The 67,974-nt window shown below is 50.5% G+C and overlaps 6 protein-coding genes across 9 annotated transcripts in view; 1 reads left to right on the top strand and 5 right to left on the bottom strand.

Moving 5' to 3' along the window:
• The window catches only part of DLG4 (discs large MAGUK scaffold protein 4), a 19,812-nt gene extending 15,524 nt beyond the window's left edge, over window positions 1-4,288 (top strand). For all 4 annotated transcript variants that reach the window (XM_064738202.1, XM_064738199.1, XM_064738200.1 and 1 more), the window contains 5 exons: window positions 1-69; window positions 1,239-1,411; window positions 2,298-2,407; window positions 3,404-3,495; window positions 4,062-4,288. The exon at window positions 1-69 is cut by the window's left edge and continues 33 nt beyond it. In XM_064738202.1, the coding sequence (XP_064594272.1) occupies window positions 1-69; window positions 1,239-1,411; window positions 2,298-2,407; window positions 3,404-3,495; window positions 4,062-4,168 (551 nt within the window). In that variant the 3' untranslated portion in view covers window positions 4,169-4,288. The remainder of the gene's footprint in view (window positions 70-1,238; window positions 1,412-2,297; window positions 2,408-3,403; window positions 3,496-4,061) is intronic.
• Window positions 4,289-5,266: 978 nt separating this feature from the next.
• On the bottom strand, window positions 5,267-9,464 carry MPDU1 (mannose-P-dolichol utilization defect 1). Its single transcript, XM_064738197.1, has 7 exons — window positions 9,348-9,464; window positions 8,954-9,019; window positions 8,660-8,792; window positions 7,914-7,999; window positions 7,691-7,809; window positions 6,977-7,087; window positions 5,267-5,860 (listed from the first exon to the last, which is right to left on the bottom strand). The coding sequence occupies exons 1-7, from the start codon at window positions 9,433-9,435 to the stop codon at window positions 5,741-5,743; spliced, it is 723 nt and encodes a 240-aa protein (XP_064594267.1). The 5' UTR covers window positions 9,436-9,464; the 3' UTR covers window positions 5,267-5,740.
• Window positions 9,465-16,876: 7,412 nt separating this feature from the next.
• Window positions 16,877-32,378, bottom strand: EIF4A1 (eukaryotic translation initiation factor 4A1). Its single transcript, XM_064738205.1, has 11 exons — window positions 32,297-32,378; window positions 31,697-31,745; window positions 30,977-31,109; window positions 29,142-29,281; window positions 27,053-27,221; window positions 24,986-25,095; window positions 23,417-23,560; window positions 21,269-21,406; window positions 18,892-18,981; window positions 18,164-18,243; window positions 16,877-17,154 (listed from the first exon to the last, which is right to left on the bottom strand). The coding sequence occupies exons 1-11, from the start codon at window positions 32,317-32,319 to the stop codon at window positions 17,010-17,012; spliced, it is 1,221 nt and encodes a 406-aa protein (XP_064594275.1). The 5' UTR covers window positions 32,320-32,378; the 3' UTR covers window positions 16,877-17,009.
• A 585-nt stretch (window positions 32,379-32,963) lies between these two features.
• SENP3 (SUMO specific peptidase 3) lies at window positions 32,964-44,082 on the bottom strand. The gene is made up of 11 exons (XM_064738203.1): window positions 43,873-44,082; window positions 42,235-42,706; window positions 41,432-41,704; window positions 40,829-40,940; window positions 38,774-38,921; window positions 38,192-38,239; window positions 38,037-38,114; window positions 37,283-37,420; window positions 36,107-36,190; window positions 34,957-35,007; window positions 32,964-33,679 (listed from the first exon to the last, which is right to left on the bottom strand). The coding sequence occupies exons 1-11, from the start codon at window positions 44,065-44,067 to the stop codon at window positions 33,569-33,571; spliced, it is 1,710 nt and encodes a 569-aa protein (XP_064594273.1). The 5' UTR covers window positions 44,068-44,082; the 3' UTR covers window positions 32,964-33,568.
• Window positions 44,083-46,533: 2,451 nt separating this feature from the next.
• CHRNB1 (cholinergic receptor nicotinic beta 1 subunit) lies at window positions 46,534-61,575 on the bottom strand. The gene is made up of 10 exons (XM_064738195.1): window positions 61,449-61,575; window positions 59,797-59,918; window positions 58,820-58,864; window positions 57,749-57,858; window positions 55,325-55,433; window positions 54,304-54,445; window positions 52,779-52,964; window positions 50,529-50,752; window positions 49,231-49,542; window positions 46,534-47,797 (listed from the first exon to the last, which is right to left on the bottom strand). Exons 1-10 carry the CDS (start codon window positions 61,573-61,575, stop codon window positions 47,657-47,659), a joined length of 1,518 nt encoding a protein of 505 aa, XP_064594265.1. The 3' UTR covers window positions 46,534-47,656.
• Window positions 61,576-62,266: 691 nt separating this feature from the next.
• On the bottom strand, window positions 62,267-67,829 carry LOC135461205 (fibroblast growth factor 11-like). Its single transcript, XM_064738198.1, has 4 exons — window positions 67,702-67,829; window positions 66,660-66,763; window positions 65,585-65,783; window positions 62,267-63,306 (listed from the first exon to the last, which is right to left on the bottom strand). Exons 1-4 carry the CDS (start codon window positions 67,751-67,753, stop codon window positions 63,188-63,190), a joined length of 474 nt encoding a protein of 157 aa, XP_064594268.1. The 5' UTR covers window positions 67,754-67,829; the 3' UTR covers window positions 62,267-63,187.
• Window positions 67,830-67,974: the final 145 nt, after the last annotated feature.

The following is a 67,974-nucleotide window of genomic DNA, read 5'->3' as shown; positions in this document are numbered from 1 at the left end:
CCACCAAGGATCGCGTCAACGACGACCTCCTGTCCGAGTTCCCCGAGAAATTCGGCTCCTGCGTGCCCCGTGAGTCACCTGGGGCACCTGGGCACACCTGGGCACACCTGGGCACACCTGGGGGCACCTGGGGGCATCAGAAACCCACCTGAGATACACCTGGGCACACCTGGGGGCACACACAGGGACCTCCTGTCCGAGTTCCCCGAGAAATTCGGCTCCTGCGTGCCCCGTGAGTCACCTGGGGCACCTGGGCACACCTGGGCACACCTGGGGCACCTGAGATACACCTGAGATACACCTGGGGGCACCCAAAACACACCTGGGGGCATCAGGAACACACCTGGGCACACCTGGGGGCACCTGGGGACACCTGGGCACACCTGGAGGCACCTGGGGGCACCTGGGGACATCAGAAACCCACCTGAGATACACCTGGGGGCACCTGGGCACACCTGGGCACACCTGGGGGCACCTGGGGGCACCTGGGGACATCAGGAACACACCTGGGCACACCTGAGATACACCTTGGGGCATCTGAGATACACCTGGGGGCACCTGGAGGCACCTGGGCACACCTGGGGGCATCAGGAACACACCTGGGCACACCTGGGATACACCTGGAGGCACCCAAACCACACCTGGGGGCACCCAAAACACACCTGGGGGCACCCAAAACACACCTGGGCACACCTGGGCACACCTGTGCCCAGCTGGGGGCACCTGGGCTCCGTTGATTCCCCATTCCAGGGCTGTCACCTGTCTCAGGTGCTTTACCTGTCTCAGGTGCTTTACCTGTGTCACACCCGCAGACACGACGCGGCCCAAGCGCGAGTTCGAGGTCGACGGCCGCGATCGACACACCTGGGCCCCATTTACCCCACATTTATCCCCCATTTAACCCCCGTTACCTGTCCCGGGTGTGTCCCGGGTGTGTCCCAGGTGTGTCACACCCGTCTCACCTGTGTCTCACCTGTGTCACACCTGTGTCACACCTGTCTCACCTGTCACACCCGCAGACACGACGCGGCCCAAGCGCGAGTTCGAGGTCGACGGCCGCGATCGTCACACCTGGGACACACCTGGGCCCCATTTACCCCACATTTATCCCCCATTTAACCCCCGTTACCTGTCCCAGGTGTGTCCCGGGTGTGTCCCAGGTGTGTCCCAGGTGTGTCCCGGGTGTGTCCCAGGTGTGTCACACCTGTGTCACACCTGTCTCACTGTCGCACCCGCAGACACGACGCGGCCCAAGCGCGAGTACGAGGTCGACGGCCGCGATTATCACTTTGTGGCCTCGCGGGAGCGCATGGAGAAAGACATCCAGGGACACAAGTTCATCGAGGCGGGGCAGTACAACAGCCACCTGTACGGGACGAGCGTGCAATCCGTGAGAGAGGTGGCTGAACAGGTAAATACACACCTGGGCACACCTGGGATACACCTGAGATACACCTGGGCACACCTGGGTACACTGGGATACACCAGGGGCAGGGCAGTACAACAGCCACCTGTACGGGACCAGTGTGCAATCGGTGCGGGAGGTGGCTGAACAGGTAAATACACCTGGGCACACCTGGGTACACTGGGATACACCTGGGTACACTGGGATACACCTGGGTACAGCTGGGGGAGTGTGGGAACACACCTGGGCGGGGCAGTACAACAGCCACCTGTACGGGACGAGCGTGCAATCTGTGAGAGAGGTGGCTGAACAGGTGAGATACACCTGGGTACAGCTGGGTACACTGGGATACACCTGGGTACAGCTGGGTACAGCTGGGAACACACCTGGGGCAGTACAACAGCCACCTGTACGGGACCAGTGTGCAATCAGTGAGAGAGGTGGCTGAACAGGTGAGATACACCTGGGATACACCTGGGATACACCTGGGATACACCTGGGGGAGTGTGGGAACACACCTGGGTACAGCTGGGAACACACCTGGGGCAGTACAACAGCCACCTGTACGGGACGAGCGTGCAATCCGTGAGAGAGGTGGCTGAACAGGTGAGATACACCTGGGATACACCTGGGATACACCTGGGTACAGCTGGGTACACTGGGATACACCTGAGATACACCTGGGATACACCTGAGATACACCTGGGCACACCTGGGTACACTGGGATACACCAGGGGCAGGGCAGTGCAACAGCCGCCTGTACGGGATGAGCGTGCAATCCGTGAGAGAGGTGGCTGAACAGGTAAATACACCTGAGATACACCTGGGCACACCTGGGGGAGTGTAGGAACACACCTGGTCACACCTGTGCCACACCTGTGTCACCTGCAGGGCAAGCACTGCATCCTGGACGTGTCGGCCAACGCCGTGCGGCGGCTCCAGGCGGCGCAGCTGCACCCGATCGCCATCTTCATCCGGCCCAAATCGCTGCAGAACGTGCTGTGAGTCACCTGGGCACACCTGGCACACCTGGGCAGTGATTCTGGGTTCATTTTGGGGGGATTTGGGGCTCCCATCGCCTTCTTCATCCGGCCCAAATCGCTGCAGAACGTGCTGTGAGTCACCTGGGCACACCTGGCACACCTGGGCAGTGATTCTGGGTTCATTTTGGGAGGTTTGGGGCTCCCATCGCCATCTTCATCCAGCCCAAACGCTGCAGAACGTGCTGTGTGTCACCTGGGCACACCTGGCACACCTGTGATACACGTGGGCACACCTGGGCAGTGATTCTGGGTTCATTTTGGGGGATTTGGGGCTCCCATCGCCTTCTTCATCCGGCCCAAATCGCTGCAGAACGTGCTGTGAGTCACCTGGGGGCACCTGGCACACCTGGCACACCTGGGCACACCTGGGCACACCTGGGAGCACCTGGGCAGTGATTCTGGGTTCATTTTGGGAGGTTTTGGGGCTCCCATTGCCATCTTCATCCGGCCCAAATCGCTGCAGAACGTGCTGTGAGTCACCTGGGCACACCTGGCACACCTGGCACACCTGGGCAGTGATTCTGGGTTCATTTTGGGAGGTTTTGGGGCACACCCATTACCCATCGCCATCTTCATCCGGCCCAAATCGCTGCAGAACGTGCTGTGAGTCACCTGGGCACACCTGGGCACACCTGGGCACACCTGGGCACACCTGGGCAGCCATTCTGGGTGGAATTTGAGGGGTTTTAGAGGCGTGGTTTGTGCACAGAAAGGGGGAAACTGAGGCAGGAGGAGGCGTGGCCATCCATGATGAAAGTGAGGTCGATTTGCATAATGGGTGGGGCTTCCTAATTTTACAGGTGAGAGGTGGGTGTGGTTTTATGAATGGGCGTGGCCTCTTGTGAATGAAGCTGCGCTGTGGGAGCGTCCGTGGGAGTTTGTGGGCGTGTCTCATGGCGCTGTGGGCGTGGCCAGGTGATGTGGGCGTGTCCCAACGTGGCCCCGCCCCCTCAGGGAGATCTCCAAGCGCGTGAGCGAGGAGCAGGCGCGGAAAGCGTTCGACAGAGCCACCAAACTGGAGCAGGAGTTCACCGAGTGCTTCTCAGGTGAGGAACGCACCTGGGCACACCTGGGCACACCCGAAATCCCCCTCAAAGACCCCCCAAATTCACCCAAACCCCTCCAAAATCCCCCAAAACCCCCCAAAATCCCCTTTATTTTACTGGCACGGGTCCCTCTTCACTCCAAACCTCCCCAAAATTCCCCTCAAATCCATTTTTTCCACCTCTGAAAATCTCCACGCACCCCAAACCAACCCAAAATCCCCTTTTTGTTAATCTGCAAGGATTTCTAACGGCCCAAACCCCTCCAAACGCTCCCCAAATACCCCAAATTCGCCTAAAATCTCACTTGTTTTACCCTTCAAAGGTCTCTACCCACCCAAAACCCCCCAAAAATTCCCCAAAAATCCCCCAAAAATCCGCCAAAAATCCCCTTTTTTCCATTCCAAAGATCCCTCCCCACCCAAAACGCCCCCAAACCTCCCAAAAATTCCCCAAAAATCCCCTTTTTTTCCATTCCAAAGATCCCTCCCCACCCAAAACGCCCCCAAACCTCCCCAAAACCCCCTAAAATCCCCCCAAAATCCCATTTTTGTTTTCTCTCTCCCCAGCCATGGTGGAAGGCGACAGCTTCGAGGAGATTTACCACAAAGTCAAACGAGTCATCGAGGACCTCTCAGGACCTTTCATTTGGGTCCCCGCCCGCGAGCGGCTTTAGGGCCGGGGGGGGGGACCCCCAAAAAATCCCCCCCCGCCCCCAAAATCCACAGGAACCCCCCCCCCCAAAAAAAAAAAAAACCAACAAAAACCCCGCCAGGACCTGCTGGGAATTCCCAAAGCCTTGGGGGAGGGGTTGGTTGTTTTTATTTTCTTTTTTTTTTTTTTTTTTGGTTTTTTTTTTTTTTTTGGGGAGGGGAATCCTTTCCGGTGGATTTTGGGGAGGGGGGGAAAAACGCCCCCCCCCTCCCCCCGCAGCCGCCCCAAATTTGGACTCTTCTCATTTTTTTGTACATATTTAAGCTCTATATTTGTAACGCCCCGGGGGGCCCCCGAATCGGCCCCTCCCGGCCTCGAACATTTTTGGGGGGGGGGGGGGGGGAGGGGTTTGGGGAGGGGTTTTGGGGATCCCATGGGCCCCCCCCCCCCCCCCCCCCCTCCCTCGGCGTGGGAAAAAAAAAAAAAAAAATGGAGGGGTTGGGGGGGGGAGGGGAGATGAGAGTATTTTGCATAGAAATTATGGAATTGTGGGAATAAAGCGATGGAGACGCCGGAGGTTCGGGATTGGGGGCGGGGGGGGACCCCAGATTTTGGGGAGTGAAAATTTTGGGGGGATTTTTAAGGGAGTTTTTGGGATTGGAAGAGGTGTTTGTGGGCTCAGGAGGATTTGGGGGGGTCCTGGGTGGGATTTGGGGGGTGCTGGAGGGGCCACGGAGACCGGGGAACTCCCTGAGTTGGAATTTGGGGAGATTTTGGGGGGTTTTGGGGTCAAAAGGATGCGTGGGAACCGGTCAGGGGACTGGCAGCCAATCAGAATCGAGAGCGCTCTATGGGGGTGTGGCCAGCGCGGTTTGTGAGTGGCGGGTGGAATTTATGAATGGGGGGCGGGGTTTATGAATAGGAAACAGCATTTATGAATGGGGGGCGGAGTTTATGAATGGGAGTCAGGGCTACCGAATGGAGGGCGGGGTTTATGAATAGGAAACAGCATTTATGAATGGGGGGGCGGAGTTTTCCCACCCCATCACCACACCAGCACCACCCCCAGCCTAATTACCGTTAATTACCCGCTGCAATTAATTCATTAACGACCAAAAAAAAGGGGGGGGAGACCCCCCTGGAATGGGGGGACCCCAAATTTATTTGGGAGGGGGGAGGAAGGGAGGGGCGCTTTGGCCACGCCCATTTCCCATGCCCCTCCCCCTCCTTGGTCCGAGGGGTTTTTGGGGGGTCCCGAGAGGGAATTTTGGGGTCCCTGAGGTTTTGGGGGACCCTGAGAAGATTTTTGGGGGTCCCATAAAAATTTGGGATCATCCCAGGTGAGATTTCAGGGTCCCAGAGCAAAGGAACCACCCCAAAATCCTCTTTTCATCCCAAAAATTTAATTTTGGGGGAATTTTGGGTTTTTTGGGGGTGATATTTTGGGATCCCAGGTGAATTTTTGGGGGGGGGGGGTCTCAGGAAGATTCCAGGTGAGATTTAAGATTCCCAGACCCAAAAATCCCCTTTTGAAACCCCAAAAAAATCTCAATTTTTGAGGCGATTTTTGGGGGGATTTTGGGGTTTTTTGGGGTCACTCCTTTTTGGGGTGGGGGTCCCGGGAGCCCCCCAAAAGCAGCACCTGGGCCAGCAGGACCCCATTGCAGGTGGCCGAGGCCGCGAAGGTCGAGGCCAAGAGGAGATCCCCGGTTTCCTGCAGGGAAATTTGGGGGAAATTTGGGAGATTTTGGGAAAATTTGGGGGGTTTAGAGGAAAATTTGGGGGGTTTAGGGGAAAATTTGGGGAATTTTGGGGCTTTGGAAGAAATTTTGGGGGGGTCCTGGAGAAGGATTTGGGGGATTTTAGGAGCAGTTTGGGAGTTCTAAAAGGATTTTAGAAGGAATTTTAGGATTTTGGGGTTGAATTTGGGGATTTTAGGGGGCAATTTTGGGGTCCCAGGGGAATTTTTCGGGTTTAAATTGGAGTTTAGGAGGAATTTGAGGGATATTTTGGGGGATTGAAAAGATTTTGATTTTTGGGGGGTTCTGGGAGAGATTTTGGGGGGAATTTTGGGGGATTTGGGGGGTCCTGGAAGGGTTGAGGATCCAGGATTTTTTTGGGGTATTTTTTCTGGGATTTGGGGTTTTTTGGGGAGGGGTCTCATCATGAGGGAGGCAAATTTGGGGGGTCCTGAGTGAATTTTTTGGGGAGGATTTTTGGGATTTTGGAGGTTTTTGGGGAGGGGTCTCACCGTGAATGGGGTGAATTTGAGTAAAAATTTGGGGTTTTTCTGGTAAAAATTTGGGGTTTTTTTGGGTTCTTGGTGGGTTTAGGATCCAGGATTTTTTGGGGTGTTTTTGGGGAGGGGTCTCACCATAAGGGAGGAGAATTTGGGGTGAATTTGAGTAAAAATTTGGGGTTTTTCTGGTAGGAATTTGGGGTTTTTTGGGGTTCTGGGTGGGTTTAGGATCCAGGATTTTTTTGGGGTGTTTTTAAGGGATTTTGGGGTGTTTTTGGGGAGGGGTCTCACCATAAGGGGGGTGAATTTGAGTAAAAATTTGGGGTTTTTCTGGTAGGAATTTGGGGTTTTTTGGGGTTCTGGGTGGGTTTTAAGAGTTGGGATTTTTTGGGGGTATTTTTTGGGATTTTGAGGATTTTTTGGGGAGGGGTCTCACCGTGAGGGGGGAGAATTTGGGGTGAATTTGAGTAAAAATTTGGGGTTTTTTTGGTAGGAATTTGGGGTTTTTTTGGGGTTCTGGGTGGGTTTAGAATCCAGGATTTTTTGGGGTATTTTTTGGGATTTTGAGGATTTTTTGGGGAGGGGTCTCACCGTGAGGGAGGTGAAGATCCGGGCCAGGGCCCCCCCAAAGAGGAGCCCCGTGGAGACCCCCGAGAGCTGCCCCGTGTGGCCCTGCCGGGCGTTGGTGACGATCTGGATCAGCTTTGGGGGGGAAAAAGGAAATTTTGGGGTTTTTTTTTTTTGGGGGGAGGTTCCCAAAAATTTGGGAGCCCCCAAAAGTCGAAAGATTCCCAAAAAAAAAAAAAAAAAGAAAAAAAAAGGAAAAAGCAAAACAAATTGATCCAAAATAATCCTGAAATCTCAGGGGGAATTCAGGGGTTTGGGCAAAAAAAAAAATCCCAAATATTCCCCAAATTTCTCCCAAAATTCTTCAGGATCCCCCCAAAAATCCCCTCAGGACCCTCAAAATCCTCCCCAAACCCCTCCAGGACCCCCAAAATCTCTCAAATCCTCCCCAAATTCCCCCCAGGACCCCCCAAAACCCCCAAACCTCCCCAAATTCCCCCCAAAATCTGCCAAATGCTCCTCAAAATCTCCCAAATTCCCCCAAACCCACCCAGGACCCCCCCAAATTTCTCCCAAATCCCCCAAGAATTCCCAAAACTCCCCCAGGACCCCCAAATCCTCCCCAAAATCCCTGCAGGTCCCCCAAAATCCTCCCTAAATCCCCCCAAATTTCACTCAAAACACTCCAGACGCCCTAAAATCCCCAAAATCCCCCCCAGGACCCCCCAAACCCCTCACCCTGCTGAGGATGATGATGGGCAGGTTCAGGGCCTGCAGGGCGGTGACGAAGCTCAGCGGGGTCAGAGGTGACACCAAAATCCCCAAAAACGCCCCAAAAACGGCCACGAGCGCCAGCCCTGGGGGGGGGGAGGGGACACAAAAAGGGGGGGTCAGGGATCCCCAAAAAAATCCCAAAAACCCCAAAAAAATTCCAAAATTTCACCCAAAACTCGGCACCAACCTCGGCCCGTGCGGCCCCCGAAGTGCAGGATGAGGAAAAGGAGGGTGAGGGTCTGCAGGAGGAGGAAGAGCGACTCCCCCCAGGCGCTGTTGGGATTTTGGGGGCGTCAGGGCCCCCCAAAAATTGGGCTGGGGGGTCCCAAAACCCCCCCGGGAGGGGAAAAATGGGGAAAATCCCATGGGAAATAAAGGGTAAATGGCCCAAAATGGACCCAAAACACCCCAAAACCCCCCAAATTTCACCAATCTACTCCAAAATCCCCACAATCCCTCCAGGACCCCCCAAAACTCCCCCAAATCCCCTTCCAGACCCCCCAAATACACCTGAAATCCCCCCAAAAATCCTCCTGAATCCCCCCAAAATCCCTCCCAGACCCCCCCAAAACTTCCCAAAATCTCTCCCAGAACCCCAAATCCCCCCAAACCACCCCAAAATCCTCCCTAAACCCCCTGAAATGCCCGAAATCCACGCCAAACCCCACTTTAAATGCCCCCGAACTACCCCAAACCCCCACAATCCCTCCCAGATACCCAAGAACTTCCTCAAATCCCCCCAAATCTTCCCCAAATCCCCTCCAGATTCTCCTCAATCACCCCAAATCCCAAAAATCCACCCCAAACCCCCATTTAACCTCCCTCGAATGTCCCAGAAGTCCCCCAAAATCCCTCCAAACGCCCTCAAATCCCTCCCCAAACTCCCCAAAAATCCCAAAAAATCCCCAAAATTCCCAAATTTCTGCCCCTGACCTGAAGGGGAAGCCCCTGGCGCAGCCGTAGCCCACCGAGCCCCCCAGGGCCAGCAGCTCCAGCAGCACCGAGGGGAGGCTGAGCCCCCCCCCGCTGCGGGACCCCCAAACCTTCAGCAGCTGCGGCACCTTCACTGAGGGGGGAAAATGGGGTTAAATTTTAAAAAAATCCCCAAAATCCAGCCCAAAATGTGAAAAATCCACTTTAAAATAGCCCAAAATGCCCCCCCACCCCCCCCCTTGCGGGACACCCTAGACCTTCCAAAATCCCCTCAGATCCCCGCCGAAATCTCACCCAGGACGGATCCCGCCACGATCCCGTAGCCCAGAACTTTGCTCAGGAGGATTTTCAAGCACGGAACTGCGGAGAAGGAAAAAAGGTGAGGTGAAGTGACCCCAAAATTCCTCAAAATCTCCTAAAAATTCATCAAAATTCATCAAAATCCCTCAAAATTTGGATCCCTTCACCCAAAACCAAGATGGCGGCGGCGTCGCCTCACAGCCAAATCAAAGATGGCGGCGCTTTCCCCCGCGCCCAAAACCAAGATGGCGGCGCCCCTCACAACACCGGCCCGTAACCAAAATGGCGGCCGCCCCCACAGCCCTTAAAGGAGCCCCAAAACCCCGCTCGAAACCGCCCGAAAAGCCCCGAAAAGCCCCAAAGCCTCCCCCCGAGACCCCTCCGGCACCGTCGAGCAGCTGGAAGTGGAGGAAGAATCGGTCGAAGCAGTGCTCGGGCAGCAGGAACGGGACGAGCCAAGGCCGTAGCGGCTCCATGGCGGCTCCCGCGCTGAGGGGAAATCGGTAGGAAACGCCCCTCGGATGTTGTGATTGGCTGAAGCGCAATAAAATCCCGCCCCTCTAAACCCGCCCTGTAATCGGATTGGTTAAGTACCAAAAGATCCCTGCCAATCAATAGCTGTGCTAAGCTGCGATTTGTCAGCTGTTTATTGCGCAAGCGATTGGCTGAGTGGGCGTAAAGCTCCGCCCACCAGAGGCGCGGCGAGCTGTGATTGGCCAGTTCTTTATTAATGCGATTAAAGATTTAAATATCCCGAATCTCACAGAAATCCCCCAAATTCACCTAAATTTGGGTCCGGAGCGCTCTGAGACCCCCAAAGTCCCCCATAAGTTCTTCTTTAAAGCGTCGGATTTAGGTCCTGATCCACCATTTGTGGGGTCTTGAATGTTTCAGATTTAGTGGATTTCAGAGGGTTCCAGTCCCCGAATTTGGAAGAAATAGAGAGATTTTGAGGGTTCAAGGACCCGATTTTAGCGCCATGAGACGCTCTTTGGGCGAGTTCAGCCGGAATTTTTGGGGTGTCGGCTGGATTCTGGGGGGGTAAGCCCTTCCCGAACGGGATTTTTCGGGTTAAACCTCCAAAATTTGGCAGTCCGGAACCACCAAAACCCACTTTTTCCTCCTGTTTTCCCTGTGCGCATGCGCAGTAGCCGTGTCGACCCCGCCCTACGCTGAAACGCTTCCGTACGTTTCTGTGGTACTGCGCAAGCGCAGATTACTACATGTACGCCGCCATGCTGAACGTCTGCTCCTTCTTGCTGCGCATGCGCAATGTAGGTAACATTCCTTCACGCGTGCGCACTCCGCGCTTCTTCTTCCCCTCACAACCACCCAAGATGGCGCCGCCCATGGCGGCCGCCGCCGCTTCCCTCTCCCTCCTGCTCCTGCTCCTCCTCCGCCGCCGCCGCCGCCGCCGCCGCCGCCTCCTCGTCCTGCACCGCCTCCGCCTCCTCCGCCGCCGCCGCCTCTCCGCGCTGCGCCTCGCCCTCCTCCCTCCCCGCCCTTTCTCCCCTCAGGCCCCGCCATGGCGGCGCCGCCGCGGCCGCCTCTGGAGCCGCGCCCGCAGCTCCGCCTTCTGGGCCACGGTCCGCGACAAATCGCTGTGCGGCCGCGAGTGGAGCGAGCGCTTCCGCGTGCCGCCCGACACCTTCGACGCGCTGATATCGCGGCTGGGCGGCGCCATCGGCCGTCGCGACACGGCCATGCGGCGCGCCGTGCCCGCCGAGGTGCGGCTGGCGCTGACGCTGTGGCGCCTCGGCGCCGCCACCGAGTACCGCGCGCTGGAGGCCGCGTTCGGCGTCTCCCGGAGCTCGGTGTGCAAAATCCTGCGCGACGTCTGCGGCGCCCTGGTGGCCGCGCTGGGCCCGCCCGAGCAGGAGGAAGGGGAGGAGGAGGAGGGTGAGGATGAGGAGGGCGAGGGCGCGCTGGGGATGAAGCTGCACCTGCCCAGGGACCCCCGCGGGAGCCCGGGCGGGGATTGGGGGCGGTGGGCGAGCGGGGAAGGGCTTGGGGGGAAACCACAAAATCCCGAGGGGTCTGACCCAAAATCGAAGGGTTTGGGGTCAAAAATCCAAAATCCAGAAGGTTCCAGCCCAAAATTCCAAATATCGACAAATTATGACCCAAAATCGAAGCTTTTGGGGTCGAAATGTCAAAATCCAGGAGACTCCAGGACTAATTCACAAATCTCGATGGATTCTGACCAAAAATTGGAACTTTTGGGGTCGAAATTTCAATATCCTGAAGATTCCAGGGCTAATTCCGAAACCTCAGCAGATTCCAGCCCGAGATTCCAAGGATCGACGGATTCTGACCCAAAATCCAAGGCCGTGACGTCACCGTTTCAAACTCCAGAGGATTCCAGGACTGATTCACGAATATCGACGGATTCTGACCCAAAATCGGAACCTTTGAGGTCAAAATGTCAAAATCTGGAAGATTCCAGCCTGAACTTCCACATCCCAGCAGGTTCCAGCCCAAAATCCCAAATCTCAACGGATTCTGACCCAAAATCTGAATTTTTGGGGTCGAAATTTCAAATTCCAGCAGATTCCAGGACAAAATCCCCAAATCCAGCAGATTCCAGCCCGGAATTCCAAATATCGAAAAATTCTCACCCAAAATCAGAACTTTTGGAGCCAAAACCCCAAAATCTGACGGATTCTGACCCAAAATCCCAAAATCCATCGGGAATTCCCGGGAGGGGCAGCAGGAGGAGAAAAATCCCAGCGGGAAACGCCCGAAAATCCCAGAAAATGGGAAAATTCCAGCCTGGAAATGATGAAAATCCTGAAAATCCCCCAAATTCACCAGAAACTCCTCAAATTCCTGTGGAAAATTCGGGAATTCCGGCCAAAAAATGCAGGAATTCGGATTTATGGGAAAATTCCCAGATTTCAGCAGGAACCTCTGGGAATTCCCGAAATACGTTGGGAAATGCGGAAATTTTGGGGGAAATTCTGGAGATTCCCACGTTTTATTGGGAAACTCCCAAAATTCCCAAATTTCATCAGAAAATCCCCAAAATCCCCCGATCCCCTCGGATTTCTCCAAATCCCCAGATTTCCAAAATGCCTCGAAAGATCTCCCGGAAAATCTCCAAAAAATTTTTCCAGAGTTCCAAAACGTCAAAAAAGAATTCCAGGAAAATTTCCCTGAAATCCCGAATTTCTCTGAATCCCCAAATCCTGCAATTATCCCAAATCCCCCGGAATTTCCCCCAAACTCCCCCAATTTCCCCCTGCCCGGCCTGGCCGGGGTCCTGGCTCGGCTGCGGGTCCCGATCCGCGCCCCCGCCGGCTCCTGGCGCTGCTGTCGCGATAGAGGCAGCGATACCGCCGGCTCCTGTCGCGATAGGGGCAGCGATGGCCGCGATAGGGGCAGCGATGGCCGCGATACCGCCGGCTCCTGTCGCGATAGCCGCGATAGGGGCAGCGATAGCCGCGATAGGGGCGGCTCCCGCGGCTCCTGTCCCGATCCCGGCCGCTGCCGCCGCTGCTGTCGCGGCTCCTGTCGCGATAGGCGGCGCGGGGGGGCGGGGCTGACCCTGCAGGCCACGGTGGACGCGCGCGGCTGCCTCTGGAACGTGGAGTTCCCGCGGGCCGGGGCCGGCGTGCGGAGCTCGGCGCTGTTCCGGAGCATGGAGCGGGCACGGGGGGCGGGAAATGGGGACGGAAACCGCGGAAACGGGAAAAACGGGAAAAAACCCGGGAATTTTGGGGAAAAAAATGGGGATTTGGGGGGGGAAAATGGGGGAGAAAATGGGAAAAACGGGAAAAAACCCGGCGGTTCTGGGGGGGAAAATGGGAAAAACGGGAATTTGGAAAGGGAAAACACGGGGGAAAATGAAAATCCCCTGGGGGGAAATGGGAGATTTGGGGTGAAAAACGAGAATGGTGGGGGGAAAAATGGGGATTTAGGAGGGAAAAATGGGAATTCCGGGGAGAGTTCTGGGGAAAAGGAGGAGATTTTTGGGAGGGAAAATGAGAATTATGGGGGTTCTGAGAGGAGGAATTGGAATTGGAGAGGGGAAATTGCGGGTTCTGGGGAGAAAATTGGAAATTTCGGGGGTTCTGGAGGGAAAAATGGGAGCTCCAGGGGTAAAAAGAGGAATGCCAGGTGGAAAATCGGGAATTTCGGGGGGAAATCCGGGAGTTTCCATGGGAATTCTGAAAATCCTGGGAGTTTCACTGGGAATCCCGAGAATATCGATGGAAATTCGGAAAACATTGATGGGAACCTGGAGAATTTCACTGGGAATTTGGGGGATTCTGCCGGGAGTTCGGAAAACACCGATGGAAAATTGGGAAATCTCGATGGAAATCCCACCGAAAAATCAGGAAATTGTGGGAATATTGATGGAAATCGGGGAAATTTGGGGAACATCGAGGGAAATCCGGGAATCGCCCCCGGCCCCCCCTCCATCCCCCCGTATTTTTTGGGCTCCCCCGGGGATCCGCTGCTGCCCTGGCTGCTCCGCCCCTTCCGCCAGGGGGAGGAGCTGGGGGCGGGGCTCTCTCCGGGGGCGGGGCTCTTTAACCGCGGCGCCGCCCAGGCCGTGGGCGAGGGGCGGTCCCAGGGGGCGGGGCTAACCCGGGGGGCGGAGCTGTTTAACCGCGGCGCCGCCCACGCCGAGGAAGAGGGGCGGTCCCAGGGGGCGGGGCTCTCTAACCAGGGGGCGGGGCTAACCCCGGGGGCGGAGCTCTCTAACCAGGGGGCGGGGCTAACCCCGGGGGCGGAGCTCTTTAACCGCGGCACCGCCCACGCCATGGGAGAGGGGCGTTCCCAGGGGGCGGGGCTAACCCGGGGGGCGGAGCTCTTTAACCAGGGGGCGGGGCTAACCCCGGGGGCAGAGCTGTTTAACCGCGGCGCCGCCCACGCCATGGGAGAGGGGCGTTCCCAGGGGGCGGGGCTAACCCCGGGGGCAGAGCTCTCTAACCAGGGGGCGGGGCTGACCCGGGGGGCGGAGCTGTTTAACCGCGGCGCCGCCCACGCGCTTCGCTCCGCCCAGGCCGCCCTGCGGAGGCTGCGGGGCCGCTGGCGCTGCCTCGGGCACCGCAACGACGCCGAGCCGCGGTTCGTGCGCACGCTGGTGCTGAGCTGCGTCCTCCTGCACAACCTGTGCCAGCTGCGCGGGGACCCCCTGCCCCCCGGCAGCCCCCCGGGCCCCGAGAGCCCCGGGAACGGCGAGTTCTGCCCCGATAACGGCGAGTTCTGCCCCGATTTCCCCGAGTTCTGCCCCGATTTCCCCGAGTTCTGCCCCCACTCCGGCCCCCCGAGCCCCTCCGGGGACACCGAGGAGGGCAGGAGGCTCCGCGCGGCCGTGGCGGCGGCGCTCGAGGGGTGAGGAGACAAAATTTGGGGGGCTCAGACCCAAATTTGTTGGTGCTAAAGTGGATTTTGGGGGTTGAGATCTGAATTTGGGGATCCCAGGGATTTAAGGAGCCAATTGGGGGGGGCTTAGATGGATTTTGGGGGCTTTTTGGGGATCTCAGGTGGATTTTTGGGGTTTAAAGAGGGCCTATGAGCCGAATTTGGGGGTCTCAGATGAATTTTGGGAGGTTCAGACCCAAATTTGGGGGTATCAGATGGATTTTGGGAGGTTTAGACCTGAATTTGGGGATCCCAGGGATTTAAGGAGCCAACTGGGGGGGGCTTAGATGGATTTTGGGGGCTTTTTGGGGATCTCAGGTGGATTTTTGGGATGTCAGGTGGATTTCGGGGTCCTAATGTGGATTTTTGGGGTTTAAAGAGGGCCCAGGAGCCGAATTTGGGGGTCTCAGGTGAATTTTGGGAGGTTCAGACCCGAATTTGGGGATCCCAGGGACTCAAGGAGCCAATTGGGGGGGGCTTAGATGGATTTTGGGGCAATTTGGGGATCTCAGGTGGATTTCGGGGTCCTAATGTGGATTTTTGGGGTTTAAAGAGGGCCCAGGAGCCGAATTTGGGGGTCTCAGATGGATTTTGGGAGGTTCAGACCCGAATTTGGGGGGCTCAGGGATTTAAGGAGCCAATTGGGGGGGCTTAGATGGATTTTGGGGGCAATTTGGGGATCTCAGGTGGATTTTTGGGGTTTAAAGAGGGCCCAGGAGCCGAATTTGGGGGGTTCAGGTGAATTTTGGGAGGTTCAGACCCGAATTTGGGGATCCCAAAGACTCAAGGAGCCGATTGGGGGGGCTTAGATGGATTTTGGGGGCTTTTTGGGGATCTCAGGTGGATTTCAGGGTCCTAATGTGGATTTTTGGGGTTTAAAGAGGGCCCAGGAGCCGAATTTGGGGGTCTCAGATGGATTTTGGGGGTCTCAAGTGGATTTTTTGGGGTCTCTGATGGTCCAGGAGCAAACTTTGGGGTCCCAGGAGCTGAATTTGGGGGGAACTTGGGGTCTCAGATGGGATTTGGGGGTCTCAGAGAATCCATTTAATGAATCCAAGTGTCTGGAGTTGATTTTTGGGGGTCTCAGGTGGATTTTGGGGGCACTCAGATGGTCCAGGAGCAAAATTTCGGGTCCCAGGGGATCAAGGAGCCGAATTTGGGGAGGGTCCGCCCGAATTTCGGGGGTCTCAGATGGATTTGGGGGGAATTTCTTACCCAAATTTGGGGTCCAAAAGCAAAATTTTTCCCTTTCCCCTTTACTCATCGCTTCTTCCGCTGGAATTTAAAAAAAAAATTAAATAAACTTTTGTCCCAAAATCGCTTTTATTTGAATAAATAAACGTTACAAAAGGGGGGTGGGGGAGGGGTGAAGGGCAGGGTGGGAAACCCCCAAAAAGTGACGTTTATCCAAAAAAAAGGCCCGAAAAATTAAAAATAAACATAAAAACTATAAAAAATTTAAAAATCCTAAAGAAATAAAAAAAAAATTTCCCAAAAAACCCAAAAATGGGAAAATAAAGAGAAAAAAAAAAAGGGTGGGGGAGGGGATTTTCCCCCAAATCCCAAAAAAGTGACTTTTTGACCTAAAAAAATCAGGGGGAAAATGAGCTGGGGAAGGGGTGGGTTTGGACCCCTTAGAAAGTGACGATTTTTGGGAAAAAACCCTAAGATTGACCTAAAAATGGGAAAAAAAAGAGATTTAAAATCCCCAAAATTTGGGGAAATTCATGAAAAAAATATGGGATTAAAAGGTGGGAAAATGGGAAAAAAGGAAGGGAAGGGAAATGGGAAAATCAGCCCTAAAAGTCCCAAAAAATTGGGGTGAAAATGGGAAATTTTGGGGGAAAATGTGGGGGAAAGGGTAGGGTTAAAAGCAGCCCCAAAATTGGTAAAAATGACCCTAAAAAAGTGGAAAAATTCTTTTTAAAAATCCAGGAAAATGAGGGAATAAAGGTGAGTGGGGGAAGGGATCAGGGGAAAGCACCATTTTTTAAAAATCCATAAAAATGACCTTTAAAAAGTGGGGGAAAAGGGAAAAAAAACCATCAGAGGAATCAGAAAAATACTGAAAAAATCAGAAAAAAATATTAAAAAAAAGGGGAAAAGAGAGGGAAAAAACATCAGCAAAAAATGGAAAAAAACCGCAGAAAATAACGGAAATAATTCTGGAAAAAAATTAAAAAATAATTCAGAAAAAAATAAAAATAAAAAACAGAAAAAAATAAATACAGATCAGAAAGAAAATAGAAAAAAAATGGGGGGAAAAAAAAATCTAAAAATAACGGAAAACACTTTTTAAAAAGGGAAAAAAATTAGAAAGAAGGGAAAAAAAATCTAGATAATAATAGGGGAAAAAAGGAAAAAGCGAGAATAAAAAGGTAAAAAAAAAGGGTAAAAATCTGGGGGAAAAAAAGGAAAAAAAACTGGCAAAAAAAGGAAGAAAAATTGGGTAAAAAACCCAGGAAAAATCAGAAAAAATTGAATAAAAACATAGAAAAAAGTGGGAAAAAAAGGAAAAAAACTGGGGTAAAAAGGAAGAAAAAATCGGGATAAAAAACCAGGAAAAAGTCAGAAAAAATTGAATAAAAACATAGAAAAAAGTGGGAAAAAAAGGAAAAAAAATTGGGAAAAAAGGGGGAAGGGGGCGGAGCTCGGCGAGTGGGCGGGGCCAGCATATTCAAATGAGGTCGGCCACGTTGAGCGGCATCTCCTCGATGGCCGTGTTGTAGAAGGTCTCGATGTCCCTCAGTGTCCGTTTGTCCTCCTCCGTCACCATGTTGATGGCCACGCCCTTGCGGCCGAAGCGGCCCCCGCGCCCGATCCTGAACGGGGCAAAAAAATCAAATTTTGGGCAAAAATATTGGTGAAAAAATGGGGGGTTTGTAAAAGAAAAATCCCCAAAAATTCTCTCAAAAATTGGGATTTTTTGGGGGAAATGATGGTGAAAAATTGGGATTTTTAGTGGGAAATGTAATGGAAAGTTCAGAAAAAAAATTGTATTTTTTGGGGAAATTTTATTTTAAAATTTTGAATATTTAGGGGAGAAATTGGTAAAAATTTCAGATTCAAAAGGCAAAAAATGGGTTAGAATTTGGAGATTTATGGGAAGAAATTTTGAGTTTTTAGGGGAGAAATTGGTAAACATTTCAGATTCAAAAGGCAAAAAATGGGTTAGAATTTGGAGATTTATGAGGGAAAATCTCAAAAAAATTCTCAGAAAAATTAAAGATAACTGGGGGAAAGAACTGCCAACAAATGCAGATTCCGAGAGAGAAATTTGGTAAAAAATTGTCATTTAAAATAATGAAAAATGAGTGAAAATTTTGGTGGAAAATCCGGAATTTTTGGTTGTTTAGTATTTTTTTTTCTCCCGCCTCTCCCCAATCCCTTCAATCGCTTTTTTTCCTCCCATTTTTTCCCTGAAAATCCCCAAAACTTCGGGGTTTTTGTGCCCCTCCCCCACTCCAGAGCCCCTCCCCTATTTCTTCAGCCCCTCCCCCACTCTTCAAGCCCCTCCCCTCCCCATAAAACCCAATTTATTTCTCATTTTCCCACCCAAAACCTCCAAAACTTCGGGGTTTTTGTGCCCCTCCCCCACTCCAGAGCCCCTCCCCTATTTCTTCAGCCCCTCCCCTATTTCTTCAGCCCCTCCCCCTCTTTTCAAGCCCCTCCCCTCCCCATAAAACCCAATTTATTTCTCATTTTCCCACCCAAAACCCCCAAAACTTCGGGGTTTTTTTGTCCCTCCCCTACTCCCCAGCCCCTCCCCCACCCTCTAGCCCCTCCCCCTTATTTTAGGCCCCGCCCCCCGTGTTTAAGCCCCGCCCCTGCCTGTGGATGTAGTTCTCGCGGTTGGTGGGCAGGTCGTAGTTGATCACCAGCGACACCTGCTGGACGTCGATGCCGCGGGCCTGCGACGGCGGGGGAGGGGTTAAACACGGGTGGGGGAGGGGCAGAAAAATGGGGGCGGGGCTTAGGAATGGGGGAGGGGCAAAAAAACCCCCGAATTTTTGGGGGTTTGGGAGAGAAAAATGGGAAAAAAAAGGGATATATGGGGGTGGGGGAGGGGCACATGGGGAGGGGGAGGGGCAGAAAATTGGGGGAGGGGAGAGGGAGGAAAAAAATCCCGAAATTTTTGAGGTTTTGGTGAAAGAAAATGGGAGGGAAATTTGGGGTTTTAATGGGGTGGGGGAGGGGAAAAATGGAGGAGGGGGAGGGGCAGAAAAATGAGGGAGGGGATGAGAAATGGGGGAGGGGGAAAAAACCCAAAAATTTTGGGGGGTTTTGGGGAGAAAATGGATTTTAATTGGGGGGGGGGGCAGGACGGCAAATTTAATTTAAAAACCCCAAATTTTTAATTTTTAAGGGGAATTTGTGGTGATTTTGTGGCTGGACATTCTCAGGGGTGGGGGAAGGGCAGGACCCCAAGTTTTTAATAAAAACCCCAAATTTTGAAATTTTTGGGGGATTTTTTTGGGGATTTTGAGGCTGGAATTCCGGGGGGTGGGGAGGGGTCAGTTGGTCAGTCGGTCACTCGGGGGGGGAGGGGCAGCACTGACCAGCAGGTCCGTCGTTATCAGCACCCGGCTGGAGCCCGACCGGAACTCCCTCATGATGACGTCACGCTCCTTCTGGTCCATGTCCCCGTGCTGCCAAAGGGGCGGGGTCACTGCAGGCCACGCCCACACCCTAAGCCACGCCCCCAACCCACAAACTCCTCCCTCTTCTTTAAAATTCTGATTTTCCCCAAAATTTCCCATTTTAAATCCCAAAATTTGGGATTTCCCCCTCCCCTACCCAGAAGCCACGCCCCCACCCTCAGGCTCCTCCCCCCAAGCTTCAGGCCACGCCCCCCCTTTCATGCACCTCCTTCCTCTTTTGAATTTCTGATTTTTCCCTGAAAAATTAAAAATTTGGAGCTCCACTGACCAGCACTGACCATGAGTGACCAGCGCTGACCCACAGTGACCGTCAATGACCAGCACTGACCACCACTGACACTCATTGACCGGGAGTGACCATGAGTGACCCCATGACTGACCATAACTGACCATTACTGACCATGAGTGACCATTGAGTGACCACACTGACCATTGCGGACACAGTGAAGTCCCTGGCGTGCATTTTCTCGGTCAGCCAGTGACCACTGACCCCATAACTGACCATGAGTGACCCCAGCTGACCATTACTGACCCCGGATGACCCCAGCTGACCCAGGTGACCCCAGATGACCATCACTGACCCCAGCTGACCATCACTGACACAGTGAAGTCCCTGGCGTGCATTTTCTCAGTCAGCCAGTGACCACTGACCATGAGTGACCATGAGTGACCCCAGCTGACCATGAGTGACCATCACTGACCATGAGTGACCCCAGCTGACCACACTGACCATTGAGTGACCACACTGACCATTGCGGACACGGTGAAGTCCCTCGCGTGCCTTTTTTCGGTCAGCCAGTGACCATAACTGACCATGAGTGACCATGAGTGACCATGAGTGACCATTACTGACCCCATGTACCATGAGCGACCACTGACCATTGCGGACACAGTGAAGTCCCTGGCGTGCATTTTCTCGGTCAGCCAGTGACCATTAACCCCATAACTGACCATGAGTGACCATTGAGTGACCATCACTGACCATAGCAGACACAGTGAAATCCCTGGCGTGCATTTTCTCGGTCAGCCAGTGACCATAACTGACCATAACTGACCATGAGTGACCATCACTGACCATAGCAGACACAGTGAAGTCCCTCGCGTGCATTTTCTCGGTCAGCCAGTGACTGCTAACCCCATGACTGACCATAACTGACCATGAGTGACCTGTAGTGACTCTCAATGACCATGAGTGACCCCAGGTGACCATGAGTGACCACTGACCATTGCGGACACGGTGAAATCCCTGGCGTGCATTTTCTCGGTCAGCCAGTGACCCCTGACCCCATGACTGACCATGAGTGACCATGGATAACCACACTGACCATAGCAGACACGGTGAAATCCCTCGCATGCATTTTCTCGGTCAGCCAGTGACCACTGACCCCATAACTGACCATGAGTGACCCCAGGTGACCATGGATGACCATCACTGACCATTGCAGACACAGTGAAGTCCCTGGCGTGCATTTTCTCGGTCAGCCAGTGACCATGACTGACCATGACTGACCATGACTGACCATAACTGACCATTACTGACCCCAGCTGACCATCACTGACCATTGCTGACACAGTGAAATCCCTCGCGTGCATTTTCTCGGTCAGCCAGTGACTGCTAACCCCATGACTGACCATAACTGACCATAACTGACCATGAGTGACCCCAGGTGACCATGGATGACCATCACTGACCATTGCGGACACAGTGAAATCCCTCGCATGCATTTTCTCGGTCAGCCAGTGACCACTGACCCCATAACTGACCCCAGATGACCATTGAGTGACCATCACTGACCATAGCAGACACAGTGAAGTCCCTCGCGTGCATTTTCTCGGTCAGCCAGTGACCATTAACCCCATAACTGACCATGAGTGACCATGAGTGACCATCACTGACCATAGCAGACACGGTGAAGTCCCTCGCATGCATTTTCTCGGTCAGCCAGTGACCGCTGACCCCATAACTGACCATAACTGACCATGACTGACCATGAGTGACCCCAGATGACCCCAGATGACCATTGAGTGACCATCACTGACCATTGCAGACACAGTGAAGTCCCTCGCGTGCATTTTCTCGGTCAGCCAGTGACCATAACTGACCATGAGTGACCACTGAGTGACCACACTGACCATGAGAGACCACACTGACCATTGCAGACACAGTGAAGTCCCTGGCGTGCATTTTCTCGGTCAGCCAGTGACCGCTGACCCCATCACTGACCATGAGTGACCCCAGATGACCCCAGATGACCATTGAGTGACCATCACTGACCATTGCAGACACAGTGAAGTCCCTGGCGTGCATTTTCTCGGTCAGCCAGTCCACCTTGCGCCGGGTGTTGATGAAGATGACGGCCTGGGTGATGGTCAGCGTCTCGTACAGGTCACACAGCGTGTCCAGCTTCCACTCCTGGGCAGGGAGTGACCAGTGAGTGACCGCTGAGTGACCCCTGAGTGACCCTGAGTGACCACTGGTCAATAACTGACCCTCAGGTCACACAGCGTGTCCAGCTTCCACTCCTGGCCGGAGAGTGACCACTGAGTGACCGCTGAGTGACCCTGAGTGACCCTGGGGTCACACAGCGTGTCCAGCTTCCACTCCTGGGCAAAGAGTGACCACTGAGTGACCACTGAGTGACCCTGAGTGACCCCTGAGTGACCACTGAGTGACGCTGAGTGACCAATGGTCAATAACTGACCCTCAGGTCACACAGCGTGTCCAGCTTCCACTCCTGGGCACAGAGATGACCACTGAGTGACCAATGGTCAGTAACTGACCCTGGGGTCACACAGCGTGTCCAGCTTCCACTCCTGGGCAGGGAGTGACCACTGAGTGACCACTGAGTGACCCTGAGTGACACAAAAATGACCCAAAACTCCCCAAAATGGGCCTAAAATAACCCGAAACTGAACCAAACCTCCTGAAATTCCCCCAAAATGCCCCAAACCTCCCTGAATTTCCCCAAATTTCCCCAATTCCCCCGTATTTTCGGTCTCTGTCCCCCCCGCTCAGGGGCCGCTCCCACGGGGGGAGGGGCAGCCCATGGTCCGGGGGGGGAGGGGCTGCTCTGGCACGGGGGCACTGCGGGGGGGCCACGGGGGGGGGCCAACCCCAAATCCACAGCCCGTGCACGGAAAACACCCAAAATCACCCAAAAACACCCAAAAATGGACCCAAAATCACCCCAAAATCACCCCAAATGGGAACAACCCCAAATCCACAACCCGTGCATGGAAATCACCCAAAATCACCCAAAATCACCCCAAAATCACCCCAAATGGGAACAACCCCAAATCCACAACCCGTGCAAGGAAATCACCAAAAAACACCAAAAATCACCCCAAAATCACCCCAAATGGGAACAACCCCAAATCCACAACCCGTGCACGGAAATCACCCAAAAACACCCAAAATCACCCCAAAATCACTTTAACTGGGAACAACCCCAAATCCACAACCCGTGCAAGGAAACCACCCAAAATCACCCAAAATCACCCAAAAATGGACCCAAATACACCCCAAATGGGAACAACCCCAAATCCACAACCCGTGCACAGAAATCACCCAAAAACACCCAAAATCACCCAAAAATGGACCCAAACACACCCCAAAAATGGGCCCAAAATGGGAACAACCCCAAATCCACAACCCGTGCATGGAAATCGCCCAAAATTAACCAAAAATGGACCCAAAATAATCCAAAATCACCCAAAATCACCCAAAAATGGACCCAAAAAACACCCAAAATGGGAACAACCCCAAATCCACAACCCGTGCAAGGAAATCACCAAAAAACACCAAAAATCACCCAAAAACGGACCCAAAATGGGAACAACCACAAATCGACAACCCGTGCGCGGAAATCACCAAAAATCACAAAAAATCACCCAAAATCACTTCAAAATCACCCAAAAATGGACCCAAAATGGGCCCAAAATCACCCCAAATGGGCCCAAAATGGGCCCAACCACAAATCACAAAACTGTGCCTGGAAATGACCAAAAATCACCCAAAGTCACCCAAAATGGGCCCAAAATCACCCCAAATGGGCCCAACCACAAATCCCAAAACCATGTATGGAAATGACCCAAAATCACCCAAAAATGGACCCAAAATCACCCCAAATGGGCCCAATCACAAATCACTGAAAATCCTGAAAAATTCCCCAAAAAACCCCGAAAAAAATCCCCCAAAATTACCCAAAAGTCCCCTAAAAAAACATCAAAAATTCTCAAAAAAATCCCAAAAAATCCCTGAAAATTCCCAAAAAAATCCCAAAAAACCCCTGAAAATTCCCAAAAAAATCCCAAAAAATCCCTGAAAATTCCCCAAAAAATCCCTGAAAATTCCCAAAAAATCCCTGAAAACCCCTAAAAAATCCCCCAACCCCAAAAGCTCGGGAATTTGCCCCAATCCCACCTCCCTCTCGACGTTGATGTAGAACTGCCGGATCCCCTCCAGCGTCAGCTCCTCCTTCTTCACCAGGATCCGGATCGGGTCCCGCATGAACTTCTTGGTGACCTCCAGCACGTCCAGGGGCATCGTGGCCGACAGCAGAACCACCTGGGGGGGCCAAAAACGGGGTTAGAAACGGGGAAAATGGGAAAATACAAAAAAAATGGGGAAAATAGCCCAAAAATGGGGAAAATAGCCCAAAAAATGGGGAAAATAACCCAAAATTTCATTATTTCTTGGTGACCTCCAGGGGCATGGTGGCCGACAGCAGAACCACCTGGGGGGCCCGAAAACGGGGTTAGAAACGGGGAAAATGGGAAAATACAAAAAAAATGGGGAAAATACAAAAAAAATGGGGAAAATAGCCCAAAAAATGGGGAAAATAGCCCAAAAAATGGGGAAAATAGCCCCAAAAAATGGGGAAAATAGCCCCAAATTTCATTATTTCTTGGTGACCTCCAGGGGCATCGTGGCCGACAGCAGAACCACCTGGGGGGGCCAAAAATGGGGTTAGAAACGGGGAAAATGGGAAAATACAAAAAAAAATGGGGAAAATACAAAAAAAATGGGGAAAATAGCCCCAAAAACGGGGGCAGAACCTCAAAAAATAAAATTAGGACCCTAAAATACTGGGAAAATACCCCAAAAACTGGGGTCAGAAGCCAAAAAAAATCCCGAAACCTGCCGTGAAAATTGACCTGGGACCCCAAAAATGGAAAAAAGAGCCCAAAAGACGGGGTCAGGACCTTAAAAATGGAAAAAGGACCCCAAAAAATGGGGTCAGAACCTCAAAAAATGGGAAAAGGAAAAGAAATAGGTTTGGGACTAAAAGAAACAGAATTGGGACTCCCACAAATGGGCTCAGAAACCTAAAAAATGAGAAAGGGACCCCAAAACCACCCCCAGAAAATCCTGGAAATGGAATCACGACCCAAAAAATGGAATTAGGACCCCAAAAATAGAGAAAGGACCCCAAAACCAGACCCAGGACCTCAAAATCCCTCCTAAAACTCCTCTGCAAATCCCAAAATTCCCCCAAAAGTCCCCAAGAACCCAAAAGCAGAACCCAAAACCAGACCCACAACCCCAAAATCCCCAAAAATTCCCCTAAAAACCCCCGAAATTTTCCCTCAAAACGTTTTAGGGTTTTCTCAACCACCCCAAAACCCAAAACCCTGAACGTTTTCAACCCCAAAACTCACAAAATAAACATCCCAAAGAATCCCAAAATTCCCCCATAAAAACTCCCCAAAAACCTTCAATTTTCCCCTAAATTTTTAGGGTTTTCCAGCCTTCCCCAAAACCCCCAAATTTCCCCCAAAAATAAAAATTCAAAATAAAACCCGCAAGCCCGCCCTTACCCATGGCGGCCGCCAGGGGGCGCCGCGCCGGCCCCGCTTTGGGGTTTTTGGGGTGAATTTCTCCCATTTTGGGGGTTTGGGGCCGATTTTGGCCGGGTTTTTTTGGCCCCAGCGGTCCCAAAAGCCGGGGCCGGGTTTTGGGGTGACTTTGGGCGATTTGGGGTCCCCCCACCTGCGTGTTCCCGCTCAGCTTCTGGAAGATGTCGTAGATCTGGTCCTTGAAGCCGCGGCTCAGCATCTCGTCAGCCTCGTCCAGAACGAACATCTTGATGAACTTCGGGGCTAAAAAACGACATTTCGGGAAAATTTGGGGGAAAAAAGGAAAGTTTAGAAGGTTTTGGAGAAAACCTAAAAAATTTGGGGTTTTTTTGGGCTTTTTTAGAGAGAAAAATGGAGAATTTTAGGGAATTTTTGGGGATTTTTTCAGGGTTCTGGGTTAGATTTTGGGGGAAATTTTGGGGAAAATTTGTGATTTTTACAAGGTTTGGGATTTTTCAGGTGAGCTTTAAAATTTCTGGAGTTCCCACCCATTTTGGGGTTTTTGGGCAATATTTGTAATTTTTTGGGGGGGCAGATTTTTGGGGATTTTGGGTTTTTGAGATTCCAAGCCCTAATTCTGGGATAAACTTTGGGGTTAAATTTTGGTTTTTTGGGTTAAATTTGGGATTTTCGGGGTTCCAGGTCAGATTTTTTTTGGGCAAATTTTTTGGTTCCAAATTGGATTTTTGGGATGACTTTTGGGATTTTCGGGGTAATTTTTTTCTTGTTTTTTTTGGGGGGGGTTCCAATGTTGATTTTTGGGGTGGATTTTCAGGTTTTCGGGGGTAAATTTTGGGTCTTTTGGGATAAATTTCTGATTTTTTTCTGGCTTTCCAAGGCAGATTTTTGGGATGAGTGTTGGGAAGCAGTTGGGATTTTCAGAAGTGTTGCGTTTTTGGGGTGTTTTTTGCCATTTTTGGGGTGGATTTTGCCATTTTTGGGGTGATTTTGCCGTTTTTGGGGTGGTTTTTGGGGCGGTTTTTGCTGTTTTTGGGGTGATTTTGCCATTTTTGGGGTGGATTTTGCCGTTTTTGGGGCGGATTTTGCCGTTTTTGGGGTGGTTTTTGCCGTTTTTGGGGTGGATTTTCCCGTTTTTGGGGTGGATTTTGCCGTTTTTGGGGTGGTTTTTCCCGTTTTTGGGGTGAATTCCGGCGTTTTTGGTCCCCCCTCAGCCGTTGCGCTGGATCAGCCCCCGGGGGCGGGGCCAGGCCGGGCAGGACGCGGGGCCGGGGCCCAGCCCTGGGGTCAGGTGACACGCAGCTCATCACGGGGGGGACCCAAAATCACCAAATCCACCAAAACCACCAAAACCACCAAATTCCCCACCCCGGAAAATGGGAGAGCCCAAAAAACCCCGAAAAAATCGGTGAAAAAACGGCGAAAAACGACCAAAAATGGAGATTTTGATTGGAAAATGCCAACGCTGGGACCCATCCAAGGGCAGCTCCTCACGGGGGGGACCCAAATTCACCAAATTCCCCCCCTGAAAAATGGGACAGCCCAAAACACTTGACCCCCCCCAGACCCCACTGTAAATTGAATTTTTTCCCATTTTTGGCCACTTTTCCCCCATTTTTTCCCTGATTTTCCCCCCCAGGTGTGGTTTTTGGGGTTTCCGGGGTCGGGGAATCCGTTTCTGGGGTGAATTTCTGCATTTTCAGCTTCCTTACAGAGATATCTGCGGTTGAGCCCAACCAAACCCCCACTGTAATTTGAATTTTTTCCCATTTTTGGTCGTTTTTTCCCCATTTTTTGGCCGATTTTCCCCCCCCAGGTGTGGTTTTTGGGGTTTTCGGGGTCGGGGAATCCGTTTCTGGGGTGAATTTCCGCGTTTTCAGCTCCCTTACAGAGATATCTGCGGTTGAGCCCAACCAAACCCCCACTTTAATTTGAATTTTTTCCCATTTTTGGTCGTTTTTTCCCCCTTTTTTGGCCGATTCTTCCCCCCCAGGTGTGGTTTTTGGGGTTTTTGGGGTCGGGGAATCCGTTTCTGGGGTGAATTTGTGCATTTTCAGCTCCCTTACAGAGGTATCTGCGGTTGAGCCCAACCAAACCCCCACTGTAATTTGAATTTTTTCCCATTTTTGGCCACTTTTCCCCATTTTTTCCCCGATTTCCCCCCCCCAGGTGTGGTTTTTGGGGTTTTCGGGGTCGGGGAATCCGTTTCTGGGGCGAATTTGTGCATTTTCAGCTCCCTTACAGAGATATCTGCGGTTGAGCATGTCGAAGACGCGGCCCGGCGTGCCCACCACCACGTGCGGCGCCTCCAGCTGCAGCTTCTGCACCTCGGCCCGCACGTTGGTGCCGCCGATGCAGGCGTGGCACGAGGCGCCCATGTAGTCCCCGAGCGCCATCACCACCTTCTGGATCTGTGACGTCATCGGTGACATCATCAGCGAGGTCAGCAACCCAAAAAACCCCGCTCAAATATCATTAAAAATGGTGAAATTCTATTAAAAACACCCAAAATCGCATTAAAATCCCCATTTCTGAGGTGCCCATGGAGTCCCCGAGCGCCATCACCACCTTCTGGATCTGTGACGTCATAGATTACATCATCAGTGATGCAATTGGTGCAAAAACCCCATTTAAATGCCATTAAAAATGGTAAAATTCTGTTAAAAACACATAAAAATCCCCCAAAAAAGGCCTCAAAAAATCCCCAAAATTTCCCCAAATCCCTCCTGAAAAAATCCCATTAAAACTTTTTAAAAAACCCCAAAACCTCCCCAAAACAAAACACTAAAAACCCCAAACACCCCCCAAAAAAAAACCTCCAAAAATCCCCAAAATTTCCCCAAATCCCTCCTAAAAAAATCCCATTAAAACCTTTTAAAAAACCCCAAAATAAAACCCTAAAAACCCCAAACACCCCCCAAAAAAAAACCTCGAAAAATCCCCAAAATTTCCCCACATCCCTCCTCAAAACATCTCATTAAAATCTTTTAAAAAACCCCAAAATAAAACCCTAAAAACCCCAAAAACCCCCCAAAAAAACCTCCAAAAATCCCCAAAATTTCCCCAAATCCCTCCCCAAAAATTCCCCTAAAGAAACCGCCCAAAAACACAAAAAAACCCCCCAAAAAAACCCCCCAAAATTCAGATTATTTCCCATTTCCCAGCCCCGCCTCCCGGCCTGGCCCGGCGATGACGTCACCATTGATGACGTCACCGTGGGCGGGGTCAGGGCGTGTCCCCCAGGCATGAACCAGTGTGGGCACGGAGCCGGACTGGGATGAACTGGGAGCACCCATGGGTGGCTCTGCCCCCGCCGGATTCGGGACCGCGGCCACGGCGCCGCGCCCTGCCCAGACGGCCGGGGGACCGGGAGGGACTGGGATATACTGGGATGGACTGGGATATACTGGGATATACTAGATTATACTGGGATATACTGGGAGGGACTGGGTTATACTGGGATGGACTGGGAGGGACTGGGATGGACTGGGGAGTTATACTGGGATATACTGGGATGGACTGGGATGGACTGGATTATACTGGTTTGTACTGGGATATACTGGTTTGTACTGCTAGGTTATACTGGGGGGCTATACTGGGATGTACTGGGATATACTGGGATGGACTGGGATGGACTGGGGGGGTATACTGGGATATACTGGGGGGTTATACTGGGATATACTGGTTATACTGGGTTTTACTGGGATATACTGGTTTGTACTGAGTTATAATGGTTATACTGGGATATACTGGTTATACTGGTCTGTACTGGTGGGTTATACTGGGATATACTGGGTTATACTGGGATATACTGGTTTGTACTGGTGGGTTATACTGGGATATACTGGTCTGTAATGGTTACACTGGGATATACTGGGTTATACTGGTTACAGTGGGTTATATCCCTATATAACACTCCATACTGGTCCATACCGGTCCATACCAGTCCATACCGGTCTATACTGGGTTATACTGGTCCGTACTGGTTTATACTGGTCCGTACCTGCTGTGCCAGCTCCCGGGTGGGCGCCAGCACCAGCGCCTGCGTCGCTTTGAGCTCACACTGGTTTGTACTGGTTATACTGGTTACAGCGGGTTATACCCCTATATAACACTCCATACCCGTCCATACCGGCCCATACTGGTTTATACTGGTTTATACTGGTCCGTACCTGCTGCGCCAGCTCCCGGGTGGGTGCCAGCACCAGCGCCTGCGTCGCTTTGAGCTCACACTGGTTTGTACTGGTTATACTGGTTACAGTGGGTTATATCCCTATATAACACTCCATACCGGTCCATACTGGTTTATACTGGTTTATACTGGTCCGTACCTGCTGCGCCAGCTCCCGGGTGGGTGCCAGCACCAGCGCCTGCGTCGCTTTCAGCTCCAGCTCCACCTGCTGCAGGATGGAGATGGCGAACGTGGCCGTCTTGCCCGTGCCCGACTGCGCCTGCGCGATGACGTCATAGCCTGCGACAGGTAAACACAGACAGGTGTGTCAGTGCAGGTGTGTCAGTGCACGTGTGTCAGCACAGGTGTGTCAGTGCAGGTGTGTCAGTACAGGTGTGCACATGGGGCCGTTTCACCGGTGCCCGACTGCGCCTGCGCGATGACGTCATAGCCTGCGACAGGTAAACACAGGTGTGTCAGTGCAGGTGTGCACAGGTGTGAGTGTGTCACAGGCTTAACCTGTGCCCGACTGCGCCTGCGCGATGACGTCATAGCCTGGGGAGACAGGTGTGCACAGGTGTGTCACAGATCTAACCTGTGCCTGATTGGGCCTGGGTGATGACGTCATAGCCCAGGACAGGTAAACAGGGACGAGTGCGTCACTACAGGTGAGTACAGGTGTGTACAAGTGGTTACGGGTGAGCACAGGTGGGTCCCAGGTGTGCTACAAGTAAGCACAAGTGTGTGAATGCACACACAGGTGAGCGCAGGTGTGGTACACATGTACAGGTGAGCACAGGTGTGTTAACGCACACAGGTGACACAGGTGTGTGAATGCACGGACAGGTGAGTTATACGATCACACAGGTAAGCACAGGTGTGTGAATGCATGTCCCAGTCAGTAACAAACACACAGTTGAGCACAGGTGAGTTACAGGTGTGTTAATGCACACAGGTGAGCACAGGTGTGTGAGTGTATGCAGTTGTATACAGGTGAGCACAGGTGTGTTAACGCACACAGGTGAGCTCAGGTGTGGTACACGTGTACAGGTGACACAGGTGTGTGAATGCACACACAGGTGAGCACAGGTGTGGTACACGTGTACAGGTGAGCACAGGTGTGTGAATGCATGTCCTGGTCAGTAACACAAACACACAGGTGAGCACAGGTGAGTTACAGGTGTGTTAATGCACACAGGTGAGCACAGGTGTGTGAATGCATACAGTTATATAGAGGTGAGCACAGGTGTGGTACCCATGTACAGGTGAGTTCCAGGTGTGGTACACGTGTACAGGTGAGCACAGGTGTGTGAATGCACACAGGTGAGTTATACGAACACACAGGTGACACAGGTGTGTGAATGCACACACAGGTGAGCACAGGTGTGTGAATGCACACACAGGTGAGCACAGGTGTGTTAACGCACACAGGTGAGCTCAGGTGTGCAACTGCACCCACAGCTGGGCACAGCTGCATACAGGTGAGCCTTGCACATAATCCACACTGATTTACACTCGTCCATACAGGTCTATACTGGTCCATACTGGTCTATACTGGTCCATACTGGTCTATACTGGTCTGTACTGGTCCATACTGGTCTATACTGGTCTGTACTGGTCCATACTGGTCTATACTGGTCTATACTGGTCCATACTGGTTTTTCCCGGCTCTCACCTTTGATGCAGGGCAGGATGGCTCTCTGCTGGATGGCCGAGGGTTTCTCGAAGCCGTAGGCTGGACCAGACCATACTGAGCCATCCATACTGGTCTGTACTGGTCTATACTGGTCTATACTGGTCCATACTGGTCTATACTGGTCCGTACTGGCTCTCACCTTTGATGCAGGGCAGGATGGCTCTCTGCTGGATGGCCGAGGGTTTCTCGAAGCCATAGGCTGGACCAGACCATACTGAGCTATCTATACTGGTCCATACTGGTCCGTACTGGTCTATACTGGTCCATACTGGTCTATACTGGTTTTTCCTGGCTCTCACCTTTGATGCAGGGCAGGATGGCTCTCTGCTGGATGGCCGAGGGTTTCTCGAAGCCGTAGGCGTAGATCCCGCGCAGCAGCGCCTCCGACAGGTTCATCTCGTCGAAGCTGTCCACCACCTCGTGCCAGTTGCTCTGCACCAGTGGAAACCAGTACAGACCAGTAAGGGTGGGTCTGAATGGATACACACCAGTGCAGACCCCAGAAACCAGCAAGGACCCCCTAAAACCCCATGGAAACCAACACTGACCCCTCCTAAACCAGTACAGAGCCCCCCAAAAACCAGTACAAACCAGTATAAACTGGTGCCGACCCCCACAAACCAGTACAGACCTCCGGCCGAACCAGTACAAACCAGGAAGCACTGGTATAAACCACCACAGACCAGTACAAACCAGTATAAACCAGTACTGGAGCAGCCCAGTCTGACCCAGTTGGGTTTGGAGCCCTCCCAGTTCGTCCCAGTTTGACTTTAGCCCATCCCAGTTCATCCCAGTTTGGCTCTGACTCCTCCCAGTCCATCCCAGTTCCCCTTAAACCCCTCCCAGTCCCTCCCAGTAAGGCCCAGCTCCCTCCCAGTCCCTCCCAGTTTAACTTTAACCCCTCCCAGTAGATTTTTAACTCTTCCCAGTTCATCCCAGTTCCTCCCAGTTTAACTCTAATCCTTCCCCGTTCCCTCCCAGTCCCTCCCAGTTTAATTTAACCCGTCCCAGTTCCTCACCTCGATGACCCCGTCCGGCTCCATCCCCTCAGGGCCGCTCTCGCGAGATCTGCCGAGAAAACCATCGCCGTGACGTCACCATTTCGGCACCGTGGCGTCACCGCCGCCGAATCGCGAAATTCGCGCGGTTCGCTTCCCACGTGACCGGAAGTCGCTCCCGGTCCCGCCCGCTCCCCGACCACGCGGCGCCACCGGAAGTCGCCACAGGGCAAAGCTCCGCCCACATCCGGTTTTAAACCCTCACGAACCGACCAATCCGACAGTGCGCCGCGTATGACGTCATCACGCCCGCCGGGACAATGGAGGCGCACGCCGGGCCGACCACGTGGGCGGGGGAGGGGGGGGAAGGAAGAAAAAAGCACAAAAAACCCGGAAGAAAACGGCAAAAAAGCGAAAATTCCCCCAAAAACCACGGGGGGAAGGGAGCGGAGAAAAAAACCGAGGCCAAAAAGGGAAAAGGACCCAAAGCTCCCCTCAGAAAACCGCGGCGGCAGCGCGGAATCGCCGATCCCCCACCCCCCGCTAAAGGGCCGCGATTTCCCCCCCTCCTCCCGCTCCCCCCGCGGTACCGGCGCCCCTCCCCCCCACCCGGTACCGCACCGACTGTCATGACTCGCCGACATCTCCGCGCTGCGCTCGGGCCTCCCCCGCCCGGCGCCGCCTTAAAAGGGCCCAGGCCGCGCCTCCCCACCGCGCCGCCATTGGTTTGATCCGCCCCGAGTCCCGCCCGCGCCGCGCGCTGATTGGTTGGAGGCTCCGAACCGAGCGAGGATTGGTTGGAAGTGCTTAAACCGCGCCCCCTCCGAGGGGTTGATTCATTCAATGGCGGAGGGGGCGTGGCTGGAATGAACCATGTGGAGGGAGGGGAGGGGGTGTTTGGGTGCCCCAGCCCCCTCTCACGGGAGATCCCAAAATTTTCTGAGGAGGGGGGGGAGCGGGGAACTTAAAAGAGGGGGGGGCTCTAAAAGCGGCCACGAACCGGAAGTGACGAAAGGGAAAGGAGGGGGGAGGGGAGGGGGAAGCCGCCCCTCCCCCCCCGCGCGGAGTGGGCGCGACCCCCCCGGGACGGGCGCGGATGGACCGAAATTCCCTAAAAATGACCCAAAAATGGCCCTAAAATGGCACAAAATGAGCTCAAATCCCTCTAAAATGTCCCAAAAAAGACAAAATTCCCTAAAAATGACCCAAAATCCTCCCAAATGCCCCCAAAATGGCCCAAACCCCTTCAAATTATCCTGAAACTCCCCCAAAAACGACTCCAAATTCCTTTTTTTGCCACCAAAAATTTTTTATTTTTGGGTGAACTTCGGAGGATTTTCCCCGAATTTTTGGGGCTTTTTTGGGGATTTTTTTAAATTTTAATTTTGGGGATTTTTTTCAGGAGTTTTTTTGGGGATTTTTTAATGCTTTTTTTTGGGGAGTTATTTCATAGATATTTTTTGAGTTTTTTAGGAATTTTTTTATATTTTTGGATTTTTTTTGGATTTTCAGGATCCAAACCATTCCCAACATTTTTGGAGCCCCCAAGACCCTCAAAATCCACCCATTTCTACCCCCCAAAAAATCCCAATTTCTTCCATTTTTCCTCCATTCCGAGCCCGTTTTCCGCAGGATTTTCAGGAGTTTTTTGGGGTTTTTTACATTTTTTGGGTTTTTTTACATTTTATTTGGGATTTTTGGATTTTTACGATCTGGGAACTCCAAAAAAATCCCATTTTTTTTTTTCCATTTCCCTCCCATTTCTGCCCCAAAAAGTCCCATTTTTGCCATATTTTGGCCGTTTTTCGCAGGATTTTCGGATTTTCTTCGGGTTTTTTTTAATTTTCCCCATTTCTGAGGCTCCGGGGTGCCCCAAATTGGGGTTTTTGGGGCTCAGAGCGCGAGCTGGCAGTGGCAGAGCTCCTTGTACATCAGGCGGCGCAGGTGCGGCATGTCCTGCTGCGTGAAGCTGAACGGGCGCCCCAGCGCCAGGAACTTGCAGTACTGGGGGAAAAATTCACATTTTGGGGAAAAAATTCACATTTTGGGGGAAAAATTCACATTTTGGGGGAAAAAAGGGGAAAAAAATTCACATTTTGGGGGGAAAAATTCACATTTTGGGGGAAAAATTCACATTTTGGGGGAAAAAAGGGGAAAAAATTCACATTTTGGGGGAAAAAAAAATCACATTTTGGGGGAAAAAATTCACATTTTGGGGGAAAAAAAATCACATTTTGGGGGAAAAATTCACATTTTGGGGGAAAAATTCACATTTTGGGGGAAAAATTGACATTTTGGGGAAAAAAAAAATCACATTTTGGGGGGAAAATTCACATTTTGGGGGAAAAAAATTCACATTTTGGGGGGAAATATTCACATTTTGGAGGAAAAAAGGGGAAAAAAATTCACATTTTGGGGGAAAAAAAGGGAAAAAAATTCACATTTTGGGGAAAAATTCACATTTTGGGAGAAAAAAGGGGGGAAAAAATCACATTTTGGGGGGAAATATTCACATTTTGGAGGAAAAAATTCACATTTTGGGGGAAAAAAAAATCACATTTTGGGGAAAAAACAGACAAAGAAAGGGTGGGGAGAAAAGGAAGGGGTTTGGTGAGATAAAAAATAAATAAAAATTAAATTTAATTTTTAAAAAATCACATTTTGGGGTAAAACAGACAGAAAAAGGGTGGGGGGAAAAGGGGGAAAAAATTGGGGAGGAAAGGAGGGAGTTTGATGGGGGAGAAATTAAATAGAAATTAAATTACGTTATAAAAGCATTTAAATTTTAAAAAAAAAATCCCCCACAAAATTCCCCCTAAAATCCCCCCAAAATTTCCCCAAAAATCTCCAGCCAAGATTTCAGAATTGTTCCCCAAAAATCCCCTCAAAAATTCAAGAATTCCCCTGAAAAAATTCCCCCAAAAAATCCCACCCAAATCCTCAAAAAATCCCCCTAAAAATCCCAGAAATTCCCCCCCCAAAAATCTTGGAATTCCCATCCAAATTCTTCCCAATAAGTCCCCCCAAAAGTCCTCCCAAAATCCCCACATTTCACCCCAAATTCACCCAAGAATTCACCACAAAATCTAAAAAATTCACCCCAAAAAACCCCAAAATCCCCCCAAAATAATCCCTCAAATTTACCCAAAATCCACCCAAAAAACCCCCACAAAAAACCCCAAAATTCCCCTATAATACCCCTAAAAATACCCAAAATTCACCCTAAACCCCTAAATTCCCCAAAATATCCCCAAAAAATTTAAAACTCCCCAAATTCCCACCTGCAGCACGAAGGCGCCGCAGTCGCTGTCGTTGTTCTGCCGGGCGACGTTCTGGGGGAAAAAACCAAATTTCACAACTTTGGGATCATTTTAGGATTTTTAGGATTTTTTAGGGATTTTTTGGGGGTTTTTGGAACAGATTTTTAGGGATTTTTGGGAGGTTTTTATGGCTTTATTCAGAGAATTTTTGAGGGGATTTTTGGGATTTTTTAGGGTTTTTTAAAGGTTTTTTTAGGGGAGTTTGGGGGGGATTTTTTTGCTTTTTGGGGGGATTTTTTTGATATTTAAGAGGGTTTTTTTAGAGGATTTTTTGGGGGATTTTTGGGAGGGGACTGGGATGTTTTGGGGACTTTTTGGGTTTTTTTGCGATTTTTTTTTAGGTTTTCTTTAAGGGCTTTGTTGAGGAGGATTTTTGAGGTTTCTTTTTGGGATTTTGAAGCTTTTTTGGAGTTTTTTTAGAGCTTTTTGGGGGATTTATTTTGGGGGATTTCTACAGGTTTTTAAAGAGGTTTTTTGGAGATTTTCAGGAAATTTTTTAGGTTTTTCTTTTGGTTTTGGGGGGCTTTTTTTGGGATTGCTTTGGGGTTTTTAGGGCGGTTTTTTTATTTTGGGGGGGATTTTGAGGATTTTTCTGGAAATTTTATGCAGGGGTTTTGAAGGGATGTTTTAGGAATATCTTGGGCATTTTTTGACAATTTTTAAGCACCAAAAATCCAAATTTTGGCCCATCTCAGGGCGGGTTTATGGGAATGTTTTTGTGGACTTTTGGGATTATTTTGGGTTTTTATTTGAAGGGTTTTGGGGCAGACCAGGAAAGGATTTTGGGGGACATTTTTATGAATCTTTGGGATAATTTTGGGAATTTTGGGGATATTTTTGGGGGGATTTTGGGCCACATCAGGAGGGGATTCTGGCCCCATTCAGGGCGGATTTTTGGGGTGAATCTGGGGGGTTTTGGGGCACATCAGGAGGGGATTCTGGCCCCATTCAGGGTGGGTTTTGGGGGACATTTTTGTGAATTTTTGGGATAATTTTGGTAATTTTTGGGATATTTTTGGGGGGATTTTTGGCCACATTGTGAGGGGATTTTGGCCCCGTTCAGGGCAGATTTTTGGGGTGAATCTGGGCGGTTTTGGGGCTCCCCACTCACCATTTTGAAGGCTCCCCTCCAGCCCTCCCGGAAGTCCGGCCGCTCCTTCTTGTCGGCCTCGGCCTGCAGGTAGCGGCAGATGTGCTGGGGGCGGGGCCAAAGGGGGCGTGGTCAGACAGGGAGGGGCGTGGTCACACAGACCACACCCAGTACCCACCACGAGCCAAACCCCGCCCACAAAGTGCAAACCACGCCCTCAAAATGGGAAGAAACCACCTCAAAAATAAGAAACCACACTCACTAATTTGTAAAGCCACGCCCCTAAGTCGGTAAGCCACGCCCACACCTGAGGATGATGCTGCTATTTTTTAACCCTTTTGATTCCAACACAAATTTTTACCAAAAATGTGCAAGAGGCCTGGCTAAAATTAAACCCCACCCACTCTAAATTCAATCTCTGACCACGCCCCCTTTTCCGATGACCACGCCCACTTTCCAGAGCGATTCCCTCTTTTTTTACCTTTATAAATCCCAAAAATATTCAAATTTTAACCAAAAATGACAAAGAGGTGCGGCTAAAAGCAAACCCCACCCACTCTAATTTCACTTTTAGACCACGCCCCCTTTTCCGATGACCACGCCCACTTTTCAGAGCGATTCCCTCTTTTTTTACCTTTTTAAATCCCAAAAACATTCAAATTTTAACCAAAAATGACTAAGAGGTGTGGCTAAAAGCAAACCCCACCCACTCTAATGTCACTCCCAGACCACGCCCACTTCTAGGAGTGATTTCCCCCCTTTTATTAACCCTCTTTATTCCAAAAACTATAAAATTTTCCTCAAAAGCCCCCAACAAGAGGGGCTAAAAGCAAACCCCACCCACTCTAATGTCACTCCCAGACCACACCCCTTTTCCAATGACCACGCCCACTTTTCAGTGTGATTCCCCTTTTTTTTACCTTTTTAAATCCCAAAAAATATCCAAATTTTAACCAAAAATGACTAAGAGGTGTGGCTAAAAGCAAACCCCACCCACTCTAATTTCACTCCCAGACCACGCCCCCTTTTCCGATGATCACACCCATTTTTCAGCGTGATTCTTGCTTTTCTTACCTTTATAAATCGAAAAATATATTCCAATTTTAAACAAAAATCACTAGGAGTTGCGGCTAAAAGCAAACCCCACCCACTCTGGGGTCACTCCCAGGCCCCGCCCCCCCGGCAGGCCCCGCCCACCTTGGGGCAGCGGCGGTTGAGCGTGCGCTGCGAGTCGAAGTAGGTGATGGTTCTGCGCGCCACGTCCACGGCCACCAGCGACCAGTGCACCTCCAGGTGGATGGGGATCAGCAGCAGCTCCTTGCCGAAAATGTCCACCTGGAGGGGGCGGGGCCAGGCTGGGACACGCCCACCGACGGACACGCCCACCCGGGGAAAATTCGTGGCGGGAATGGGCGGGGTTTGGGCGGTGGGAGGGGTTAAATTGGGGATATGGTTGGAGTTTAAATGGGATGTGGGTGTGGTTAATCCAGCCGGGGGGGCGGGGCCACGGCTGGGACACGCCCATCGATGGGCACGCCCACACACCAAAAAATCCCAGTAGAAATGGGCGGGGTTTAATGGGGGAAATGGGTGGAGTTTGAGATGTAGGCGTGGTTACATCTGTCAGGGGGCGGGGTTACACCTGGGACACACCCACCTCTCCAAGCCCAGCCCATTCAATTAAGCCCCACCCCTCACCTTCTTGGTACAGCCCTGTTTCTAAAACCACACCCACACCTGACCACACCCACAATTATTCATTACCATACCAGGCCACACCCTCCCTAGCCCCACCCACACCGGACCACACCCACTCAAGTCCCGCCCTCACGTTCTTGGTCCAGCGCTGCCTCTATAGCCCCACCCACAGATATGAATAAGTACACCTGGCCACGCCCACACCCGGACACACCCACACAGGCCCCGCCCACCCCTCTGGCCCCGCCCTCACATTCTTGGTCCAGCGCTGCACGCCCTCGTAGCCGCGCGTGCGCAGTTTGTCGTAGAAGAAGGAGTTGAAGAAATGCACCTGCCGAGGGGGCGGGGCTTAGCTGGGACACGCCCACAATGCCTGGGACACGTCCACCGGAGGCCACGCCCCCTCACCTTGTCGGGCACGGCGTCCATGACGAGGTCCCCGTACATGTTCATGACCTGGGGGTGAGGAAATTAAAATTTGGAAGGTCCAAAACAGCCAAAATTCCACCCAAAAAATCCACAAAAAATGCTCAAAAATTCCTCTAAAAATTCCCCGAAAAATTCCCTGAAATTCCCCACAAAAATGCCAAAAAATTCCCAAAAAACTCCCCAAAAATATTTTTAAAAACCCCAAAAAATTCTCCAAAAACGCCCCCACATTTTAAAAAAATTTTTAAGAATCCTAAAAGATTCCCAAAAGTCCCCCAAAAAATTCGAAATTCCCCCAAAAATTTTTTAAAGACCCAAAAAAAAAATCCCAAAAAAATTTTTTTTAATTCCTCAAAAATTCCCTAAAAATTCCCAGAAACCCTACCAAAATTCCCAAAATTATCTCCGAAAATTCACCAAAAAAATTCTAAAAAACCACCCAAAAATCACCAAAAAACACTCAAAAAATCCCCAAAAAAACTCAAAAAAAACCCCAAAAAAATCCCCAAAAAATCCCAAAATTCCCAAATTTTCCCAAAATCACTGGAACTTGCCCCAGACCTGGTCGTTGAGCCAGTTGGGGCCGTAGAGCGTCTGCAGGTCGTCCATGGTGAGCACGTGGCGCTTGTAGCTGACGCGGAACCCGCGGAGCAGCGCGTTCCCGGGGAGCCGCTGGTAGGACTGCAGGAGCTGCTGCACCGAGCCCCTTCTAAAATAAATAAAAATATATAAAATAAATATAAAAATATCCTAAATGTGCCCCAAAATATCCCAAAAATCCCTGGGAGCAGCGCGTTCCCCGGGAGCCGCTGGTACGACTGCAAAAGCTGCTGCACCGAGCCCCTCCTGGGACATGAAAATATAGAAAATAAATATAAAACTATCCTAAATGTGCCCCAAAATATCCCAAAAATCCCTGGGAGCAGCGCGTTCCCGGGGAGCCGCTGGTACGACTGCAAAAGCTGCTGCACCGAGCCCCTTCTAAAATAAATAAAAATATATAAAATAAATATAAAACTATCCTAAATGTGCCCCAAAATATCCCAAAAATCCCTGGGAGCAGCGCGTTCCCGGGGAGCCGCTGGTACGACTGCAAAAGCTGCTGCACCGAGCCCCTCCTGGGACACAAAAATATAGAAAATTAATTATTAAAATATCCCAAATATACCCAAAAAAATTCACGGAAAATCCTCAAAAAAATCCCCACAAAAATCCCAAAAATTCCTGAAAAAAAATCGCACCAAAATTCAAAATATCCCCCCCAAAAATCCCCCCAAAATCCCTGGGAGCCGCTGGTACGACTGCAGCAGCTGCTGCACCGAGCCCCTTCTAAAATAAATAAAAATATATAAAATAAATATAAAACTATCCTAAATGTGCCCCAAAATATCCCAAAAATCCCTGGGAGCAGCGCGTTCCCGGGGAGCCGCTGGTACGACTGCAGGAGCTGCTGCACCGAGCCCCTCCTGGGACACAAAAATATAGAAAATAAATATAAAAATATCCTAAATGTGCCCCAAAATATCCCAAAAATCCCTGGGAGCAGCGCGTTCCCGGGGAGCCGCTGGTAGGACTGCAAAAGCTGCTGCACCGAGCCCCTTCTAAAATAAATAAAAATATATAAAATAAATATAAAAATATCCTAAATGTGCCCCAAAATATCCCAAAAATCCCTGGGAGCAGCGCGTTCCCCGGGAGCCGCTGGTAGGACTGCAAAAGCTGCTGCACCGAGCCTCTTCTAAAATAAATAAAAATATATAAAATAAATATAAAACTATCCTAAATGTGCCCCAAAATATCCCAAAAATCCCTGGGAGCAGCGCGTTCCCCGGGAGCCGCTGGTACGACTGCAGGAGCTGCTGCACCGAGCCCCTCCTGGGACACAAAAATACAGAAAATTAATTACTAAAATACCCCAAATATACCCAAAAAAATTCACGGAAAATCCTCAAAAAAATTCCCACAAAAATCCCAAAAATTCCTGAAAAAAATCGCACCAAAATTCAAAATATCCCCCCCAAAAATCCCCCCAAAATCCCTGGGAGCAGTGCGTTCTCAGTTAAAAAACTCCCCAAAATACCCAAAAATTAAAAAAAAAAATCACCCAAAAAACCCCGCGAAAAACTCCAGAAATCCCCACAAAATACCCAAAATTTCGGAGAAATAATCCCCAAAAAATCCTCTAAAAAATTCCCCCAAAAACTTTCAAAAATTCTCCCCGGAAAATTCCAAAATATCCTCTAACAAATACAAATACCCCAAAAGATCCCCAAAAAGTTCCAGAAAAGTATCAAAAAATTCATCCAAAGAAATCTCTGAAAAACCCTGAAATCCCCCCAAATTCTCCCAAATATCCTCCAAAAAAAATCCCCCCTCAATACCCAAAAAATCCCCCCCAAAATACCCAAAAAATCCTGAAAAATCTCTGCCAAAAATCTCCAAAAACCCCAAAAAAATCAGAATAAAAATCCTGAAAAAAATTTTAAAAATCCCCTAAAAAATCCTAAAAATATTTTAAAAATCCCCCAAAAAATTCACGAAAAAATCCCAAAAAATCTGAAAAAATTTGCAAAAATTTCTGAAAGCCCCAAAACGACCCCAAAAGTCCTCGGGCACCTCTGGGGGGTGCTGAACTCCTGCTGGAAAATGTCCTCGAGCTTCTCCACCACCTCGTCGGCGCTGACGGGGATCAGGCTCCCGTACGCCTGCAGGAACTCGTCCAGGATGCCTGAAAACGGCACAAAACACAAAATTCCACCCAAAATTCACAAATTCCACACACAAAATCGGGGAAATTCTGACAAAAATCAGCAAAATTCCACCAAAAAATCTGCAAAATTCCACCCAAAATCCTCCCTGGTGGCGCCATCGAGACCCAAAATCTGAAATTTGCAGAATTCCGCCCAAAATCCCGGAAATTCCAGCGGAATCCCCAAAATTTGTTGCAAAATTCCGCCTGAAATCCACAAAACTCAACCCAAAAATTGGATGGATTTGAGATGAAATTACCAAAATTCCCCCCCCAAAATGCAGCTCCTGATGACGTCATCGCCCCAACCCCCTATTCCCGATGACGTCATCACCCCAAATACCCCATTCCTGATGACGTCACCCCCCAAATTTCACCTCCTTGATGACGTCACCGCCCCACACCTCCAACCCCGCCCCCAATAACACCAAGCCCGGACCCCTTGATGACATCACGATGACGTCACTCACTCTGCACGCAGGTCACGTGCTCCTCCCTCAGAGGGGGGCTGGGCTGCTGAGGGGGCGGGGCTCTCGCCGGAGGGGGCGTGGCCGATGAAACTGGAGGGGCCTGGCCTTGCCCGGCCAGGAGTGGGCGTGTCCCCGGCTCGGCCACGCCCCCTCCAGTGACGTTGCTGATCAGGATGGGGCCTTGGGCGGGGGGAGGGGCGCGGAGGGGGGAGGGGCAGCCCGGAAGAGGCCCCGCCCCCGCCCCTCCCCCTCCCAGCCCATTCATGAGGGGACCTGGAACAGAACCGGGGGGGGAGGGGCGTGAGAGACACAAAAATGGGAATTTTCACCCCAAAATTGGGAATTTTACTCCTCAAAATCCCCGTCCACAAGCAGCAGCTTAAACCACACCTACTTTTAGTTAAGCCCCTCCCCCAATTTTGCGACCCCGCCTCCTAAAATTTTAGCCCTTCCCCATTTTTAACACCTCCCCAGAGAGCCCTCGTACACATCTTGAGCCCCTCCCCCACTTTAAGCCCCTCCCCCAAACCCCCTTTCCCCACTTTAGGCCCCTCCCCCACCCTGTTTTGGCCCCTCCCCCATTAAGCCCCTCCTGTATTCTAAACCCCTCCCAATTTTAAACCCCTCCCCCATAATTTTGGCCCCTCCCCAATTCCAAGCCCCTCCCCAACCTGAGACCCCACCCCCATTCCAAGCCCCTCCCTCCACCATAAGCTCCTCCCCCAATCCCTCCCCCCACCCCCCGTTTTTGCCCGACCCCCTCCAAGCCCCTCCCCCCTTTAGGCCCCGCCCCCTTTCCTCACCTTCCCCGTCCCCTCCCCCCGCGCTGTCGGGGTGGGGGAAGGGCAGCACCGCGGGGGGCAGGGGGGGGAGGGGCGGCGACCCCGCCCCCATTTCCGGCTGCTGCTGCGGGGGGAGGGGCTCGAAGCCATCGGGAGGGGGAGGGGCGGGCTGGGGGTGGAGCCTGTTCCCGCGGGGCGTGGGCGGGGCTTTCCTCAGGCCCCGCCCACCGCGCTTAGGCCCCGCCCAGAGCCCGCCCCTTGCCAGGAGCAGCCGCAGCAGCCGCAGCGCCCGGAAACGGCGCCGGGGGGCGGCCCTGCGGCACCGGAACCGGAAACGGCCCTGAGGGACAGGCCCCGCCCCCACAGCCTGCCCCGGCCCCGCCCCCTCCCAGCGGGAGCGCGGGAAAGCGGCGGGGGGGGAGGGAGGGGGGGAGGAGCGGGGGGCGGGGCCTCCTCCCGCGGAGTGAGGGCGGGGCGGGGCTTCCTTCATGAGCTGGGGAAAATGGGCGGGGCCAAAAGGGAGGGGAGGAGCCAACACAGAGAGGCGGGAGGGGCCAACACGGAGGGGGAGGGGTAAAAGAAGGAGGGGGAGGAGAGAGACAAAATTGAATTAATGAAACAAAATATAAAATGGAACAAATAAGGCAAAAATTCACCCCAAAAAATCAACGAAAATTCCCACAAAATTCACCAGAAATTCACTGAAAATTAACCCAAAATTCACCCGAAATTCCTCTAAAATTCAACAAACATTCACACAAAAATTTACCCAAAATTCCCCCAAAATTCACAAAAAAGTCACTGAAAAATAACCCAAAATTCATCAGAAAATTCACAGAAAATTCAGCAAAAAATCACCAAAAATTGCTCCAAAATTCAGCTAAAGTTCACAAAAAATTCCCCCAAAGCTCACAGAAAATTATCCCAAAATTGTCCCAGAGTTCTCCCAAAATTTTCCCCCGAATTTCCAAAATATTCTCAATAAACCCCCACTAAACGTCCCATAAAAAGCCTCACATCCCCCCATATTTGCCCAAATCCTAGAAATTTCCCCCAAATTTTGCAATAAGAAACCAAAATCCCCGAAATTTTCCACAAACTTCCCCCAAAATGCTCAATAAAAGTCGAAAATCTCCAAGACCTCCCCAAATCCCCAGAAATTCCCAAAAAAGTTTAATGAAAAACCAAAATCCCCTAAAATTCACCACAAATTGCCCCAAATTCCCAGAAATTCCTCCAAAAATTCCAAAAAAACCCCCAAATTTCCCCAAAATTCCCCCAAAACATTTCACTAAAACCCAAAAATCCATCCTAATTTACCCAAAAAACTGAGAATTCCCACACACGGCAAAGATCTCCCCTCGAAAATCCCAATGAAACCCCAAATTCCCCCCAGGATTCGTAAATTCACCCTAAAACTCCCAAGAAAATTCAAAAATTCTTGCAAAATTTGCCAAAATACCCAAAAATTCCCAAAAAAATTCTCCCCCAAATCCCCAATTCCCCCCTCCCCCCCTTTCTCCCTGCCCTCTTCTCCCCCCCTCGGCCCCCCACGCCCCTGCCCACCCCAGCTCCTCCCCCTTGGGGCATTTTTGGGTCATTTTGGGGAATTTTGGGGCATTTTGGGGATTTTTTGTCATTTTTGGGCTCCGCGCTCACCCCGGGCCGGCCTCGCTCCCCGCCGGCGCTGGGCGATGACGTCATCAGGAAGCGCCGAGAGGAGTCTGTCTCTTTGGACCAATCGCCATCACCGATTTCGGACACACCCCTCCTTAAACCGCGCCCCCGCCTCTTTTCTCGTTTATCGCTTTGCGCCTGCGCGATCGCCATGGGAACGGCGGGCGCGCGGGGCATCGTGGGAAAACGCCGCCATTTTAGCGCCGATAATTTTCGAATTTTTATCGATATTTGGATCCGAAAATTCCCGAATTTCTCCCGAATTAAAGCACCCAGAATGTTCCAGATTGTCTGCGATTCTCCGCAAGGGAAATCCTTGTTTTTTCCGCATTTAACAGCGTCAAAAACGCCGAGATAAATCTTCCTTTAAGGCGCGGAGGTTCATGGGATTTAATCCCCATAAAATTCGGGAGGATTACGGGATTATTCCCCCCTGAACACGCGGAGGATTCCGTGATTTATCCACCCAAAAATTCGCAAAGGATTCTGGGATTTATCCCCCGTAAACGCGCAGTGTATTCTGGGATTTATTCCCCCTAAACGCGCGGAGGGTTCTGGGATTTATCCCCCCAAAAATTCGCAAAGGATTCTGGGATTTATCCCCCGTAAACGCGCAGAGTGTTCTGGGATTTATTCCCCTTAAACGCGCGGAGGTTCTGGGATTATTCCCCCAAAATATATACCAACAGGATTCTGGGATTTATCCCCCTAAAATCGCAGTGATTCTGGGATTTATCCCCCGTAAACGCGCAGTGTGTTCTGGGATTTATTCCCCCTAAACGCGCGGAGGGTTCTGGGATTTATTCCCCCAAAAAATCGCAAAGGATTCTGGGATTTATCCCCCTAAAAGCGCAGTGTATTCTGGGATTTATTCCCCCTAAACGCGCGGAGGGTTCTGGGATTTATCCCCCCAAAAAATCGCAAAGGATTCTGGGATTTATCCCCCGTAAACGCGCATTGTGTTTGGGATTTATTCCCCCTAAACGCGCGGAGGATTTGGGATTTATTCCCTACGCGCGGAGTCTGATTTATCCCAAATTCGCAAAGGATTCTGGGATTTATCCCCCGTAAACGCGCAGTGTATTCTGGGATTTATTCCCCCTAAACGCGCGGAGGGTTCTGGGATTTATTCCCCCTAAACGCGCGGAGGATTCTGGGATTTATCCCCCCAAAAATTCGCAAAGGATTCTGGGATTTATCCCCCGTAAACGCGCAGTGTATTCTGGGATTTATTCCCCCTAAACGCGCGGAGGGTTCTGGGATTTATCCCCCCAAAAATTCGCAAAGGATTCTGGGATTTATCCCCCGTAAACGCGCAGTGTATTCTGGGATTTATTCCCCCTAAACGCGCGGAGGGTTCTGGGATTTATTCCCCCTAAACGCGCGGAGGAGGATTTCCATGGGATTGATTTATCCCCCTAAACGCGCAAATGGTTCTGGGATTTATTCCCCTAAACGCAGGTTCTGGATTTATTCCCCCTAAACGCGCGGAGGAATCTGGGATTTATCCCCCGTAAACGCGCAGTGTATTCTGGGATTTATTCCCCCTAAACGCGCGGAGGGTTCTGGGATTTATCCCCCAAAAAATTTCCCAAAGGATTCTGGGATTTATCCCCCTAAACGCGCAGTGTATTCTGGTTATCCCTAAACGCGCGGATTCTGGATTTATTCCCCCTAAACGCGCGGAGGGTTCTGGGATTTATCCCCCAAAAATTCGCAAAGGATTCTGGGATTTATCCCCCTAAACGCGCAGTGTATTCTGGGATTTATTCCCCTAAACGCGCGGAGGTTCTGGGATTTATCCCCCCAAAAATCGCAAGGATTCTGGGATTTATCCCCCTAAAGCGCAGTGTATCTGGGATTTATTCCCCTAAACGCGCGGAGGATTCTGGGATTTATCCCCCAAAATCGCAAAGGATTCTGGGATTTATCCCCCCTAAACGCGCAGTGTGTTCTGGGATTTATTCCCCCTAAACGCGCGGAGGAATCTGGGATTTATCCCCCCAAAAATTCGCAAAGGATTCTGGGATTTATCCCCCGTAAACGCGCAGTGTGTTCTGGGATTTATTCCCCCTAAACGCGCGGAGGGTTCTGGGATTTATCCCCCCAAAAATTCGCAAAGGATTCTGGGATTTATCCCCTAACGCGCGTGGTTTGATTATTCCCAACGCGCGGAGGGTTCTGGATTTATCCCCAAAAACGAAGATTCGGATTTACCCCAAACGCGATTCTGGGATTTATTCCCCCTAAACGCGCGGAGGGTTCTGGGATTTATTCCCCCTAAACGCGCGGAGGAATCTGGGATTTATCCCCCCAAAAATTCGCAAAGGATTCTGGGATTTATCCCCCGTAAACGCGCAGTGTATTCTGGGATTTATTCCCCCTAAACGCGAGGAGGAATCTGGGATTTATCCCCCCTCAAAATTCGCAAAGGATTCCGGGATTTATCCCCCCAAATCTCGCGGAGGACGCTGGGATTTATCCCCCCCTAAACCCGCGGAGGATTCTGGGATTTATACCCCTTTTACCGAAAAGGCTCATGGGATTTATTCCCCCCCCTTTTAGCGCAAAGGGTCACGGGATTTATCCCCCCAAATCACGCAAAGGCTCACGGGATTTATCCCCCCGAAAAACACATGACCATTTTGGGGTTCAGAATTTATTTAGGATTTTTTGGGGGATCCTGACAGGGAATTTGGGGTGGAAATCGGGACTGGGTTTCAGGGGATATTTCTAAGATATATTGGGACAATTTCGGGATATTTTGGGGATTTTTGGGGCTGCTTTGGGGATATAGTGAGCGATATTTTTGGGAAATTTTTGTAATATTTTTTGGGATATTTTTAGGATATTTTTGGGGGATATTTTTAGGTTATTTTCCGGATTTTGGGTATAATTCTGGGATATTTTACAGATATTTTGAGGATATTTCCGGGAAATTTTGGGGGTTTTGGGGGAGTTTTTTGTGGGGCAATTTTGGGATATTTTTGTGGTTATTTTATAGATTTTTTTAGGATTTTTTTTTTATTTTTTTTAAATTTATTTTTTAAATAAATTTTCAAGCTATTTCTGGGATTTTTTAAAAATATTTTGGGGATATTTGGGGGTTTTTTGAGGATTATTTTAGGGATATTTTTGGAATATTTGGGGAGCCATTTTTCTAATATTATTATTATATTTTCAGGATATTTTCAGAATAATTTCAGGATATTTTGGGGTTATTTTAATGAAACTTTTGGGAATATTTTAGGGATATTTTGAGGACATTTTTGGGGTTATTTCGGGGGATTTTTGGGGTTATTTTGGGGATACTTTAAGGTTATTTTCAGGATATTTTTGGCAATATTTTCGGGATATTTTGGGGACATTTTGAGGACATTTTTGGGGCTATTTCAGGGGGTTTTGGCTCACGGGAAGGGCGTGTCCGGGGGCCGGTGCAGCGCCGCGTCCAAGCCCTGTCCTGTCTCAAAATTGGGTTTTTTTGGGGACATTTCTGGGTTATTTTCAGGATATTTTTGGCAATATTTTGGGGATATTTTGGGGATATTTCTGGGCTATTTTTGGGGCTATTTCGGGGGATTTTGGCTCACAGAAAGGGCGTCTCCAGAGGCCGGTGCAGTGCCACGCCCAAGTCCCCAAATTGGGTTTTTTTGGGGACATTTCTGGGTTATTTTCAGGATATTTTTGGGAATATTTAGAGGATATTTTTGGGATATTTTGGGGATATTTCTGGGCTATTTTTGGGGCTATTTCAGGGGATTTTGGCTCACGGGAAGGGCGTGTCCGGGGGCCGGTGCAGCGCCGCGTCCAGCCCCGTGCCCAGCGCGCAGCCCCCGGTCAGCACCAGCAGCGCCCACAGACACAGCCTGTCCACGGCCATGGCCAGCATCCGCCACTCGTCCTGCGCCTGAAACGGGGGAAAAAACCGAGAAATTGGGAAAAAACGGGGAAAAACAAAAAAAAAATGGAGAAAATCGGGCGAGAAATGGGGAAAAAATGGGGAAAAAATGGGGGAAAAATGGGGGAAAAATGGGGGAAAATGGGCAGAGCCTGTGCGGGGCCATGGGCAGCATCCGCCACTCATCCTGCGCCTGAAATGGGGGAAAAACACGAGAAATTGGGAAAAAACGGGGAAAAATAAAAAAAAAATGAAGAAAATCGGGCGAGAAATGAGGAAAAAATGGGGAAAAAATGGGGAAAAAATGGTGGAAAATGGGGGAAAATGGGCAGAGCCTGTGCGGGGCCATGGGCAGCATCCGCCACTGGTCCTGAGCCTGAAACGGGGCAAAAACACGAGAAATTGGGAAAAATGCAAAAAAAAATGGAGAAAAACAAAAAAAAAAAAGGAGAAAATCAGGCAAAAAATGGGGCAAAATGGGGAAAAATGGGAGAAAATGGGGAAAATGGGAAAACTGGATAAAAGGGGAGAAAATGGGATGAAATGGGGGGTAAATGGGGTAAAACGCAAAAAGCCAGCAAAATTTGGGGGGGAAATTGAGGGAAATGAGATAAAATGGGGAAAATTCGCAGAAAAAACGGGGAAAATGGGAAATTGGGGAAAAATGGGGGAAACACAAAAAATAAAGGGGGGAAATCGAGCAAAAAATGGGGGAGAATGTCCACAGTTCCCCTGCAGGTGTGCCCAGGTGTGCCCAGGTGTGCCCAGGTGTACCCAGGTGTATCCCAGGTGTATCCAGGTGTATCCCAGGTGTATCCCAGGTGTGCCCAGGTGTCCCCAGGTGTCCCCAGCTGTCCCCAGGTGTGCCCAGGTGTATCCCAGGTGTATCTCAGGTGTATCCCAGCTGTCCCCAGGTGTGTTTTGGGTGCCCACCTGTCTCCAGGTGTGCCCAGGTGTTCTCACCTCTCTCCTGCGCTCCCCCAGGTGTGTTTTGGGTGCCCAGGTGCCCTCACCTGTCCCCAGGTGCCCTCACCTGTCCCCAGGTGTTCTCTCACCTCTCTCCTGCGCTCCCCCAGGTGTGTTTTGGGTGCCCACCTGTCCCCAGGTGTGCCCAGGTGTCCCCAGGTGTACCCAGGTGTGCCCAGGTGTATCCCAGGTGTATCCTAGGTGTATCCACGTGTATCCCAGGTGTGTCCCAGCTGCACCCAGGTGTCCCCAGGTGCCCTCACCTGTCCCCAGGTGTGCCCAGGTGTGCCCAGGTGTGCCCAGGTGTGCTCAGGTGTGCTCAGGTGTGCTCAGGTGTGCCCAGGTGTGCCCAGGTGTCTCTCAGGTGTATCCAGGTGTCTCTCAGGTGTATCCCAGGTGTGCCCAGGTGTGTCCAGGTGCCCTCACCTGTCCCCAGCTGCCCCCAGGTGCCCTCACCTGTCCCCAGGTGTTCTCACCTCTCTCCTGCGCTCCCTCTCCCGCAGGCTCCCCGCGATGGCGGCAGCGGCGGCCGCGGCCTCGCGCAGCTCCGGCGCCAATTTCGGGGCGAATTCCGCGAATTTCGGGGCGAATTCCGCTTTTGGGGCGAATTCCGCCGGTTTCGGGGCCGTCCCGAGGGGGGCGGGGCCGGGGGGGGAGGGGCGGCGCAGGAAGTAGGCGTCGGAGGCGCGAGGGGGCGGGGCCAGGACGGGGGCGGGGCTAAAGGGGGCGTGGCGGGGCGGGGGGGAGGGGCGGAGGCCGAGGAGGGGCGGGAGGCGCTGCAGGAACACCTGGGGGGGGGGGGAGGGGACAGGTGAGAAAATTTACCCGAAATACCCAAAATTACCCCGAAATTCACCTGAAAAACCCAAATTGTCCCAAAATTCACCCGAAAGACCCCAAAATTCCCACCTCGGGGTGAAGGGGACAAGTAAGAATCCAAAATTTACCTGAAAAAAACCCAAAATGTCCCCAAATTCACCTGAAAAACCTCAAATTTCACCCGGAAAACCCCAAATTTCACCTGGAAAACCCCAAAATATTTTGGGGTTTTTTTCGAAAATTCCGGTCATTTTTTGAAATTTTTTTGTGGAGTTTTTGGGGGATCTTTAGGGATTTTTTTATGTTAATTTTTGGGGGATTTTAAAGAAATTTTGTAGGATTTTTGTGGGGACTTTTTTGGGGATTTTTTTTTTTTAATTATATTTTGGGGATTTTTCGGCCATTTTTGCTCATTTTTTGGAGTTTTTTCCCCGGATTTTTTGCATTTTTTACCTGTCCCAGGTGTGCCCGTGCCCAGGCGGGCATGCCATGCGTGCCAGGTGAGCGGTGGTGCAGGTTGAGCTGTGCCCAGGTGAGTTTTGGGCCCGTTTTTGGCTGTATTTTCCCCATTTTTTGGGGGATTTTTTTGGGATTTTCGCATTTTTTACCTGTGCCAGGTGTGCCCGTACCTGCCGTGCCCAGGCGGGCAGGCCGTGCGTGCCAGGTGAGCGGTGGTGCAGGTTGAGCTGTGCCCAGATGAGTTTGGGGCCGTTTTTGGCTGTATTTTCCCATTTTTTGGAGTTTTTTCCCCGGATTTTTTGCATTTTTGGGCTCCCCCAGGTGTGCCCGTACCTGCCGTGCCCAGGCGGGCAGGCCGTGCGTGCCAGGTGAGCGGTGGTGCAGGTTGAGCACATCCAGGTGAGTTTGGGGCCGTTTTTGGCTGTATTTTCCCCGTTTTTTGGAGTTTTTTCCCCGGATTTTTTGCATTTTTTACCTGTCCCAGGTGTGCCCGTACCTGCCGTGCCCAGGCGGGCATGCCGTGCGTGCCAGGTGAGCGGTGGTGCAGGTTGAGCACGCCCACGCTCAGCGCCACCACCAAGGTGAGCAGCACCAGCGTCCCCGTCAGGTAGCGGCCAATCAGCGGCACCTGCAGCGACGTGGCCGGGACCTTGTCGGCCAATAGGAGCAGGAACACGGTCAGGGTCAGCAGGGCGAAGAGAGAGAGGGACATCTTCTCACCTGGACAGGTAAATATGGACAGGTGAGCTCACCTGGACAGGTGAGAGACAGGTAATGAACACCCAGACAGGTGACAGACAGGTAATGAACAGGTGAGAGACAGGTAACGGCCAATAGGAGCAGGAACACGGTCAGGGTCAGCAGCGCGAACAGGGAGAGGGACATCTTCTCACCTGGACAGGTGTGAGACAGGTAATGGACAGGTGAGACAGGTGACAGACAGGTAATGAACACCTGGACAGGTAACAGACAGGTAATGAACACCCGGACAGGTGACAGACAGGTAATGAACACCTGGACAGGTGACAGACAGGTAATGAACACCTGGACAGGTGACAGACAGGTAACGGCCAATAGGAGCAGGAACACGGTCAGGGTCAGCAGCGCGAACAGGGAGAGGGACATCTTCTCACCTGGACAGGTAACGGACAGGTAACGGACAGGTGAGAGACAGGTAACAGACAGGTGACAGACAGGTAATGAACAGGTGAGACAGGTGACAGACAGGTAACGGCCAATAGGAGCAGGAACACGGTCAGGGTCAGCAGGGCGAAGAGAGAGAGGGACATCTTCTCACCTGGACAGGTGTGAGACAGGTAATGGACAGGTGAGACAGGTGACAGACAGGTAATGAACACCCAGACAGGTGACAGACAGGTAACGGCCAATAGGAGCAGGAACACGGTCAGGGTCAGCAGGGCGAACAGGGAGAGGGACATCTTCTCACCTGGACAGGTAACGGACAGGTGACAGACAGGTAATGAACACCTGGGCAGGTGAGAGACACAGGTGAGAACACCTGGACAGGTGGCAGACAGGTAATGAACACCCAGACAGGTAACAGACAGGTAACGGCCAATAGGAGCAGGAACACGGTCAGGGTCAGCAGCGCGAACAGGGACAGCGACATCTTCTCACCTGGACAGGTAACGGACAGGTAATGGGACAGGTGAGCTCACCTGGGCAGGTGACAGACAGGTAAAGGACAGGTGAGACAGGTGAGACAGGTAACAGACAGGTAATGAACACCCGGACAGGTGGCAGACACAGGTGTGACACTGACAGGACACGCAATGCACAGGTAACAGGACAGGTGAGACACAGGTGGCACAGGGACAGGTGTGCCCAGCTGTGCCCAGGTAACTCCAGGTGTGCCCAGGTAACTCCAGGTGTATCTAACTGCACCCAGGTGTACCCAGCTGCACCCAGGTGTACCCAGTGGGCTCACCTGCGTCGGGGGGCAGGTGGAAGACGCCCACCGCCAGCAGCGTGATCAGCACGCACGGCACCAGGTGAGCCCAGGTAACCCCAGGTGTATCCCAGGTGTACCCAGGTGTGTCTAACTGTACCCAGGTGTATCCCAGGTGTATCCCAGGTGTACCCAGCTGCATCCCAGGTGTATCTAACTGCACCCAGGTATACCCAGGTGTGTCTAACTGCACCCAGGTGTGCCCAGGTAACTCCAGGTGTATTTAACTGCACCCAGGTGTATCCCAGGTGTATCCCAGGTGTGTCTAACTGCACCCAGGTGTATCCCAGGTGTATCCCAGCTGCACCCAGGTGTACCCAGGTGTATTTACCTGCGTCGGGGGGCAGGTGGAAGACGCCCACCGCCAGCAGCGTGATCAGCACGCACGGCACCAGGTGAGCCCAGGTAACTCCAGGTGTACCCAGGTGTATCTCAGATGTACCCAGGTGTACCCAGGTGTATCTCAGATGTACCCAGGTGTATCCCAGGTGTATCTCAGATGTACCCAGGTGTCTCACCTGCGTCGGGGGGCAGGTGGAAGACGCCCACCGCCAGCAGCGTGATCAGCACGCACGGCACCAGGTGAGCCCAGGTAACCCCAGGTGTATCCCAGGTGTACCCAGGTGTACCCAGGTGTATCTCAGGTAACTCCAGGTGTGTCTAACTGCACCCAGGTGTATCTCAGATGTACCCAGGTGTACCCAGGTGTATCTCAGGTGTACCCAGGTGTATCCCAGGTGTACCCAGGTGTATCCCAGGTGTACCCAGGTGTCTCACCTGCGTCGGGGGGCAGGTGGAACACGCCCACCGCCAGCAGCGTGATCAGCACGCACGGCACCAGCACCGTGGCCAGGTAGAAGAGCGGCTTCCGCTGCAGCACCAGGTGGAAGGAGACGCCCACAGGTGAGCCCGGGGGGCCCCAGGTACCCCCCGAGCGGTGCACGAGGGTCCATTGCCCGTTCTCTGGGGGGGGACAGGTGAGTTACCTGAGAACCCCGAAAATCCACCCAAAAAACCCCCAAAAAACCCAAAAAAACCCAAAAATCCACCCAAAAACCCCCAAAAAACCACAAAAATCCCACTCAAAATACACCAGGTGAGCCCCAGGTGAGCCCCAGGTACCCCCCGAGCGGTGCACGAGGGTCCATTGCCCGTTCTCTGGGGGGGGACAGGTGAGTTACCTGAGAACCCCGAAAATCCACCCAAAAAACCCCCCAAAACCCCCAAAAAAACCACAAAAATCCCACCTAAAATACACCTGGAAACCCCCAAAATACACCTGGGAATCCCAAAAGCCCCCCAAAATCCCTAAAAAAAAATTTAAAAAAAAAAAAAAAAAAAAGAGTTGCAAAAAAATCCCTAAAAAAGTTCCCCAAAATCCTTAAAAAAAAAAAAATCCTAAAAATAATAAAAAAAAAAAAATATACCCCCCCTCCAAAAAAATCAAAATGGATCCCAAACAATCCCCCCAAAAAATCCCAAAAAACTCCTAAAAATCCCCCAAAAAAATCCCTCCAAAAAATCCCTCTAAAAAAAAAAAAAAAAAAAAAAAACCTCAAAAAATTCCCCCAAAAATCCCAAATAAAATCCAAGAAAATAAAAAAAAAAATCCTAAAAAATACCTTAAAAATCCCTAAAAAATCCCTAAAAAATTCTGAAAAAAATCCCCAAAATCCCAAATGCCCCAAATTGCCGGTATTTCCCCCCAGACCTCACCCTGGAAGTCGGGGGGGGCAGCGCCACCTGCGCCCCCCAGGGCCCCAAAACCCCTCAAAAATCCCTTAAAAAATCCCCCAAAAATCCCAAATAAAATAAAAAAAAAAATTAAAAAAAAAATCCCAAAAAATCCCAAAAAATCCCAAAAAATCCCAAAAAAATCCCCAAAAAATCCCAAAAAAAATCCCAAAAATCCCCAAAAAATCCCCAAAAATCCCCAAATGCCCTGGGTGCCCCCGGCTCACCCTGGAAGTCGGGGGGCAGCGCCACCTGCGCCCCCCAGGGCCCCAAAACCCCTCAAAAATCCCTTAAAAAATCCCCCAAAAATCCCAAATAAAATTTAAAAAAAATGTTTAAAAAATCCCAAAAAAATCCCCAAAAAATCCAAAAAAATCCCAAAAAAATCCCCAAAATCCCCAAAAGCCCTGGACGCCCCCGGCTCACCCTGGAAGTCGGGGGGCAGCGCCACCTGCGCCCCCAGGGCCCCAAAACCCCTCAAAAATCCCTTTAAAAATCCCCCAAAAAATCCCCAAAAATCCCCAAAAATCCCCAAAATCCCCAAATGCCCTGGACGCCCCCGGCTCACCCTGGAAGTCGGGGGGCAGCGCCACCTGCGCCCCCCAGGGCCCCCCCGGCCCCCCCGGCCGCAGCCGCAGCTCCGCGGGGCCGTAGGAGCCCGAGCGGAAATTGAGGGAGCAGTTCTGCCAATCGAACGGGAAATGCGACACCTGCGGGCCAAAAAGGACAAAATTCAGCCCAAAATAAGGGCCAAAATCGCACAAATTCACCCCAAAATACAGCCCGAAATTCAACCCAAAAATCACCAAAATTCAACCCAAAATACGGGCCAAAATCACCAAAATTCAACCCAAAATAAGGGCCAAAATCACACAAATTCAACCCAAAATACAGCCCGAAATTCAACCCAAAAATCACCCCAAAAATCACCAAAATTCAGCCCAAAAATCAACCCAAAAATCACCAAAATTCAACCCAAAATACGGGCCAAAATCACACAAATTCACCCCAAAATACAGCCCAAAATTCAACCCAAAAATCACCAAAATTCAGCACAAAATACGGGCCAAAATCACACAAATTCAACCCAAAATTCAGCCTGTAAATCACCCAAATTCAATCCAAAAATCAGCCTAAAAATCACCCAAATTCAGCACAAAATACGGGCCAAAATCACACAAATTCAACCCAAAATACAGCCCAAAATTCAACCCAAAAATCACCAAAATCAGCCCAAAAATCACCAAAATTCAACTTAAAATACGGGCCAAAAATCACCAAAATTCAGCCCAAAAATCACCCAAATTCAGCACAAAATTCAGCCCAAAAAACACCAGAATTCAACCCAAAAATCAGCACAAAAATCACCCAGATTCAACCCAAAATCAGCCCAAAAATCACCCAAATTCAGCACAAAAATCAGCCCAAAAATCACCCAAATTCAACCCAAAACACAGCCCAAAAATCCCTGGAATTCAGCCCAAAACCGAGCCCAAAAATCCCCCAAATTTCCCCCAAAAATTCCCCCAAAACCCTTAAATTTTCCCAAATTTTCCCGAATCCCCCGGGATTGTCCCCGTTTTCCGGACCCGGATGGGGCAGCGGCTGCGGAACAGGGCCGGGGGTCTCCAGGTGACGGCGCCGTCGGGGCTGACGATGGCCCGGACCCCCAGCGACACCCCGAATTCTCCGTCATTGCTGGGGGAGAAAACCCTGAATTAACACCCCAAAAATATCCCAAAAATAACCAAAATCCCCCCAAAAAATCCCTAAAAAATACCCAGAAAAACCCACCCAAAAACCAAAATAAACCAAATAAAACCCCCAAAACCCCAGCGACACCCCGAATTCTCCGTCATTGCTGGGGGAGAAAATCCGGAATAAACACCCCAAAAATAACCAAAATCCCCCCAAAAAATCCCCAAAATATCCCTAAAAAACACCCAAAAAAACCCACCCCAAAAACCAAAATAAACCAAATAAAACACCCCCAAAACCCCCAGCGACACCCCGAATTCTCCGTCATTGCTGGGGGAGAAAACCCTGAATTAACACCCCAAAAATACCCCAAAAATACCCCAAAAATAACCAAAATCCCCCCCAAAAAATCCCTAAAAAATCCCTAAAAAATACCACCCCAAAAACCAAAATAAACCAAATAAAACACCCCCGGACCCCCAGGGACACCCCGAATTCACCATCATTGCTGGGGGGACAAAATCCGAAATAAACACCCCAAAAATACCCCAAAAACACCCCAAAAATAACCAAAATCCCCCCAAAAAAATCCCTAAAAATACCCAGAAAAACACCCAAAAATACCCCAGAAAAACCACCCCAAAAACCAAAATAAACCAAATAAAACACCCCCAAAACCCCCAGGGACACCCCGAATTCTCCGTCATTGCTGGGGGAGAAAATCCGAAATAAATACCACAAAATACCCCAAAAAATATCCCAAAAATAACCAGAATCCCCCCCCCAAAATCCCTAAAAATACCTAAAAAAAACCCAAAAAAACCCACCCCAAAAACCAAAATAAACCAAATAAAACACCCCCAAAACCCCAGCGACACCCCGAATTCTCCGTCATTGCTGGGGAGAAAACCCTGAATTAACACCCCAAAAACACCCCAAAATATCCCTAAAAATACCCAAAAAAACACCCAAAAATACCCCAGAAAAATCAGCCCAAAAACCAAAATAAACCAAATAAAACACACCCGGACCCCCAGCGACACCCCGAATTCTCCGTCATTGCTGGGGGAGAAAATCCTGAATAAACACCCCAAAAACACCCCAAAAACACCCAAAAACACCCCAAAAACACCCCAAAAATACCCAAAATCCCCCCAAAAAATCCCCAAAATATCCCTAAAAAACACCCAAAAATACCCCAGAAAAATCAGCCCAAAAACCAAAATAAACCAAATAAAACACCCCCAAAACCCCCAGGGACACCCCGAATTCTCCGTCATTGCTGGGGGAGAAAATATGAAATAAACACCCCAAAAAAAACCAAAAATACCCCAAAAATACCCCCAAAATAGCCCTAAAAAAACCCACCCCAAAAACCAAAATAAACCAAATAAAACACACCCGGACCCCCAGCGACACCCCGAATTCTCCGTCATTGCTGGGGGAGAAAACCCTGAATTAACACCCCAAAAACACCCCAAAAATACCCCAAAAATAACCAAAATCCCCCCAAAAAATCCCCAAAATATCCCTAAAAAACACCCAAAAATACCCCAGAAAAATCAGCCCAAAAACCAAAATAAACCAAATAAAACACCCCCAAAACCCCCAGGACACCCCGAATTCTCCATCGTTACTGGGGGAGAAAACCCTGAATTAACACCCCAAAAATACCCAAAATCCCCCCAAAAATATCCCTAAAAAACACCCAAAAAATCCACCCCAAAAACCAAAATAAACCAAATAAAACACCCCCAAAACCCCCAGGGACACCCCGAATTCTCCGTCATTGCTGGGGGAGAAAATCCGGAATTAACACCCCAAAAATATCCCAAAAATAACCAAAATCCCCCCAAAAAATCCCCAAAAATACCAAAAAAAAACACCCAAAAAAAACCAAAATAAACCAAATAAAACACCCCCAAAACCCCCAGGGACACCCCGAATTCTCCATCGTTACTGGGGGACAAAATCCAAAATAAATACCCCAAAAATACCCCAAAAATAACCAAAATCCCCCCAAAAAACCCTAAAAATCCCCAAAAATCCCAAAAAAAAAATCCCTAAAATTCCCAAATTTCCCCAAACCCCCGGAATTGCCCCGATTTGCCCTCACTTGTTGTGCAGCCCCACATCTGGCAGCCAGATGTGCCCATAAATACCCCAAAAATCACAAAAAAATCACCAAAAATCACCCAAAAAATCCCCAAAAATCACTAAAAAATCATAAAAAAATCACAAAAAAATCCCTAAAAATCCCCAAAAATCACCAAAAAAATCCCTAAAATTCCCAAATTTCTCCGAATTGCCCTCACTTGTTGTCCAGCCCCACATCTGGCAGCCAGATGTGCTCGGCCGGCAGCCGCAGCGCCGCCGCCCCCCGGTGCTGCCGGGGGTCCCAGGCCAGCCGGGGGTCGCGCCAGCTCTGGGGAAAACACAAAATTAAACTAAAATAAAATTAATTAATAATAATGATAACAATCAAACCCCAAATCCCTGGAAATTCAGCGAAAAAAACCCCAAAAATTCACCCCCAAACCACCGAACCCCTGAGAATCCCCAGCCAAAAACCCCAAATTCTGCAAAATCCGCACCAAAAAAACCCCAAACCCGCCCCAAAGTCCGGAAAATCCGCTCCAAAAATCCCAAATTCCTGCAAATTCACACCAAAAAAGCACAAATTCCACGAAATCCACCCTAAAACCCCAAAATCCACCCCCAAAAAACCCAAATTCCTGCAAATTCACACCAAAAAAACCCCAAATTCCCACAAATTCACACCAAAAAAGCGCAAATTCCACAAAATCCTCCCCAAAAAACCACAAATTCCACAAAATCCACCCTAAAACCCCCAAAACCCCAAAACCCACCCCCAAAAACCCAAATTCCCGCAAATTCACACCAAAAAAATCCCAAATTCCCACAAATTCACACCAAAAAAGCACAAATTCCATGAAATCCACCCTAAAACCCCAAAATCCACCCCCAAAAAACCCCAAATTCCCGCAAATTCACACCAAAAACCCCAAATTCCACAAAATCCTCCCCAAAAATCCCAAATTCCGGCAAATTCACACCAAAAAAGCACAAATTCCACAAAAGCCACCCCAAAATCCCAAAATTCACCCCAAAAAACCCAAATTCCCACAAATTCACAGCCCCAGTTCCACAAAATCCTCCCCAAAAAAACACAAATTCCACAAAATCCGCCCTAAAACCCCCAAAACTCCCAAATCCACCCCCAAAAACCCAAATTCTCACCAAAAAAATCCCAAATTCACCCCAAAATCTGCCCCAAAAATTCCTCAAAAATTCCCAAACCCCTCCAGGATTCCCCAAATTCCCCCAATTTTCCCGAATTTTCCCGAATTTGCCCCAAACCCCACCAGGTTCAGGTAAACTTTGGTCGTCATCTCCTCGTTCTTCTCGTCCTGGGGAAAAAAATTGGAATTTGGGTTTTTTTGTGGGGTTTTGGGTTTTTTTGGGATTCCCCTAAAAATCCCCAAAAATCCCTTTAAAATTCCCCCAAAATCCCTTTAAAATCCCCCAAAATGCCCCAAAATGCCCCAAAATCCCTTTCAAACACCCAAATCCCCCAAAGATCCCTTTAAAATCCCTTTAAAATCCCTTTAAAACCCCCCCAAAATGCTCCAAAACCCTCCCAAAAATCGCCCCTAAAATGTCCCAAAAATCCCCAAAACTTCCCCAAAAAAATCCCCCAAATTCCCTCCAAAAATCCCTTTAAAACGCCCTGAAAATCCCTGAAAATCCAAAAAAAAATTTTAAAAAGTAAAAAAAAAAATCAACAAAAATAAAAAAATAATAATAAAAAATTTAAAAAAATTTAAAAAACAAAAAAATTTAAAAATAAAAAAAAATCCAAAAACAATCAAAAAATTTCAAAAACAATTCCAAAAAAATTTAAAAAATAAAAAAAATCCAAAAAATTCAACAAAAATTAAAAAAAAATAAAAAAAAAAAATTAAAAAAACCCCAAAAAATTTAAAAATCCCCCCCAAAAAATCCAAAAACAGTCAAAAAAATTTCCAAAAAAATCCAAAAAATTTTAAAAAAATTAAAAAATAAAAAAAAATCCAAAAACAATCAAAAAAATTTAAAAAAAAATCCAAAAAAATTTCAAAAAATTTAAAAAAATCAAAAAAAATCAAAAAACAATCAAAAAAATTTCCAAAAAAAATCCAAAAAAATTTAAAAAAATCAAAAAAATTTAAAAAAAAATCCAAAAAAAATCCAAAAAAATTCAAAAAAACCCCAAAAAAATTTCAAAAAAAATTTTTAAAAAATCTGAAATTTCCCAGCCTCCCGAAGTTTCCCGAATTTGCCCCATTCCCCGTTTCCGTACCAGCCCCACGAGCTGCGCCAGCTCCAGCCCCACCGTGACCAACACGGGACCCCCCCCAGGGGCGCCCGGCCGGACCCCGGCCCGGTACCGGCCCAGCAGGGACTGGGACAGCGAGCCATGCGCTGGAATTAATTAATTCATCGTTAATTAGCTAATAATCAATCAGTACATTATATTAAATTCAATTTAACTCCATTTAAATTTAAATTTCCTCCCCCCGGCCGGACCCCGGCCCGGTACCGGCCCAGCAGGGTCTGGGAGAGGGAGCCATCGGCTGGAATTAATTATTAATCGTTAATTAGCTAATAATCAATCAGTACATTATACTAAATTCAATATAAATTCAATTTAACTCCATTTAAATTTAAATTTCCTCCCCCCGGCCCGGTACCGGCCCAGGAGGGTCTGGGACAGCGAGCCATGGCCTGGAATTAATTATATTTAATTAGTAATTATAATATAATTAATAATAATAAAACAATTAATCATTTAAAAAATAAATAACAATTAAACTAATATAATATATAATATAAAATAAATAATAAATAATAGAATAAAATAAAATAAATAAAATAAAATTAATAATAAAATCAAAATAAAATAAAATAAAAATAAAATAAAATAAAATTAATAAAATTATAATTTCCCCTTCCCGGGCAGACCCCAGGAAGGACTGGGACAGAGAGGCGTGGGCAGGGCATAAATAATTAATTAGTCATTAATCAGCAATTATTCATTAATAAAGTCAGTAATTTGGGGGGGTTCCAGGGGGGAATTTTTGGGGTCAATTCCAGAATTTTTGGGGAAATTTTAGGAGGATTTTGGGGGTTTTTAGGGGAAGGGTCCAGGGGTTTTGGGGTGAATTTGGGGCATTTTGGGGATTTTTTGGGGGGGAAATTTTGGGGTTTCTTAGGGCAGGGTCCCAGGGAAGTTTTGGGGTGACTTTTGGGGATTTAGGGGTCGGTTCGGAGGGGGAATTTGGGGGTCCCGGGGGGATTCGGGGGGAATTTTTGGGGATTTTTAGGGAAAAGGTTCCAGGGGGGTTTTGGGGTGAATTGCTGGGATTTTGGGGGTCCCGGGGAGGATTTTGGGGTCAGTTTGGAGGGCTTGGGGGTTTTGGGGGGGAAATTTTTGGGGTTTTTTGGGGGAAGTTTTAGGGAAGGGTCCCGGGGGTTTTTGGGGTGAATTCGGGGGGTTTTGGGAGGGATTTTTGGGGAAGGGTCCCGGGGAATTTTGGGGTGAATTCGGGGGATTTTTGGGGGGCATTTTTGGGGAAGGGTCCCGGGGGGTTTTGGGGTGAATTCCGGGGATCCCCGGGGAGTTTTGGGGGAATTTTTGGGGTTTTTTTGGGAGGTTTTTTTGGGGAAGGGTCCCGGGGGTTTTGGGGGATTTGGGGAATTTTGGGTTTTTTTTGGGGTTTTTTTGGGGAAGGGTCCCGGGGAAGTTTTGGGGTGAATTCCGGGGATCCCCGGGGAGTTTTGGGGGATTTTTGGGAATTTTTGGGAAGGGTCCCGGGGGTTTTTGGGGTGAATTCGGGGGATTTTGGGGGAATTTGGGGGGGAATTTTTGGGGTTTTTTTGGGAATTTTTGGGGAAGGGTCCCGGGGGTTTTTGGGGTGAATTCGGGGGTTTTTGGGGGTCCCAGGGCGGTACCGGGCTCCGGCGGGAGGATGAGGAGGGTGAGGATGAGGAAGGTGATGAAGGTGAGGGGGGGTCCGAGCGGCGGCGCGGCCATGGCGGGGTGGGGGAGGGGCGATGGCCGGGGTGGGGGAGGGGCCATGGCGGGTGGGGAGGCCTAGCCGGGTGGGGGAGGGGCGGCCGCACCTGCTCCGGATGTGGGAGGCCGGAATTTCCCCTCCCCCCCCCCCCCCCCATTCCCGCCCTCCCACCCGGAACTGACCGGAATGACCCCGGCCCCTCCCCCCACCCCAAACGGAACCGAACCCACCCAAAATTGACCCAAAACCCCAAAAATGGAACTCGGGACCCCCAAAATTGAATTTAGACCAAAATGACCAAAATTCACCAAACCCAAAATTTGCCCCCCCACTCCCAAATTCCACTCCCCCACCCAAAATGACCAAAATTGACTCAAACCACCAAATAGTCCCAAAAGTTTTAAATTGGCCAAATGACCAAAACCCACCAAACTGACCAAATTGACCAACCCCAAAATTGACTCAAATGATCCAAATTGACCCAAATTGATCGAATTCCCCAAGTTTTCCCAAATTGACCCAAAATTGAACTCAGGACCCCAAAATTGACACAAAATCCCCACATCTGACCAAACTGACCCAATTGTACCAACCAAGGCCCCAAAAGTTGACCCAAATGAACCCAAAATTGGCCCAAATTGCCCCAAAATTTAACCCAAAAATAAAACCCAAATAAAAGCCCCAAAATCCCCCAATTTCTCCCCAAATTTTGCCCCCCCTCCCCAGGCCCAGACTGGTCCGAACTGGTACAAACTGGTTTTTATTGAGGGGGCGGGGCCAGGCCGCGCGCGGAGGTGTCAATCATGCACAGGGGAAGGGGGCGTGGCCTCGCCGAGAGGGGCGGGGCTTTATTGCTCTGAGGGGGCGGGGCTTGCACAGTGTGGGGTCGTAGAAAAGGGGCGTGGCTTTGAGTGAGGGGGCGTGGTCATGGGAATGGGGCGTGGCTTGTGGGGGGGCTCGGGTCCCCACATGGCCAGGGGGGAAATTTTGGGAATTTTGGGAAAATTTTGGGGATTTTTGGGGGATTTTGGGGTCCCCCAGGGGGTCTCAGTGCAGGGGTTTGGGGGGCATTTTTGGGGATGTTTTGGGGGATTTTTTTGGGGGTTTTTTTCGGGGATTTTTGGGATTTTTCGCAAAGGATATTTGGGGTTTTTTCGGGTATTTTGGGGGGTTTTTTGGGAGGAATATTTTGAGTTTCTCAGGAGGAATATTTGGGATCTTCTCCATGTAATTTTGGGATTTTTCAAGAGAGATTTTGGGGTTTTTTCCGTGGATTTTTGGTGGTTTTTTTCAATGGATTTTTGGGATTTCCTTCTTGGATTTTTGGTCTTTTTCCAGAGAGATTTTTTCTTTTTTTTTTTCCCCGAGATTTTTTGGGTTTTCTTCGTGGATTTTTGTGATTTTTTTCCAGAGGATTTTTTGTTATTTTTCCGTGGATTTCTGGGATTATCTTCTTGGATTCCTGGCTTTTTTTCCGCAGGGAATTTTTTTCATTTTTTCCGCGGATTTTTGGCGTTTTCTCGGTGAATTTTCGGGATTTCCTTTGCAGATTTTTGGGGTTTTTTTGGGGTTTTTTTGCCGTTTTTTTGCCCCCCCGGGGGTCTCAGTGCAGGCGTCCGTTCAGGCTCCGAGGTCAGAGGTCACAGAGGTCGCCGAGGTCACGGCTCCCAGAGGTCAGAGGTCACCGGGCGGAGGGGGCGGGGTCCCGGGCGGAGGGGGCGGGGTCTCCGGTGGGGGAGGGGTCCCCGGGGGCTCCTCGACCTCGTGCAGGGACGGCTCCCGGTACAGCGCCACTGGGGTCACACGGGGTCACCGGGGTCACCAGGGGTCACCGGGGTCACCGGGGTCACCCGGGGTCACCCCGACCCCTCCCCCAACAGGGGCGGGAGGGAGACCCCAGGTCCCCAAAATTCTGCGTAAATTCCACCAAAATTCACCAAAATTTTGCACAAATTTCACTCAAAATTCACTCAAATTTCACTCAAATTTCACCAAAAGTTCGCTCAGATTTCACTCAAAATTCACTCATATTTCACCAAAAGTTTGCACAAATTTCACTCAAATTTCACTCAAATTTCACTCAAATTTCACTCAAATTTCACCAAACGTTCGCTCAGATTTCACTCAAAATTCACCAAAAAAATCCGAACAAATTTCGCACCATTTTCACTCAGATTTCAGTCAAGTCCTGCGCGAGTGTCGTGAAAATTTCCTCCAAATTTCACCAAAATGTCGCTGAAGCTTCACTCAAACATTGCACATATTCCACAAGATTTAACAAAAAAATTCACTCAAATTTTGCACAAATTTCACACAAATTTCATCCGAACTTTGCTCAAATTTAACAAAAGTTGCACACAAATTCCTCTCAAATTTCACCCAAATTCCCCCCCAAATTTCATTGTTTTATCCCAAATTTCGGGGTCCAAATCCCAAATTTCAGGGTCTAAATCCCAATTTTGGTTTCCAAACCTCAATTTTTGGGTTAAAATTCTAACTTTTTGTGGTTTTCACTCCCCTTTGAGCAGGAAATGCGCGGCTGCCTCGTCCTTGCTGAGCATGGGGTCACTCCCAGGGGGAATTTGGGTTATAAATCCCAATTTTTGTGTTTCTAACCCCAATGTTTGTGTTCTAAACCCCAACTTTTTATTTCTATTCCCCAAATTTTGGGTTAAAATCACAGATTTTTGGGTGTTTCACTCATCCTCGAGCAGCTGGGGCAGGAAATGCGCCGCTGCCTCGTCCTTGCTGACCACGGGGTCACTCCCAGGGGGAATTTTGGGTTATAAATCCCAATTTTTGCGTTCCAATCCAATTTTGCGTTCCAAATCCAATTTTTGTGTTTCTAACCCCAATATTTTCATTTCTAACCCAATTTTTGGGTGTAAATCAGGGATTTTTTGGGTGTTTGTTTGACTCACCCTCGAGCAGCTGGTCCAGCCCCAGGTACCAATGGGGGTTTTTGTGTTTCTAACCCAAATATTTTCATTTCTAACCCCAATTTTTGGGTGTAAATCAGGGATTTTGGGGTATTTCACTCACCCTCGAGCAGCTGGGGCAGGAAATGCGCCGCTGCCTTGTCCTTCCTGACCCTGGGGCCCGCCATGGGGCGCCCGTGCCGGTCCAGCCCCAGGTACCCGGGGGGTTTTTGTGTTTCTAACCCCAATTTTTGGGTGCAAAACCCCAATTTTTGGGTATTTCACTCACCCTCGAGCAGCTGGGGCAGGAAATGCGCGGCTGCCTCGTCCTTGCTGAGCACGGGGTCACTCCCAGGGGGATTTTGGGTTATAAATCCCAATTTTTGTGTTTCTAACCCCAACTTTTATGTTTCTAATCCCAATTTTTGTGTGTCATTCAGGGATTTTTTGGGTGTTTGTTTGACTCACCCTCGAGCAGCTGGTCCAGCCCCAGGTACCAATGGGGGTTTTTGTGTTTCTAACCCAAATATTTTCATTTCTAACCCCAATTTTTGTATTTCTAACCCCAACTTTTGTGTTTCTAACCCCAATTTTTGGGTGTAAATCAGGGATTTTGGGGTATTTCACTCATCCTCGAGAAGTTGGGGCAGGAAATGCGCGGCTGCCTTGTCCTTGCTGACCATGGGTCACTCCCAGGGGGATTTTGGGTTATAAATCCCAATTTTTGCGTTCCAAATCCCAATTTTTGTGTTTCTAACTCCAACTTTTGTGTTTCTAACCCAAATTTTTGTGTTTCTAACCCCAATTTTTGGGTGTTTGACTCACCCTCGAGCAGCTGGGGCAGGAAATGCGCGGCTGCCTCGTCCTTGCTGACCACGGGGTCACTCCCAGGGGAGATTTTGGGTTATAAATCCCAATTTTTGTGTTTCTAACCCCAATATTTTCATTTCTAACCCCAATTTTTGGGTGTAAATCAGGGATTTTGGGGTGTTTGACTCACCCTCGAGCAGCTGGGGCAGGAAATGCGCAACTGCCTCGTCCTTGCTGACCACGGGGTCACTCCCAGGGGGATTTTGGGTTATAAATCCCAATTTTTGTGTTTCTAACCCCAATTTTTGTGTGTAAATCAGGGATTTTTGGGTGTTTGACTCACCCTCGAGCAGCTGGGGCAGGAAATGCGCCGCTGCCTTGTCCTTCCTGACCCGTGGCCCCGCCATGGGGCGCCCGTGCCGGTCCAGCCCCAGGTACCACGCGCGGCCCGAGCGGCGCTGCCGGTACAGGGCCGAGGCGTAGAGCACGTGGTAATTCTCGAACACGCACTCCTTGAAGCGGCACTCGGGCGTGAAGTGCACCTGGAAACGCACCTGGGGTCACCTGGGGGCACCTGGGATACACCTGGGGGCACCTGAGTTACACCTGGGTTAACCTGGGGTTACCTGAGATACACCTGGGATACACCTGGGGTTACCTGGGGGCACCTGGGATACACCTGAGCACACCTGCGGTCACCTGGGGGCACCTGGGATACACCTGGGTTAACCTGGGGGCACCTGAGCACACCTAGATTAACCTGGGGCACACCTGGGCACACCTGAGATACACCTGGGATACACCTGGATGAACCTGGATACACCTGGGGTTACCTGGGGCACACCTGAGCACACCTGGATGAACCTGGACACACCCAGGGCACTCCTTGAAGCGGCACTTGGGTGTGAAATGCACCTGCAACACACCTGGGGTTACCTGGGGGCACACCTGGGTGTACCTGAGATACACCTGAACACACCTGGATTAACCTGGATACACCTGGGATACACCTGGGGTTACCTGGGTGTACCTGAGATACACCTGGGATACACCTGGATGAACCTGGATACACCTGGAACACACCTGGGGGCACCTGGGCACACCTGAGATACCCCTGAGCACACCTGGGCATTTTGGGGGATTCTAGGATGGATTTTGGGGAGGATTTGGGGTTTTTTTGGGGGGGATTTTGGGGTTTTTGAGGTGGATTTTGAGGATTTCGGAGTGAATTTTGGGATGGATTTAGGGATTTCCGCACGGATTTTGAGGTGTAATTTGGGGATTTTGGGGTGTATTGGTGGTTTTTGGGGTGGATTTTCTGTCAGATTTTGAGGGGCGTGGGTTTTAGGTGATTTTGGGGTGTGATTTGGGGATTTAGGGGATTTTGGGGCGCATTTGGGGTGTTTTGGGTCACTCACGGAGGCGTAGACGACGCCGGCCCCGTTCATGGCCACGTAACGCCCGGCGCGCGTGCCCTGGATGGCGACGACGCGGAGCCCGACCGGGATCAGGTTAAACAGCGCTGGGAATGGGGGAAAAACAGCAAAAATCAGTAAAAACCAGATAAAAACCAGTATGGACCAGTGTAAACCAGTGACCACTGACAGCAACCCCCAGTTCCTCCCAGTTCATCCCAGTAACCCCCAGTGGTGACTGCGCGGGGCCTGGCTGGGATCAGGTTAAACAGGGCTGGGAATGGGGGAAAAACAGCAAAAATCAGTAAAAACCAGTTAAAAACCAGTATGGACCAGTGTAAACCAGGGACCAGTTCATCCCAGTTCATCCCAGTAACCCCCAGTGGTGACTGCGCGGGGCCTGGCTGGGATCAGGTTAAACAGGGCTGGAAATTGGGGGAAAACCACCCAAAACCAGTAAAGACCAGTAAAAAATGCTATGAACTGGTGTGGACCGGTAAAAAACCATAATAGCCAGAAAAGCCCCGCCCAGTCATTGACAGGCCCCGCCCCTCTTTGAGACTACGTCCGGTGATTGGCAGGGGCCCGCCCCTCTCAAAGGCCACGCCCACTCACTGCCAGGTCCCTCCCCTTGCCAGAAGCCCCGCCCACTCACTGCCCGGCCCCGCCTCCTCGCAGGTGCCGTCCAGCCGCCCGTCCGGCCCCGCCCCCTGCCCCAGGCCCCGCCCACTCACTGCCCGGCCCCGCCTCCTCGCAGGTGCCGCCCAGCCGCCCGTCTGGCCCCGCCCCCTGCCCAAGCCCCGCCCCCTGGCCCAGGCCCCGCCCACTCACTGCCCGGCCCCGCCTCCTCGCAGGTGCCGTCCAGCCGCCCGTCCGGGCCCGCCCCCTGCCCCAGGCCCCGCCCCCTGCCCCAGGCCCCGCCCCCTGCCCCAGGCCCCGCCCACTCACTGCCCGGCCCCGCCTCCTCGCAGGTGCCGTCCAGCCGCCCGTCCGGCCCCGCCCCCTGGCCCAGGCCCCGCCCTTTTTCCCAGGCCCGCCCACTCACTGCCCGGCCCCGCCTCCTCGCAGGTGCCGTCCAGCCGCCCGTCCGGGCCCATGTGCAGGAAGTGCCCGTGGCCGCCCCGGAGCCGCGCGATGGCCCCGCGGAGCTGCGGTTCTGCAAAATCACCCCGAAATCGGCACCAAATACCCCAAAAATCCCCCCAAAAAAACCCCAGAAAGCCCAAAAAAACCCACCCTGAAAACCCCGAAAATCGCCCCAAAAACCATCCAGAAAACCGCCCCAAAAAACACAAAAAAACCCACAGAAAACCACCCC

Source organism: Zonotrichia leucophrys, unplaced genomic scaffold, assembly GCF_028769735.1.
Source record: "Zonotrichia leucophrys gambelii isolate GWCS_2022_RI unplaced genomic scaffold, RI_Zleu_2.0 Scaffold_220_83534, whole genome shotgun sequence".
In the NCBI taxonomy this organism is placed as follows: domain Eukaryota; kingdom Metazoa; phylum Chordata; class Aves; order Passeriformes; family Passerellidae; genus Zonotrichia; species Zonotrichia leucophrys.
Note: the sequence above shows the minus strand (reverse complement) of the source record. Positions and strands in the feature narration are given on the sequence as shown.

What these genes read in the sequence shown, in the direction of transcription:
- MPDU1 (XM_064738197.1), bottom strand. Translation starts at nt 9,435, where the DNA reads ATGGAGCCGCTACGGCCTTGGCTCGTCCCGTTCCTGCTGCCCGAGCAC. An exon ending in CGGGGGCCGCACGGGCCGAG is followed by an intron (nt 7,810 to 7,913) that starts GTTGGTGCCGAG and finishes CCCCCCCCCCAG; the next exon opens with GGCTGGCGCTCGTGGCCGTT. An exon ending in GGATCTTCACCTCCCTCACG is followed by an intron (nt 5,861 to 6,976) that starts GTGAGACCCCTC and finishes ATTTCCCTGCAG; the next exon opens with GAAACCGGGGATCTCCTCTT.
- EIF4A1 (XM_064738205.1), bottom strand. Translation starts at nt 32,319, where the DNA reads ATGTCGGCGAGTCATGACAGTCG. An exon ending in AGCCGGACGGGGTCATCGAG is followed by an intron (nt 31,110 to 31,696) that starts GTGAGGAACTGG and finishes CCACTGGTGCAG; the next exon opens with AGCAACTGGCACGAGGTGGT. An exon ending in GCTCAACCGCAGATATCTCT is followed by an intron (nt 25,096 to 27,052) that starts GTAAGGGAGCTG and finishes GTCGTTTTTTAG; the next exon opens with CCCCGAAGTTCATCAAGATG.
- SENP3 (XM_064738203.1), bottom strand. Translation starts at nt 44,067, where the DNA reads ATGCCCCGCGCGCCCGCCGTTCCCATGGCGATCGCGCAGGCGCAAAGC. An exon ending in GGGAGCGAGGCCGGCCCGGG is followed by an intron (nt 42,707 to 43,872) that starts GTGAGCGCGGAG and finishes CATTTTCCCCAG; the next exon opens with CTCATGAAGGAAGCCCCGCC. An exon ending in GGGGGGAGGGGACGGGGAAG is followed by an intron (nt 41,705 to 42,234) that starts GTGAGGAAAGGG and finishes GTTCTGTTCCAG; the next exon opens with GTCCCCTCATGAATGGGCTG.
- CHRNB1 (XM_064738195.1), bottom strand. Translation starts at nt 61,575, where the DNA reads ATGGCCCCTCCCCCACCCCGGCCATCGCCCCTCCCCCACCCCGCCATG. An exon ending in GATGTGGGGCTGGACAACAA is followed by an intron (nt 55,434 to 57,748) that starts GTGAGGGCAATT and finishes TTTCTCCCCCAG; the next exon opens with CAATGACGGAGAATTCGGGG. An exon ending in GCAGCCGCTGCCCCATCCGG is followed by an intron (nt 54,446 to 55,324) that starts GTCCGGAAAACG and finishes TTTGGCCCGCAG; the next exon opens with GTGTCGCATTTCCCGTTCGA.
- LOC135461205 (XM_064738198.1), bottom strand. Translation starts at nt 67,753, where the DNA reads ATGGGCCCGGACGGGCGGCTGGACGGCACCTGCGAGGAGGCGGGGCCG. An exon ending in CGAGGAGGCGGGGCCGGGCA is followed by an intron (nt 66,764 to 67,701) that starts GTGAGTGGGCGG and finishes CCCCATTCCCAG; the next exon opens with CGCTGTTTAACCTGATCCCG. An exon ending in CCTGCCCCAGCTGCTCGAGG is followed by an intron (nt 63,307 to 65,584) that starts GTGAGTCAAACA and finishes GTGTGACCCCAG; the next exon opens with TGGCGCTGTACCGGGAGCCG.